We start from the raw sequence: 68,581 nt of genomic DNA on the forward strand, positions 1-68,581 counted from the left end.
CTTCGTTAAAAAATTGTAAAAAAAACTCACAATAGACATGCTGGAGAATTATTCTGCTTTCGTACTATAAGACTTGCTCGTGGTCGTGGTTTAGGAGGTAAAACATTGACAACAGACGGGTGTATCATCTTCTTGTTGAAACGGTTGCTGAACTAGCGGAAATTTATCTTGATCATTATTATTATTACTAACGATATTACTAATGTGTACCCTTTTTTGCGGCGTTTTCAGTACATCATCGTCTTCACGATTTCTTTTTCTACGTTTTGATGTATGCAACACACCATCAGACCGTGAATAATCGTTAAAATAATAACACAGAATACAGCGGAATATAGACGGTTGTTCGGTGGTGTACCAGAACACCTTTTCAAGATGGCGGCTATGTAGAGGGCGCCATGGAACAATACAGTGAGAACAGAACATTACGACCGCATACAACACGGGCCGAAAGCATCCGTAGCAACACTGGTATCAGTGGTATCGGGGTATCAGTAGTGTCACCGGTCTCGGAGAGGATCGGGCAGTATCACTGGTAACAGTGGTATCGGGGTAGCAGTAGTATCACCGGTCTCGGAGAGGATCGGGCAGTATCACTGGTATCAGTGGTATCGGGGTATCGGTAGTATCACCGGTCTCGGAGAGGATCGGGCAGTATCACTGGTAACAGTGGTATCGGGGTAGCAGCCGGATCACACGGTACCGTCCATTCATTAGACTATATTGTCTATATATATATATATATATATATATATATATATATATATATATATATATGTCTTGGACATTTGAGGAAAAATTCAGTTGTCGATTTTTGAATTCCCTGGACTAAAAACCTGTAGTTAAAAAAGGATTGCCAGCGCCAAATCCGCTCACTGTATAGTTTGCTCGGCCGCGCGCGCGCGAAGTAAATCCGGCAATTCGCGCGGTTCTATATACCTATATAAACCCGGGAGAAATATTCAGGCGATCATTTTACACACGACCACTGACGCGACGAAGCTCTCTCCGTAGGCTCCTCTCCGTAGATCGTCGACTCAAACCGCGCCAACATCCCGCGCAAATTTCGAGCACGGTAATTCGCGCGGTTTACTAATACCGGTTGGCCTACCGCGCCAACATCCCGCGCAAATTCCGAGCACGGTAATTCGCACGGTTTACTAATACCGGTTGGCCTATCGCGCCAACATCCCGCGCAAGTTCCGAGCACGGTAATTCGCGCGGTTTACTAATACCGGTTGGCCTATCGCGCCAACATCCCGCGCAAGTTCCGAGCACGGTAATTTACGCGGTTTACTAATACCGGTTGGCCTATCGCGCCAACATCCCGCGCAAGTTCCGAGCACGGTAATTTACGCGGTTTACTAATACCGGTTGGTCTGTCGTCGACCGCGCCAACATCCCGCGCAATATCCGCGCAAGTGGTCTATTTTATATATTCCTCCCAAAGTCAATCGATGGAAACTTGACCAAGGGGTTCGATATTCAAACAATTGACTTTGGGAGGAATATTCCTCCCAAGGTCAAACGAAGAGAATTTGACATTCAGGTCTGATATTCAAAGTATTGACTTCGGGAGGAATGTTCCTCCCTATGTCAAACGAAGGAAAATGGACCTGGTCTGATATTCGAAATATTGTCATATGTCAACTGAAGGAAAATGGACCTGAGTCTTAGATTCAAAGTATATTGATTTAGGGAGGAATATTCCTCCCACCAACCTGAATTTTTAGAAAGATAGGTATCGGTGTTTGTGGGTTAATTTTTTTTTACTTTTTAAACAGTACCCAATAAAGCCAGGTAGATTTATGAATTTCGAGTGATACAATACACAGTGTTCGAGGTAATGAGACGGTTTGAACAGACATGCAATTTTAGAAAACTAAATAGATTTAGTATTTTCTTTGTCTAACAGTAAATTGCTGTAACTTTGTCGACAATCAATTGTAATCAGATTGTAATCAGGCGCTTCTCGATAAAGATGTAGAGGGGAAATCGTAATTAAAACACGTGCATAACATAGAAATTAAGTTTAAGTTTTGATTATACAGGGAATATATAAAGACTGCTTACAAATTTTTACAACACAGCTGCGATGAATCTAGATAGCTTAATACGGCACGAGTTTAGCTAATTTACGGGTTTAAAGGTTTATTTTCTGAGTCAATGGACGTAATTTGATAAATGCATTCTTTAAATGGAAATTCTGTAGTAATCGATACAAATCCTTTATATTAAGTGTTTTGTGTTAATTAAGAATCGTAATTCAAGGATTAAAGATCATTATGAAGCTGATACATTTCATTCATGTGGATTCTTCTCTCATTACTAGCGTTAATAGGAGATTCGCGTGTCACGCATGATAAAAATAAAAATATTCGAGTCGCAAATTAGCCATTGTCCTAGTGTGCATTATTCTCATTTATACGTAAAAATAAAGTGTATTCGGTATGAGGGTTTGTTTCTTTCTTCACTCCTTTATATGCAATTCAGAAATAGGAGTTAATAAGGAGGTTTTTACGGTAACAGGTAAAAATGCCCCCGGTAAATAGGCCTATCCCCCCTAGGTAATAATCCCCCCGGTAAAAATCCCCTCTAGGTAAAAATCCCCCCTGGTAAAAATCCCCCCATAATTGATTTCACTAAAATTTTCAACAGCTATTATGTTTAGAAAAATATAGATTCGAAATTTTATTGCACTTTATTGCTTTATTTAACTCTAGTATAGTAATTCCATCCATTAAATACGGTAACCAAACGTTTGATAAAGAATAATAAGTGTAGAGACAAAATACTTATTCTAGGGGTACGAGTCAGTTGATTGAATTCGGTCTTATAAACTAGCCTACTTGCTAATTAAAGAGTGGCCACTGTTGAAAATGAATAATTATTACCTAAGAGTTATTTAGTCACGGAGCCAACCCATTTGATTTACAGTTATTAACTTCTTTGATTTTTTGGGCACTGGAGTGATTACCCCTAAGATAATTTAAGAATAATTACTGTAGAGACAAAATACTTATTCTAAGGGTACGAGTCAGTTGATTGAAATTGGTCATTTAAACTAAAGTGGCTAATTAGGAGTGGTCACTGTTGAAAATGAATAATCATTACTTAAGAATTATCTAGTCGCGGAATTATCTAGTTTACAGTTATTAACTTCTTTGATTTTATGGGCAGAGGAGTGATTACCCCTAAGATAATTTAAGGTATTTGAAATTATTAAACAATAGAGATGACTGTTCTAATCCCTTGGTTAGTTTGGGTTTCTAATGTACTTATGTATTCCTAAATAATGTTGTAAGAAGTTAATTTCTTTTAACGAAAAGTGGATATGGGGGGATTTTCACCGGGGGGATTTTTACCTGGGGGGATTTTTACCTTGTGGGATTTTTACCGGGGGGATATTTACCGGGTTTTTTTTTTACCTACATTCTGTTTTTACTCCTAGCCGAACTCAGTTCCCATTCAGTTCAGTTCAAGTTTATATGCATGGGGATCTATGAAATAAGGCAAAATACAATCTAGCCACTGAACGTTAGCACCCAGAAAACGTCAGGAATTTGCTGAGAGAAAACATTATGTTACAAGAATATCGGATAGAATCCATTCTAAACATGCGTTACTAAACCCAGAACTCCAGATATCGGGATGATATGTCTAAGGCAGATTTCCCCCTTTGTGACACAACCATTTAATTACTCATGTGACCATTATGTTTAAACACCTAATGCTTTAGTAAATATTGTAGGCACGAAAAAGCATGGCATTGATGAGTCCTATTTTCCATTTGTACGGGCACATGGCGTTGAAGTTAAAAAGTAGGCCTGTGTTTGAAGCTTTCCTGTACAGTCGAGATATTAAGTCACTACCGGTTTCTAACGGAATTTGTATTTCGGTATCGAGAAAAGGTAACCCGAGACACGAGCCAAATTTCAGCACTAAACGAATGATTGCGTTTGAACTGGCACCGGAAATGATCCACTTCGCATTGTTTAGTATCGAGTGAATGGTTTGCGTGTGAACGCGCTCTCTAATTAGGCACGGGCCAAATTTGGCCCGTGCCTGATCCGTGTCAATTTTGCCCGGGCCAAATCGTGTCCGTGTGATCGCGGCTCGATTTAGATGCTCTAGTCACCCGCTACCAATTGAAACTGGTAGATACCAAAACATACCAAGGGACGATCGCTTATGTACCAAATGTAACCTAAACAAAATTGGTGACGAATTCCATTATGTGTTTTGGAATGCAATTACGTACTTTTGCATTTGTGAAATGTGTACCAACACGTTTTTCGTTGTACCTAGATGAGTTAGCCTCAAAAATTAAATCTCTAGGCGTGGAGGTCAATGATATTAGGTTGTCAATCCTTCTCTATGCCGATGATATTGTCCTAATAGCAGAAGATGAACACTCATTACAAGTACCTATAAATGAACTAATGGAATGGTGCAAAAAATGGAAACTGACTGTAAATCTTGAAAAGTCCAAAATAATGCACTTTAGAAAGAAATCTGCTCCACTTACCAACTTTCAATTCAAACTGGAGGACAAAACTATTGAAATTGTAAATGTATATAGATACTTAGGTGTAGAATTCAATGAATATTTAGATTTTAGTTATACGGCTGATGCCCTTGCTAAAGCTTCTAGCAAAGCACTAGGTAAATTCCTTTGTAAACATTTTAATTCAAGTAGTCTTTCACATAAAACCTATAGTAAAATATATAATGCAACTACGGTCCCAATTATGGATTATGGAAGTGCTGTATGGGGACTCAAGAACTATGAGTGCTGTAAAAAAGTTCAATTTAGAGCCATGCGCTCATTCCTGGGAACAGGAAAACACTCTTCGTTATTGAGTATCGAAGGTGATATGGGCTGGACTCCTGTATTTATTAGGCATCGAGTAGAAACGTTAAGATTATGGTTTCGTCTATGTAACATGTCTGATGATAGGATAACCAAAAAAATATTTTTACATGACTATCAAAACTCCATAAGTGGTTATGAAAACTGGTGTAATCATGTTAAGTTGATTTTGACGGAATGTCAGATGGAATATTTTTATTTACATCCCGAATTAAGCTCTTTAAACGACATGGCTATAAAAAAGGTTCTTTTAGATGCAAAGAAAATTATGTTCAGAAGTTATTCCATTGCCTGGTCGAGAAACATAGGTTCACAGGAGAAACTAAGAACTTATAGATTACTTAAAAACACGTTTGGTACTGAAGACTATGTCAAATTCAACCTGAGTAGAGGAAACCGCTCTTTGATCGCTAGAATGAGAAATGGTACTTACCCTCTTAATATAGAATTAGGAAGGTATAGAAGTTTCCCTTAGCATTGCGTGTCTGTAGTATGTGTAATAAAAATGAAATAGAATCCGAACTACATTTTCTTTGTGAGTGTAACGCATATCATGATTTAAGAAATGGGAACCAACAACCACCACTGAGAAGGCAGGGTTTAAACCCCATCCTTTGTGTAAGACTATCCATCAACGCCGATTACAAATCGTTTCTCGAGAACATGATAAAACAGGTCACGACAGGTACTATACCGGAATTTAAACTACAATTAAATATACGAGTTAGCGGGTATCTTACAGAATCAATTATTTTCTTAACTATGTTTACAGATATACCATCAGCACCAGCGTCTTTGCTGCATCGGGGTGAGTCGGGAAAAAGAAAAAGTTTTCATTCACTGGATCTGACAGATTTTCACTGAAGAGGACACCTGTCTCTGGTAATTGATTGGCTAGGTTGCTGCCAATATTTACAAAGAAAGAATTAAATTCATTAGCAATATTTTCGTAGCCATCAACATTGATGCCGTTCCTCTTGAAAGTATGGTGGCTGATAAGGGCCATGAAAATATTTCATGATGAAAAAATTATTTCGTCATGAAAAATAAATTACTATCGAAAAATATTCGTGAGTGAAAATAATTTCATGAAAAATAATTTTCCATCGAAAAGTATTTCTTGAGTGTAAAATGATTTTGTTATGAAAATAATTTTCTATCGAAAAATATTTCGCGAGTGAAAATAATTTCGGTGTGAAAAAATAAATCGCCTTCGAAATATATTTTGTGAGTGAAAATATTTCCATCAGAAATATTTTCCTATGTCTAAAAATATCTGCTGTAAAAATAATTTCGGGTTTTCACGTTTTTGCGCGCTCTATATCGATTGCGCTACAACTAGGGCGCAGCAGTGTTTGTACCGTTAAGTATGTAGTGTGTATGTAGTGTGTTGAACGGGACATCAAGTATAAAAAGATGTCTTAGTTTTTGATCCTACGGCTACAGCAACTTGTATTTTGGCCCTTTTTATTGATCGGCGGAGTCCACTACATTGGCCAAAATATTTATTTCTTGATGGACACTAGGATGTTGATGGAGGTGTGAGGAGGAATCACTATCAAGAGCCCTAATTTTGTTTTTGTCTGTACAAAATTGTTGATATTTTTGGCCCTAATTGTGTTCACATGGACCCGATGTCAGCACCACCATCCCACCCTTCCTAACGTTAGGTCACAAGGACTCGACGACATTTTTAGGATCAAAACCAAAGCTCTACCCATGTACCCTGATTCATGTGTGAATGAGAGCCGTGTGGTATCCCCTATGATATGCACGCTGTTTGTACCACGAGAGGGCTAGAAGCATAGATGAAATAAGATCAGGTATATACGGTTCAACCGACAAGCGCGCACGCGTGCGCTAGCGGAAAACCCCTCAATTATTTTTACACTGCAAAAATATTTTAGTCGTCGGAATATATTTTGAAGGAAGGCGATTTATTTTTCATTGCGGAATTATTTTTACTCAGCATATGTTTTGAAGGGAAGAAAATTATTTTTGCTTACGAATATATTTTGATGGAAATTTATTTTTCACAGCGGAAATTATTCTTACTCACGAAATATTTTTCGATGGAAATTTATTTTTCATGAAATTATTCTGACTCACGAAATAATTTTTGATGGAAATTTATTTTTCATGACTAAATAATTTTTTCATAGTGAAATATTTTCATGGCCCTTATCAGCCACCATATGAAATACCAAGGTAATCTAATCCGATCATTGGAAGATTTCCCAATTAAATTGTTTAAGATATTCCATGGTTTTTTTTATATTGGATCTAGCTGTTAATAAATTAGTCTCATAATACTTTTTCACGGCATATTTGAGTGAACGAGACAAGGTACGTTTGTAATTCAAATACTTTTTCAAAAGACGATTCAATTCAATTCAATTAATTCTTTATTGTTCCTCAACGTAGTTAAACATCATAATATTAAGTACAATAAAGACAGGGGTATAAAATAAAACATCTTAAAGGAAATGATAATAATATAGAGATTGAACTAAAACAATAACAGTTGAATATACCTATACATACGAAGTAAACAGGTTTTCGGTGAGTCAGTGATGGTCGTTATTTCATGAGTTGAACCCTTTCTCGATGTATTTCCCTAACTATTTAGCCATTTCTATAGAGGACATTATAATTACAAATTTGTCTTTATCATTTACATTCGACATGTTGGGATATTGGTTATAAAATTTATTCAACAAGTCTGTTCTTAAGTTATCGAATTTTGCACACTCCTACGCAATGATTTTCTGTATAAGCGATTTTTGTGTTCAATACATTTCAATAATCAAGTTGATAACCACGGTTTATGTAATTTATTTTCGTGTACTTTATGGGGAGATAAAAAAGGAAAACATTCCTTATGTAATTCGATGAATTTAGTATTAAATGCGCTATATGAAAGTTGCGGGTCTGCATTACTATAGATATCCGACTGATCAATGGCCAAGAGAGCTCGATTGAATTTCGAAATCTTACGTTTACAATAGTTTCTATTCGAATTCACCTGTTGTGCTCAACATGACTACAGACGGTAAAAATAGGAAAATGATATGAAATATCGGTACAAATAATTTTAAATTAAAGATTTATAAAAGAGTTTTCATTATCTGGCTATTTCATTTGCTGTGCGTCTATGGTCATTCTAGGTTACAGTGCAGTAACCAAATGCGTGCGATACATAGGATCAGACCCCAGTTACCTTTATTGAAAAAAAAATCATTTATTTTTCAAAATTTCTCGAATAGCGTTTTCTGCTCGATTAAAAAAGCGCAGGATATTCCGCCATATGCATCTGTCACTAACGGGATCTTTGAATTCCACTTGAGTGATAGAATGTTAACAAACGTCCACGAATAAACGAGTCGCAACACACAGAGTTCCTGTCTTCAAAATTACTTTTATTTCACGAACCGATCTCAACGATCTAAAAATTTCTAGCGGTCTCCTCCACGGTCCAAAAACCCCAGTATATATAGTCAATTCTCCAACCCATCTCATTAGCGAACGACATTGCCAAAGCCCGTTAATTTGTCGTTAGCGCAACAGCGTTGCCCATAAAAATATCATTATTCAACCGAAATAATTACAAAAGGACATTATACGTGACAGTTTCCCATAAAAATGTAACATTAACTTTGAATTATGTTCTTCAGCGGCAGTCGTTGCTCGCAGAAGCAAATACTTACGAACAACTGACGCGCATTAGTCGTAATTTTCCTAAGGTTCAATCTCAGTACAAAAAGTTATATGAAAGCTGACGCTGGAACAAAGTTCGAAAGTTTTATCACGAAAGATGGCACTGTTGAATGAGTTGGATAATGAATGCGGAATAGTTTATGATATCGTTAGAAGATGGCAGCACTGCCTATGAATTGAGACTGCTGTTGAAACTCAATAATACCACTGTCACATATACCCCCCTTCCGCAAAGGCCCTGTCCTCAGGGACTAGAATTGGATAATACAAATACATGTTAAATGTTAAGTAAAAAGTGACATTAGGTCATCATGACATGAGACAGGAAAAAAAAAAAAAAATTTCCATTCATTGATACAACTACAACACCATTATGTAAAACATTAACATCCGATAATAATGGTTGCTTGGATACAGAGTCATAAATCTTGACTAATGGCCCTTAAGAGTAGCAAGCATCATACCGGCGCGCAACGGCAGATACAGCATACGCCATGGATTACAAGCGACCAACACAACCGTACAAACGGTAAGTAATTATTTTCTTATACATTATACTTATATGTTTAAAATGAACAATATCTATAAGAATATAAGATGAAATCCACAATCCATGTGCATAATATATAACAGTAGGTATCATTAAACGAAAATAGGTGAACACAGCACACTATACCAAGACATTAAACACATCACAAAGAATGTTTTTTTTTTTTTTAACACATATACGTTATACACCTACATCATTATATACCGTAAATACCAATAACCATACATGATTATAAGAGACACTATCAATTAGATATCTAATACAAGCCATTAAATGTAAGCATTACAGATATAACTTCATAATCACTACCATATCACACGCACATCCTCAAACATCAATTTAATTTCATTACAATAATCACACTACAATTTACGTACATACGTAACTTTTAATCTAAAAGCAGCCTACATCAGAGTCACGTAAGAGGTTACTAGCACATTACGTGAAGGCCGAACGGGTCATCCGCACCCAGCCTCTCAAAACACTTCCGCACCGCAAGAGCTCTGATGCTGCCTAAACGCTCGCCTAGATAAATACAATATTCAACATATAATATCATTTCATATTCCACTACAATTTATTCACTCAAGTAAAATACGCAGGCCTGACTTACACTATTACAAACATACAATCGAAATCGAGTACTCATTGCGCCTCTTCATTATAATATGCCTCTTACTATGACAAATATATTTATTTATCATCCATTATTATCCATTTCATATCATCGTCTAATTATCGAATTCATACATATAGACATTATCGCCTATATCGAAATCATCCCCCCTCCCAAAAATGTACGGAATGAACCTCTCTATAACATCTTAAGGTCTTGATAACAACGAGGGGTACAGTAAATTGATGCCCCTCTGGGGTACTAATGGATTCGGAACACTCGGTGGCGAAGGAACCCGCGGGGATATAGCCGGAATGTTTCTATTAGTGGCTGCTTCGTGAGCCGCAATCTCGGCCTCCCAATCAGAATCATTGTTTCTGCGGAGCCTTCCGAGGCACCGTTCCTTTTTCACGGCCGGATCCCTCAGGAAATCCGCAATGCCTTTGACTGGAATCCTCGCTCCATTAAATTCAATCCAAAAAAACTGGCAAAAATCCTCCGCTAGGATCCTCCTTACAGAACTAAATTTAAGCCAAGGAATTGTGACCTTCGAAGGCAAATCCATCACCTTCTGGCCATCCACTATAACCTCACTGTACATCGAAAATCTAAGTAATAGCGAAAAAGGACCATACAACCCCACTATTTCTGGATCTGGCAACATAAGACAAGAATATTCTATCTCTGTCGGATGATATGGACAATCGCCCAACGGTATCATAATCGACTCATTAACATTACAGATCTCTAAATAAATAACACAATGTAAATCAGAACGGTCAACACTACTCCACGGAGAGCAACATCTCAGGATCGCGCGAATCAACCGAACGATATCCATGATCAAGACGCGTAAGACTAGAAAGGAACCCAAAACAAATATAACTTCCAACATGGGAATATCTGAAAGGTCAAATCGTTCGGTCACTACTTTAACTAAAACCGTTTCGTTGGCACCCCTATCAAGAGAATCCAGCGTTAGTTCATACGATTTATTTGAAACAACGGTAAATGCCTTCGCTAGAGGCATGGCAGATGCCACCGCCATCATCCCCAAAACCTTCCTGGTTTTAATGAAGATAAAAAGACACAAAAGCATGCTAGCCGATGACAGAGCGATGGCCACTATATTTAAGACACCTGGTGTATCGGAAATTGTCCATTCGAAGTCTTCGCGAGACTCGTCTGACTTAGCGGCCAAAGCATCCGCCTTCGATGCATACATAGCGGTGTCATTCTTAATGTGATATACCATCCGTTTAAAATCCAAAGAAAACTTCTTATCTTTATCAACTAGACCGGACCAGTTAGCCATGTTTAACTTAAAATGAGGGAGTTCCGTTTTTATAGGATCTGTAACCGTAGTGCCCCCAAAAATATTATCTAGCTGTTCCCGGTTATAAATTTGTGATACCACCGGAAGATTCATGCTATAATATTTTACAGGTGCGACATCACCCGCACAAGCCGTAATTCGTGGGCTAAGTTCAAAAGTATTAGACGTTAATCGGCACTTGCACGGCACTGATAACAAACAAAACAAACAACTTTTAATTGCTTGGACTGGTTTCCCTGGACAGGTTAAATCCCATGTCGCTGGCTTTCCCGACATCAAATATAAACTGTCTTTGACCTGCACTGCGCCTTCGAACAACGCAGACGTCGGCTCGTATCTGATATCACACAATTGCGATACCAACTTAGGCTCGTCCCTATAAATCGCCAATGCACAACTGGGAATATTTCGCGACTTCATCGACATCGCAGTCGAACAAGATTTCAGATATTTTCCTGAGCAAGATGAATAGAATTTGGACGAAAGCTCAGTATAAAACTGGCCATCGTCAGTTATACCAAAATAATCAGGTAACCCAGTTAACAACGTACTGCGAGTCGACGAGGAATTGCAAGGTACAGGAAAAGCCATCACGTTGTATAAGCCGAAGAAGGCGTTGGTCGAGGATAATGGGATATTAATTGTTATATACAAATTATTGTCTGTCTTAGTGAATACAATATCTTGGGCCTGATAATAAAACCCTAACTCGTTATGCTGGATGGTGAAACCAACAAATTTGGCCTGTAACTCCTCTCGCACGTGTTGCAAAACCCTTTTTAAATCTTTTGGGGATACAAACTTCATGGGTAGATAGCCCTCTAAAAGAGTCTGAGTTGCCAAAAGCCATTGTTGTGTGGTACGTGTTAAATCTATCATGGACTGATAGTCAAACATTAATTGTTTGATAACTAGTAAAATTAATCTATTGTAATAATTTTGGTTTTGAAAATTAGACGCAACATCTTTCGCCAACTGGTCCATATTTCTAGAGTTATTCTTTACCCCAGCGACGACGTTGGTTATGCGAGCATCCGCAGATGACATGTACGAAGTCAGGTCGTCTGAAATCGTTTTTATTTGTTTCGTATTTAGCTTAGCCATATTTTCCACGTCAGTGATGTGCTTCGAAAGCTTTGCGAGATCCTCATCGGTCGCTAAGCCAAAGAGGTTTTTCATGAACTTTCCCATAAACGGGGCTAAAGCTCTCTTCGGGCGTCTCGACTTGGTTATCTCGGCTTTAGTTATAGTTACCGGAATGAGATCTTTAATCGTATTAATATCTTTGACTATCTGACCAACCAATTCATTATGGTGATCCCTCATAGATGACATCAAATTGGAACCGACCTTACACAGTTCATCCCCGCCTTTATGAAAATCACAGTCCGGAATTACGGCCTTATATTTCGGCACTTGCAAAAAGGGGACTACAAAGGTGTGCTTCCACGCACTCGCACCATTGTCCACCACACCGATTTTTTGAAGTAACACGCCATATCCTGGGCGTATTACGGTGTCGGTCGCTAACGATCCCTGGATAAGAATCATAACTAGTGTGGTCCCTGAAAAAGTACAGGACACATGATGAGTACAACGTGCTTAGAAATTGGAACTACTTCCGTCGTTTGTCCTTTCCTTGCTTCCGAAATATCTCCAAGGGCGTTTTATCAATAAAACTATCTTCGAATTCCCATGTGCAATCCTTCATGCCATAACCCTTCCATTTGACTAGAAATTGTTCATTGCCCCCTTTGTTAAAACGCGATTTCAAGATCTTTTCTACCGTATAGATATCATCTTCATCTTCCAAATTATCCCCGGAATCATCAGAATCGGATTGACCCCTCTCATCCGCTTCGGGGTCAGGTAACGATTCGTTCTTATCTGATGGTAAATCGACTGGTCTGTCCCTTGGGTCTACGTATAATTTCATTCGATTACAGTGAACTATTTTCGGAATATCATTACTCTTTCTCGTATGAGCGAGTTTATAATTCACTGGCGAAGTCTGCTGTAATATCTTATAAGGTCCTAAATAGTGGTGCACGAATTTCTTACAATGTCCTTTCGGGACGAAAGGGTTGTAAAGCCAAACTAATTGACCGACTTGAAAATCCGGTTCCTTACTACCCCGATCATAATAGCCTTTCATACGCGCTTGCGCTTTTTCGATATTCTGTCTAGCTATCTCATGAACGACCTTGATCTTGCTCACAACATTATCATAATATTCTTTATAGGAACCTGTCAAATCGGGTGTAGTAGAGAGCAAGGTCACATCGATCGGCAAAACTGCCTTCCTGCCATAAATCAATTCAAACGGCGAATATCCAGTGGATTCGCAAATAGACGCGTTATGAGCAAACGTGATGCTTGGAAGGAAATCTGGCCAATCTCTATGATGTTTATCCGTATATTGAGACAGACTGTTGCAAATATTTTTGTTGCCTCGCTCAACTAAACCATCCGCTTGGGGATGATATGCAGACGTTCTGATTTTAGACGCGTTGCATAATTTGCATAATTCGTGTATCAATTTCGCGTTGAAATTCGCACCTTGATCTGTTAATAAAGTTTTAAAACACGAATGTACGCAAACTATTTTATCAAATATGACTCGAGCGATTGTGATAGCGTCGATTTCTTTTAATGCAAATGTGTGTGTCCATTTGGTTAAATATTCAGTACACACTAATATATACTGGTACCCTTCGTATGATTTCTTCAAGGGCCCTAATATATCCATAGCTATTCTATCAAACGGTCCACCTACTTTGATGGGAATCAATGGCGCTTTAGCTGATTTTGGAGGTTTCTTCCTCGTAGCACAATCTTCACAACTTTTAACCCAATAATCTATGTCTTTATACATACTATTCCAAAAGTATCTCTGTCTCGCTTTATGCAAGGTACGTGAAATGCCAAAATGCCCACTCAGTGTATCGTCGTGTAGCGCATAAAGTATTTCTGATCTTAATGGTTTCGGAATTACTAATTGATGACAGACGTTCGCCCCATTTACCCATAAATGATGCAGAACACCGTTTTCATCCAGATAGTAATCTGGACTAGATATAACGATCTTTCTAGCATATTTATCGACCTCTGGTAGTTCTTCCTTTAATAAATAATTAATCATCGGACGCAAATCATCATCTTCCATTTGCATCTGTAAAAGTTCCTCTGGTTGTAAGGTTATATTCTCATCTATAGTGCCCTTAGGGTCTACCCCATCTCTTTGAGGTATCTCCTCATTACCACCATCAGTATCATGTTCCTGAGTATTAGGAATATTTTTAGGAGTCTCTAAAGCATAGAGACCACTAGTTCCTAGTTGTAGGTTCATTCCGTTCATTCCATTGCGTGTATTATATTTCCCCTGTACATTTTCATTGATCCCTATTTCAGTTTCATTTATCTCTTCTTCATTTTTATTTATCCCCATGGGGTACAAGGTGTCTGTGTCACGTCCAGCGTTGACCACAGCCTTGCAATCATTTTCATTGGAGCTATTACTCATTAATATATCCTCAGCGCTTAATTCATTATTATTATTAGTTATCATTACGCGTGCGTCATCGCGCGCGTTATAGGCATCAGGAGGCGATTCAAAAGATAAGGAAAAACCCTTATTGTTAATATCAATAATATCATCTACACATCCACACTGAAAATTACAAGTACAAGTTTTACAATCATTTGTTTTTTCATTCATTTTACCACCAATTTCAATTTGAAACGGATATCCATCCTCGTTACTACCAATAATTGTTGGGATTGAATATACCGGTCTCGACAAAGCGTCTGCATTTAAATGTTTCTTCCCCGCTCTATGAACAATATCAAAATCATACTGAGACAATTTCATTGCCCAGCGAGCTAAACGACCGTTCGGATCTTTCATAGTCATTAGCCATTTCAAGGCACTATGATCCGTAACTACTTCAAATTTCTGGCCATACAAATAGGGCTCGTATTTCTTCACACCATAAACTACCGCTAAACATTCTTTCTCACTGACAGTATAGTTTTGTTCGGCTTTATTGAATAATCGAGTCCCATAGCATATAACTCGCTCTGGGTCTTTTCCTTGAGAAAGAACGAATCCAACGCTATAATTGCTAGCGTCAGTGTATAATATGAATTTTTCATTGAAATTTGGATATGCTAAGACTGGAGCTGTAGTCAAAATTTGTTTGCATTTTTCGAATGCCTGTTGACATTCCTCGGTCCAATTAAAAGGTTTACCCTTCTGAGTTAAAGCCGTGAGAGGTCTGATTATTTCGGAGAAACCCTTCACAAAAGCCCGATAATAGGACACAAGCCCAACAAAACTACGTATCTGCTTAACTGTTTTAGGGGCTTTGTAGTTGACAACAGCCGAAATTTTTTCGGGGTCAACCTTAACACCTTCCGGTGTAACAATATGACCTAAGAATTTCAATTCTTTCTTCCCAAATTCGCATTTTCTAGACTTCAGCCTTAAGCCAGCCTGTCTAAGTCTTTCGAAAATTCGCCTTAAGTTATCCAAATGATTTTGCCAACTGGAGCCAAAACATATTATGTCATCTAAATATACAAGACATATATCGTACGTTAGTCTGTGTAAAACCCTTGACATTAATCTAGAAAATACTGCAGGGCTAATACTACATCCCATAGGTAGAACAGTATACCGATATAAACCACGCGGTGTTATGAAACTAGTATAATCCCGACTCTGAGGATCAATTTCGATCTGATGAAAACCCGAGAAAAGATCTAAACTGCTATAAATAACCGGCTTTTTCTGACCTAACTTACTCAATAATGAATCAATTAATGGAAGTGGATAATGATCTTTACGCATTCGAGAATTCAAGGCTCTAAAATCTACAACGAACCGATATGTAGAGTCCTTCTTCTTAACCAGAATACAAGGACTACTCCATTCGGACGATGATTCTTCAATCAATTTCATTTCCATCATGTCGTCTAATTGTTTTTCTAATTCCGTTTCTAAAACAGGAGCCAATCGATAGGGTCGTGATTTAATTGGTGGCCCTTCAATTTCAATTTTTGGTGTAATTAGATTTGTACGGCCAATTTCTCGAATATTATTAGCAAAAACGTCCCTGAATTCCATGCATAAATTCATTAACTCACTTTTCTGTACATCAGTTAAATCTGAATCTTCTAAATCGATATCAGGACTACCCTGTAATTCATCAGCGGATAAAAACGGTTTAGCGGTCTGTTTGATTTCCAAACCATTCACTGTTACAATTTGATTCGACGAATCTACTTTCGATTCTCCATTATTTCCGCTACATATATCAAAAGCAGGTTTTCCTTTATCACCAAATTGTGGCAAGAAAAATGCTAATTTTTGTTCCGAATGAATAATTATATCATCATCAGTGCAATTCAACACGAGCATCGGTACTGTATTAGCCGTTACTGTGCATAATGATTTACCAACCAATAATTGATCATGGTATTTGTGCAATAAACCAGGATATCCCTCTATCATTCCAGTGGTTCCGTCTGGAAGTGATTCACATAATTTAACCGGTAGAATAACTTGTGATAATTTTGGAATAGATAAATCAGTCATTACTTTCAATTTTACAGCACCACACATATTATGGATTCCGTTTATAGCAACCGAAGTCTCACCCTTTATGAAAATTCGTTTGTCTTCAAAACTAATCAAAACTTTATATTTTTCCAGAAAATCTACACCTAAGATAATATCTTGAACCAATCCTGGAACCACATAGAATTCGTGAGAAAATGGTTTCCCGGAGACCTCGATCGTTAATTCTACAATACCAGCCAAGCGAAATGAATCACCCTTGACAGTGTGCGCATTTGCATATTTTCCTGGAATTAGCGAAGGCTTTTCATTCAATGAATCATACAGTGATTGGCTAATACAACTAACACACGCGCCAGTATCAACAAGGAAACTGGTGGAATTACCATGAATCTTTCCAGGAACTGCTAATGCAACAGTTGCTAAAATTGGAATAGAATTAATAGTCTGATCGTTTGTACTGGAAGTAAAGCCTGGAAATATTTCGTTCTTTATCAGTTTACTCTTACCACAATGAGATGGGGATTTAATTTCTAATGGCTCGGAATCATCCCCTAAAATCCGGGCCTGGGGTTGTTTCCCGGCCTGAATCTATTAGGATTGTCGTTGGAACGATTACCGAAATTATTGTTAGAATTATTAAACCGTCTATCCGGCCGATAACTACCGTTCTGCCTAAAACAATTACGTTCGTGATGCCCAACTCGATTGCATCTACCACAAACTACAGATCCGGAAGCAGATCTGAAATTTCGTGGCGGCAGGTTATTATCCTGCCTCCGGACCTGTACCTGAAGTCTCGAGACTTCCCGGCTTAAATTCCTGATTTCATCCCTGAGATCCGAAATTTCATTTCGGTTCTCAGTGGATGGTATGATGCCGGCAATTGGAGGCGGTTTCGCCTGCAGCGCCAACACGGATTCATACAAGCGCGCGTATTGTTCGGCTTCGTCCATAGTTTTTGGTGATCTAGATACGACAAACGCTCTCAAATTGTCAGCCAAGCCATTGATAAATAGGACCATTAAATCATGATCGTTCTTTTCAAGAGCCGCCGAACGTATTTGGATGTCTTGAAGATAGACGTCCAACGATTCCCCCGGTAATTGTTTTCTGTTCATTAAACTTTGCTCACGCACCCATTTCATTGATCCAGAATCGAATTTCTTTTTGAATTCCCTTTCAAAGTTGTCAATATCTGATAAGATACTATTCGCCGTTGTCTTAACGGTTGCGTCTTTTGACTTGCTTGCCTCGACCACGGTCCAATACCAAGCCGAAGCAAGTCCATCTAAAAACAGCCCCACTGCTTTAAGTTTCTTTTCATTGGTCCAGCCCATGAAAGTAGAATATTGGGTGAACCGCCGCCACCAAATATTAGCGTCTTCGCTTACCGTACCGGTAAACTGTGGCGGTTGTAGACGAGTCATGCCCATTGGCTTATCGTCAATTTTGGCTGTCATTTCAGCTAGTCTATCTGCCAATGCGCGGTCCATTCCAGACCTCGTTTCGACCGGCATACACAAATTCAATCAAATAATTTCTAGGTTCTTCAATATTAAGTCAATTAAATGTACGATAGACCGAAGGAGACAGCAAAATATTCGGTCTATCCACAGAAAATTGTTCTACGCACACGACGAAATCAAAATCAAATAACAAGTATTGTTCAATATTTACCAAAATCCATTTTCCGTGCGTTTCTCGAGTTCCTACTTCCTGTATTGTTCCAGTGAATTATCTTTGTTTCCGTTGGTTTTGTTAAATAGCTCGATACCTCACTCAAGTAAAATGCCCGCCAGGTTCTCCACCATTTGTCACTAACGGGATCTTTGAATTCCACTTGAGTGATAGAATGTTAACAAACGTCCACGAATAAACGAGTCGCAACACACAGAGTTCCTGTCTTCAAAATTACTTTTATTTCACGAACCGATCTCAACGATCTAAAAATTTCTAGCGGTCTCCTCCACGGTCCAAAAACCCCAGTATATATAGTCAATTCTCCAACCCATCTCATTAGCGAACGACATTGCCAAAGCCCGTTAATTTGTCGTTAGCGCAACAGCGTTGCCCATAAAAATATCATTATTCAACCGAAATAATTACAAAAGGACATTATACGTGACAGTTTCCCATAAAAATGTAACATTAACTTTGAATTATGTTCTTCAGCGGCAGTCGTTGCTCGCAGAAGCAAATACTTACGAACAACTGACGCGCATTAGTCGTAATTTTCCTAAGGTTCAATCTCAGTACAAAAAGTTATATGAAAGCTGACGCTGGAACAAAGTTCGAAAGTTTTATCACGAAAGATGGCACTGTTGAATGAGTTGGATAATGAATGCGGAATAGTTTATGATATCGTTAGAAGATGGCAGCACTGCCTATGAATTGAGACTGCTGTTGAAACTCAATAATACCACTGTCACACATCGACGTATTTAAATATGGCGGACTTTTCTGCACCTTTAAAAACACAAATATGGCTGTAAAAAGGAAAATAAGAAATTAATTCATGTCCGCACATGACGCCGTCGTAGAATTCGTAAAGTTTTCTATACTCGCTTCGCCAGCGAACTCGAGGCTTCCCCTTCCCGCTACCTGTACAGCAAAACCGTATTTCCATCAATATATTTCATCAATGATCAAAATCAATATGCGGAAAATTTTGAAATGACATCTTACGAAATGGCCTCGAGCGAAATTATGATAGAAAAAAAACATAGATTTTTATTCGTTTAAACTTTGAAAACAAAAAACTCGAATCGATAAGAGATATCGTTGTCAAAGTTCTACTCACTCATTCGCCCGAGGCTTTGCTACGTATTGCGCATCGGATTTTCACAGCGTTCTTCGAGCCGATCGCGATTTCGCATCGTCGTTTCGAAAATAGGTTTCTTTTCGAAAGTTTCCGACGATTGCCAGAAAGCAATTCATTCAATTTCGAGACTATATCGCGATAATTCGAAGCACTTCGTCGTTGTTACCGACAGCCGCGGGGTGCGACGCAGGGCTAGCGGCGTTTTTGTGAAAGCAAGGCGAACGCAGCCGTATAAATCGAGGAACACGACGTTTTAACTTATATATTTAGACGCACTTTGTCAGCACTTTTTTCTATCGTTGTCGATTCGTTGTTTACGACTTCTACCATTGTTTCAAAAGTCTTTCGAATCGCACTTTGTTAACTCACGCACACACATGATCGCTCGTGCGCCCGAAATTGATTTGTTGGCTGGCTGTTTTGTTGTCTGCAATCTGCCTCGGAGTAATTGATGCGATGAATTGATATTCGCCTATAATCCGTGATCGAAACGCCAATTCGTGTCTTCAAGAATTCTTACCATTCTTGAAGTCGTGATGCATCTGGGTGTAAGCCGCGTCGAAAGTCGAGACGCGGGTAAGGGAATATCCTAACCTTCAGATTTTCACCGAGAAATAGGCCGGTTTAGGCAGTAAAGGACCAGCGAGTGACACAGAAGATTGTATCTCAACTACCGAAATATATTCAGTCTTACACAATCTCACCTCTCGATATCGAGAACGAATATATCTTTGTGCATAGTGCGACTGACATTGACCCCCTCCCCCGAAAAAAATTGAAAACAGAAGCCGAGAAGTCGGGATTCGAACACCGCGAGTAACTACATCGCTAACTGTTCGGTTCTTTTCGGTAGAGTTCTTCCACGGCTTTCGTTTTGCGATGTCCCAGAATCTATCCACGCCGATCGGGCGTCCATACAATAGCTACATAGCCTTGATGTCGCTGCTGGGCAAATACGGCGCCTGGCGCGCGTTCGCCGTGGCCATGTCGGTCGCACTGTTTTCGCTGGGCGCGTTCGGTAACGTGGCCACGGTGCTCATCATGTCGCGCCCTCGTTTTCGGCGCCTTTCCTACGCCAACTACCTGATCCCGCTGGCCGTATGCGACGGCGTTTACATTATCAGCCCGACTCTGATGCCTTTGGTGCAATACTTGTTGAACGAAGTGACCAGCGGCCCGGTGGCAATTTTCAACACGCTCGCCGGCTGTCAGATTTACGAGTTCATTGTCGGTCTGGGCCCGTTCACCGGCTCGTGGCTGATCGTGGCTATATCGTTAGAACGCCTGGCCGTCGTGCTGTTCCCGTTCGCGGCGCGGCGCGTGTGCACGGCTAGATTCGCACGCTCGATCGTGCTGGTAGTCCTACTCGCGAACATCGTCGTATCTTACTACGTAGAAGTAGTCTACATGCGGTTTCGCGACGCCGACGAAGGCTGTTTCATGGAGCTGTCGCGCCAGCGCGTTCTGTTCTCGTTCATCGTCTCGTACTGCTATATCGTACCCTTAACCGTGGTGATTGCCGCCAACGCCGTTACCGTGGCTTGCCTGTCGATCAGTGGGCGGGTCGCGTCGCCGAGTGTGACAACCGACGCCGGCGCGAAAACCATCGCGCGTACCAGGCGTACGACGGTGATGTTGGTCACCGTCTCATTGCTATTCGCTGCATGCACGATGCCGTCGACGGTCGTCACGCTGCTGCCCGTCGGCGATTTGACGATCCTGCTGGACGTATTGTCGCAGCTTGTCGCCTGTAATTACGCCGCGAACTTCTACGTGTACGTTTTGCTCGGTAAAGACATCAGGGCGTATTTCGTCGCCAAACTCGCAGCCGTGTGTTGCTACTGTGGCGGGCGGGCGTCGGCGAAACGCGAGATTTAATTTCCTGTTCGCATGATAGGAAAATATAACACGTCACAAAAATAACACGTCCACATTTTTGGTGTGGTATCATCTATAAGCTCTTTTGTGTCTAAGCCCTAACATCAATAGTATACCCTATTGACCTGTCTTTTCGGCATCCTCTACTTCATATCGTACAACACAAACTCACGATCAGTTTAGAAGCATTTTGGGAAAAAAATGTACTTCATATTTCAATGAACATTAAGTTGACATCAGATCATAGATTGAAAAACTTAATACAAAAAAGATGCAAGATGATACAGGCGTTGATATACGCTACAAAAAAAACAATACGGTTTATGACCACACATACTTGGCGCCATCTATCATGAAAACTAAATACTAAGTGTCATTTTCTGCGGACAATGGCAGTCATTATTGAAAATAGCTTCTTCCATGTGCTTAAACCGGAATGGTAACGGGTTGTAAAAGCAGCTCCTTGCACATTATTATTCGAAAATGGAATTATTCAATTCATGGAATCAATTGTAAAGCTGAAAAAAGAAAAACAGTTAAGCTTCGGTCAAGGGAATGTTACCTAGAGAAATTGTTACCTAGCAGTGCGGGTTTGCATAAAAACGTGTGATTCAGCTGTTAGCACTGACCGAGGCTACAATATTGTAACCTAGGTCAATTCACTGCATAACTTTCTTTGTAAATACTGACCGAGGCTAAAATACTGTAGCCTAGGTCGGTTCACTGCACAACGTTTTTTGTAAACACTGACCGAGGCTACAATATTGTAACCTAGGTCGGTTCACTGCATGATCTTTGCTTGCGATACTGGCCCAACCCCAGTCGGTTGTTTATAAGTCTTTGAAGTACTGGCCAATTGGATGTTTCCTTAAACAGTATTTTGAAGATGTGGTGACGGAATCTGTTTTTTATTTCGTCATGAGAAGGTCCTACTGTTCGCTATTCTGTGTCGAAATATGAATTGAAATATAAAGGATCGAGTTTGTTTCCTTTCCCGATACTGTATTTATGCTTTTAATCATGAAGGATAATTGCGTTATAGCAATTATTGTGATAACCTACCACAGTCTCGAATTCACGTATAAGAAAACTGCAATTATCTTTAAATTCCAAATTCTATTCGAAAAGCGGCGTTTATGCGCACAATTCCTAAAATGTCAGAATTCCGAAAACTAGGGATTCACACGGTTAGAATGTTAACTAAATAAGTTTCGTCCGAGCAAATCTATACTATAAGAAACTAACGGCGAAACTTTTCGGGTTGGTGTGGTCTGTGCGCTGCATGAACGGGTTTTTGGTATCAAATGTAAGATACCGGCCGTGTATATGTTCGGATTTGTGCCGATACATAAAGTTTTGTTCGATTTTTGGATCATTATAGTTTAGGAGCTCTGCGTGACGTCACTGAGCGCGCAGATCAAAAATAGTCTGCACACTGTGAGCATCACCTGTTGCTTGGTTTTTAAGGACAGTGTGCTAATTGACTATACATAAAAATGGGCTTGACAAAAATGTTCTTCCTGACAGAGGAATGTATAATCGCACTGATATAGCTATCTTGCTAGGATGAAGGGTGTTTGAACTTCGCCGAATTCAGTTAAAATTCACCTAGATACCATAATTAATAAAATCTTATTGACGGAAATTTACCGCTATAGTGAAGTTATTTCTCAGTGCGTTTTAAAAACACATTGAATTCGTCGTTCGTGGTCAATGATGGCGCAAAACAATTTAAATTGCATCCAGTTGGGAGAATATTCCTTACTTTAGGGTGACTTAGTATTTTATAAATCAAGAAATAATTTACAATGGACTAATTTTCCGCTAGCAGCAAAACAACACACGTGTTATCTTAACTATCAATGATAACGTCGTATCTAGTTTTGCAAGTAGATATAGTCTTCCACCTCAATTGCAAATTTCATTGTTATTTTGCATTCATTTTGGTATTAATTGATTAAATATGTCTTGATCTAATTCGGTGATTCGGTGATTCGACGAAGTAGTGTGAAAGGTCCGAAGGCTATTTTCTGGTTCACGCGTGATAAACCCCGAAAACACTTCACGAAACAAATAAATAATAGCGATCAACTCTAAGACTAAAGAATATGCGTGGTTTCCACGCGAGAAGCAAACAGGACAGTTGTTATCAAAAACTGTAGTAAATTTGTACTGTGGATATCCTTAGACAGGTATGTAACAGGGTACGATAAAAACCTCCAGGATCGGTGCGGTGTACTTCCCACCCGAATCTAGCAAATACGGTAGTGTAGACTGTTTTAATGAATAAAATGTTGATATTCTAGAAAATTTTGATAATAATCGGTCCTCCATGTTATTATGCGGAGACTTCAACGCTTATAAAGGTGGTCTTCTCGACTACGGTGGACCGGATAATTTTATAACTGAAAGGTTAGACATCAACAGTGAAATATTGGTCGAAACTTATAACTGTGCATACTTTTTACACCACCACGGCATTAAAAGGCATAAGACGTAAGTAGGGAGAATAAGCCCTGATCTTACGATTGGTGATTTTACTTACCACAAAGGTTTAAACAAACACACTATAGACTATATTTATTATATATATATATATATATATATATATATATATATATATATATATATATATATATATATATATATATATATATATATATATATATATATATATATATATATATATATATATATATATTATATATAACTTTTCTCTGACGTGCATTGCCCGGTCACAGCAGAGCTCCAGCTTAAAACCCGAACAGCAAATTTGCCTCCACTCAGTAGATTATTTGTTTATTATCAAAATTGAAATAATATAATAGTTTTTTTTTTCAATTCTTAAGTTAATCAAATCATTATAATCTTTTGAAAGTATTATATCACTATCTCTTTCATTGAAAGGAATTTTTAGAATATTTATTATGTTTTCATCTAAAGTTCCTTTAAAATTTAAAACTGTATTAAATATTTTAGGATTTTTGATTCCATTATGAAAAGTATCTACTAGTTCAGTAATTGAATATGTTTCATTTGATAATATTTGATTAATTACAGTAATATTGTCAATTTCATAATGTCTTGCGGACACTAAATTTGTTGCTGAAATATAATTTTTAATGTTAAACTGTGAAAATATCTTATTGGTTTCATTGATTTCGATTTTGGATTTGGGTTCTTCTTCTTTCTTCATTTTTATAACAAAAATTTTATTAAAACTCATTCAAATATAAATATTCAAATATGAATTATTTCACTCACACTTTGTATGCTTAAAATCAAGTATTTAACACATATAAATATAAATATTCACTGTTTTAAATATGAATTATTTCACTCACACTTTTTATGTTAAAATTTACATTGTATCATTCGAAATCTATATTTGATCTTATTTTCTGATTATTAACATTACTAACATTTTACTCTCACTTTTAAAACATGAATATTTTAAGAGTAATTGGGAATATGTTGTTTCAGGTTAAGGGTCGAAGGGTCGAGCTCATGAAAAATAAAAATAAATTCTCGCACTTATATTCTCACATACTGGCGTATCTCAGTCATAAAATAAAAGTGGGTTATAGGAAAAGTCTACCCCCAGAGTGTTCAGTAATTCATTGTAGTACTAATGGCAATTTCCTGAGAAAATGTAGTGTAAACATTTTATCAATAGGAGTATAGTTGAACCTGAAATGGAGCATGCCTCGCAGATACGCCGGTTTGAGAAAATTATTAGCTCCATTTATTTGAGACACGTCACTTAGGAATTTTGTATATCTCGCGAACCATAAGAGATATAAAGCTGGTATTTGGCATGGTTATATTGCACATGTGCCCTATCTATCTTCCGGCTATAACTCAAAAATCAATTTTTTTGAGATACGCCAGTTTGTGAAAAATGCGACGAGTTGTGGTTTCAGTATAAGTAATCTCGGCAATGAAGAATTCAAAACATCTATACTCATTTAGATCAACTTAAAGAAGTCGTGCAGTTTCACGTACGCCACCCGTTGTCGGCGTCGGAGATTTCTCTGTCTGTGATGAAACCGTACTCGAATCGCCCCATAAATGAGCTGAAAATGTTCAAAAACACGGAGATGCGGAAAAAGCCGCTTTCAAACTTATGGACGTTTTGAGTGACGGGAATGATACATTAGCACGGTTTGGTCACGTTAGAATATACCGTATTATGTTCGAAATTTTGCAGTGAACTTGCGCTGTCATTTTCAGTTGTTCATTAATTTGTGTAAATCCGTCTTTTCGTAGACGTGTTTCAGTCCGCTCAGCTTTAAAGATTTTGAGTGGTTCTTATAATTGTCGCATATTTTCATAGCCACTTGTCAATTCATACGCCTTAGAACAGCCGTTCCAGCCCAGTGTACGAATCATTATACATATATGTATACATATTAAAACCTCCAGTCCCTACATGTACAATATCAACAAGCTACACATGGACACACTTGCCTTGTCGACGTAAACAACAATATATATTCATTTGCGTGCGAAGTTCTGTTGGATTTTCAATATGGTATGTATATCGCGGGGAATGTTCAAGAAAAAGAATATAAAGCTTTTGAAGACTCGTAGTTTCAAACTATACCATCTTAGTTCAATTGCCGATCTAACAAATTAAGACCAACCTAAGCTCATTTTAGTTATATGGCCAATCTTACAAATCAAGAAACATCTAAGAACATTTTGGTTTTATAGCGCATCTAACGTATCAAGACCAGTCCAAGCTTATTTTGGTTATAGCCAATCTAACAACTTATAACCAGTCCAAGCTCGTTTAAGTTCTAAGGCCCATTTTGATTCTACAGTCAATCTGACAACTTATGCTCACAAGCTCATTTTGATTCTACAATAGTGATTTTCAGACATATAGGGATGATTGTCCGTCTGATCTATTTCGATTGTTTTGATCTGATCCTCCTTAGTGTTGTGTCTGTTAAATCTTTACAGAATGTTTTGTTTAAATCGATGTTGTACATATTGAAAATTTCGATTCCAGTTCGTGTAAACAATCTTCATCAAGCCTGAACCGGTAGATGATTGATTATGGTTTATTATGATTGTTTGAATAAATAATCGCGATTTTGAAACCACTTTAATGGGTTAAGGTCACATGATATGCTATATTTTCCGCTATGATATGTTATGGTCGTTTTACAATTCCAAATAGTCCGAGACATGCATTATTACCAAAGAACTTTACATCTGTTTCCCTGAATTTGTCTGTAATAGGATCGACTAGTGTTGCGGTGTATCGCGGTGTTGATAGTCATCATATCATTAGCGCAAACGGTGACGACGGTGGCGGACCCTGGTGGCGACCAAGGAGGAGCCGCCGACGAGCGACAAATCAAGTATAAACAAGCGATGGCGAAAGTATTCGAAAATTTGGAAAATTGTTACCGTAAGTAAAACAGTTTTCCATCTGCAGCAAGTGTTTAGGACTAAAAATACAGCGAAACTCGCCGAAAGTCGTCGTAGGTGTAACGATCATTATGTTGATGATCACTTATCTAAGTTATGAAATAAGTTTCACTTAGTAATTTCAAATTTAGAAATTCAAATTGGCATTCGAAAATGGAGATAACTTCAGTAATGTCATGACATTCAAATAATGACTTGCACACATAGTTCGCTAGTGATGCACTGACCCTTAATACGTATTCTAAAATGCTTCATTCACACTGGATCTGTGTGAATCTTGTAGTCTATCTATACAACAAAGTGACAAGGCAGGCAGGAGTTTTTTATTTATAAAAAAAACACACAGATTTGTGGATAGTCTGCACCCGGCAGGCAGGATTTTGTTTTATTTTATTTTTATCAAAAATAAATTTATGTAACTTTTTTGAATAAAAAAAAAACATAGAAATTCCCAAATATGGATATAAAATGGTAGGGAAAGCCCCGAGTTATGACCTACTGACTGCATATTAATGTTTTCAAATGACTTATGGTCACCGGTACCTAATAACAAGAAAAAAACTATAAGTGACTGTAGTCACGGTGGGCGTTACCCCTCGTTTAACTGTATTTCTATTCTATGCGAATACATATACATGTACGAGGTAAAATGGTTCGACTCATCCAGTCTTTATGCAATAGATAAACTAATGCTGAACTCCTTCCGAGCCCCCAAGCTTACATACATGGTAAACCAAAGTTATTTTTCCAAAATGAAATACGTTACGGGAAACCTATAGGGCCCTATAGATTTTGTATGGACTAAACAGCATTATGTTCAATTGAATCACCGTGAACATCAACGGCCTTGAACCCGCTACTGTTGCCTAAAGGCTTAAGGCTCAGACACACTGGGCAATTTAGTCGACAGAAATCGCCTTTCACAAATCATGTGAATCACCGAAGAGCCGTGATTGGTCGGTTGAATACGGCGCTCGAGGCGAACGATCACACTAGGCTAAGTCACCGGCGACGAAATCCAACGATTCGGACGATTCCTTCGTCAATCTGACACGAACGCGATTTCGCCGCCCGATAAAATCGCTCGACGAAATCGCCCAGTGAGCCGACCGCTTTAAGTCTATTCTTTACCGAGTGCGGCTTATGTGGACTGGTACACCTGTCGCTCCGATGAATTTCTCCCAATTCATGTACAACACGTAATAAATATCAGCTTAAATTAAGTTTTATGTTCACCCGGCAGGCCGGATTTTTCAAATTCACACATGCTTTTCGAAGGTACCCAGCCGCCAGGATCTTATTTTTGAATTTTCAGCATGGTTTTTCCGATCCGGCCGCTACGGAGAAACAAGGTATCATTTTGTTTAGCCTTGAATTTATCGATTTTCCGTATTCCGCGACACTTTCCTCAGTTTCGGTTCACTCATGATGCACTTGCGTAGTGGTCGAGGGCGACTATCTTCTATTTCAAATGGGGAAATTTAGGCGCTAACACCCTTTTATGCGGATAGAAAGCACTTCATTACGAAATACCTACCTGCCACAGTAAGAATTGGGTAGCGCCTGTGAAGCAAAAACATAAAACATTGTGTGAAAAACAATTTCATTTTTCATTTTTTCTCCACTGCAACAATCGGACCGATTACAGTTTAAAAAAGATACGGCACTTTTATGAAGGCGCCTCAGAAAAATTGGTAATTTTATGTCATTGGCTGTAACTCTTTCATTTTTTTGAGATACAATGTAGTATTTTTCACTGGAGATACACATGTAGTATAATCTGAGGATTTTGTTGATACTGCATTCGTAAAAATATCGTCATAGAAACGCGCGTGGCCACCAGTTGAGTGAAGCGCAAAGCGCGCGTGAGTCGTCGATTTTTGCATATGCAGATTTCATGGAAATTTTCAAGATTTTCAAGATTCTTTTTGGATTAGAATCATCGTTTCATTGTTTCCATGTTGGATTGAGGGTACCTGGTGTTTTTCCAGGGTAATTGAATTTGCAACGATGTATGATGTTCGCACAGACCGATTGTTTTTATTGAAACACTGCATCTTTGTATTGAAGTCGTCTCACCTAGAAGCAGTTATCCTCTGTTCTTTGATCGACACTGCGCTCGGTCCCATGTTTAGCGTTCGACGTTTGTGAACATTGTTGGTCGGATAAGGCAAGTTTCTTGACACATTTTTCTAGACTAGATCCAATCCCAATGCGAAGTAACCGATTTACTGCATTTGGTATGTTTTCAGACACCAAACATCTTTTGAATAGAATGCTGGTTTGCCGTGCAATACATGTTATGCTGCACATCATGGCAAAAGTAAATGCGATGTCTCTAATCTTCCATACATGTATATAATTTCGGAAAAATAAATACAGACACAGTTTAGCAATTGCCATTCGAGTAGATATATGAAATATTCAGACTCCACTGTTAAATAATTGAATTTCATGTTTTGCTGCCTCCCGGAACAAATTGACTGATGTACATTTTTGTTCATTTCATGTTTATTGCTAATGAAAATCGTAAATGTCCACAGAACCCTAACCTACTATGAATTTCACCCTGGAGGGGCTACCTCAATTCAACATGTAAGCAATCGAACAATGATTTTAATTTTAAAAAAATCTTGAAAATTTCCATGAAAATAGAGTACACTGCGCGTATGCAGAAAATCGACGGTCGACGACTCACGCGCGCTTTGCGCTTCACTCAACTGGTGGCCACGCGCGTTTCTATGAAGATATTTTTACGAATGCAGTATCCAGAAAATCCGCAAGTAAAACTATATCTTCAGTGAAAAATTCTACATTTGTACCTTAAAGAAAATTTAAAAAGTTACAGCCATGACACAAAATTGCCAATTTTTTGAGGCGCCTTCCTAAAAGTGACGTATACTTTTTAAACTGTAACTGTAACCGATCGTTGCAGCCGAAAAAAATGAAATAAACACCATCAGAAAATAGAAATTGTCACCTTTCTAGCGATACATGACTTTTTGTGGCAAAAGCGGTGTAGACTACAACTAATCGCGCTGAAGATTTTATCGTAAAAATTCTAAAATCCGTCCAACAATACGGGACCTGCGGGACCGAATCAAAATGGCAACTGGTAACTGGAAACTTCCCTATTAGAAATACAAATTCGGACTCAAAATAACCGATTAACATATATATCAGGGTTCGGTTAAGATATCGAGGGGTCTTACCAATTTCTCTTGTGTTCTGTATTTTTAGGTGACCAGTGCGGCGTGGAAAAGTCATCGGGAATCGAGAACGAATGCACGGCAGTCTGCAATAACGCCGCAATGTCCGAAACGCATAAAGTCTGGGGCGAGTTTAAACCGGGCGATATCAGTCAGATGCAGCCTCGGAGGGAATTGTAGGATAATCAATTCACCTGCCACGAATGAAGAGACACCCAGTTTCACAGTTAAGAATGAGAGTTAACTCTCTAACAATATGGTGGAACTGCGTCTTCTGACATAGAAATGAGTTTAAGATATGACTTCATTTGAAAACGAATTAATTTCACCTCTGCGTTACTTGCATTGTAAAATGGTGTTCATGTACATGAATGTATTCTGAATAAGACACATACAATATCACAAAAGAAATATGCGTTAGTTAAATCTCCTTGTAGTGAACAGATTTCCCTCAAGCATATATTTTGTCCGGTCTTTATATTGAAGACGTGCATATGAAAGGTAGCATAGAGGTCTTATGCAGCCATGTGCTTCTCCGACTTGACTTCCCCATATATGTGGTCAAACACAGAGACCGATCTACATGACATACCCTCTACGTTTATAAATCCCCATCAAATGTTGGCGCCAACTGGAGAACCCTCTATTGGTGGTCAAACGCAATTAGTGATTTACATGACAAACCCTTGGCGTCTGTATATCCACTGATTCGACATTTTCAAAAAATGTAAGATTAATCTGTTTTATTTTCAGAGAAAATAGTCATGCCAAACAAAATGATATGAAAAATGCTATGAAAATTCCAAAAATCTTAAACGATAACGGAGGGGTCAAGCTACTATCGCTTAATTCCTTGAAATGCCATCTTAATTGAGTCATTTCGTAACATAAATAATATCGCAGGGCATATCTAGAGGTAATATCTAAGGGACCTAACAAATTTTCGTCTGGGCAAAGCGATAAGAAAAGGGCATGGATTTCAGGTAGAAAACCTTTTAATTTTTAAATTTCGCAAAGAATTGTGCCTTTGTTTTACAGAAATTTCCCTTTCTTCTAATTTTACAACTTAAGACCAGTCTGAAGAGGTAGAAACTTTAGTATTCATTTCATGACGACAGCGCAACTGGGCTCTGGTTATGAATGAATACCCCGGATCTACGACTGCATCTGCTTTTTCCGCTGCTTGCGTCCGTCATCACCGCCAGCAGTCGCTTCGAACACCGATTTCTCTAACCGCGCCAGCTCGCGTATTGCACCGAGTTTACGCCTGAATTCGGCGAATGCGTCGCACGTCTTATCGAGAAACCGAAGATCCGGCCGCTGGCAGTTCTCCGCAACGTAACGCTGCAAATTCGCGCATAACGTATTGACCGTTTTCGCCGGATAACGCTGACCGCCGCGGTTGCGTACCTCGACGATAAACCGACATAGCCAATAATTCAACTGATCGGCAGTCGTTGACTGAAAGTTATCACCGACGTCCACTTGTCGGTCGATGCTAGCTGACGCGTTCTGCTCTTCCGCCCAAGAGAACCAATTACGGGCGGCCCAAAGCGACATCTTTTCCGTGTTCGCCGGGACTTGTTTCGCGGTGGTCGTTTCTCCAGATCGGTCTACATCTGGTTGATACGGCTGCATAATATTTTCCTCCCCGCACTTAGAATAATCATGACTTTGCTGCGAATTCGAGTTCTGATTCGTAGTGTGACATTTTCGACGAGCTTTTTTACTAGTTCTAGTCTGTTGTTGTTGCTGTATTTTTTGTTGTTGTGATTGGTGGAATTCGTCAAACTGCCCGTAAAGCATTGAGGTCGTCACTTCCTGTAAAAATTCGAATGATTTGTATTTATAGTTAATCTGAAAAAAATTCGGCCACAAAAAATCAAGATAAGTTTTTAATCTCATTTCCATTTCTATTATTCTGGGATTAGGTGCACAAGTTGTATGGTAGAAACTATCTGGGCTTAAAAAGGCAGACGGTGTGAAATACAATGGGGTAAACACTGCCCACTGTGTTCTGATATTAAATATATGTCTATGTGTTCGATTATTCTTGTATTTCACGAAGTTGTCTTGTTTATGTAGCCTTGCGTCGTTAGGATCTTGGTTTCTCAAGACTAACCTTATAGGATTGTTCATTTAACCTCATAACGGGACCTTAAAAGTAATGGCCATATAACGTAAGCATTAAGCAGGACTCAAACCCACTAGTCACTCAGCGCTGATAGCATCACGCCCTACCCACTAAGACACACCAAGGGGTGTTTAAATGCCCTTTTAAAACTAGTGGACCAAAGCTCCTGAGGCTCACAATATAAATGCTCCATCAAAAAATTAGGCACGGTATGGATTATTGGATACGATAAGAGGGAATTAGAAACGAACAAGAAAATTAATTTTAATAAATTATTTGTCACCTGCGAAAAAAAATGTAGACATTTTTGGGATAAACTAACGTGGAATTGCATATTTGAAATCGAAGTTTTAAAAAATTTGAGGAATTATGAGATTTGGCGATTGGGTAGATGATACTTCGACTGTAGTAGTGGTTTAATTATTTTCTATTGAAAATAGTCGATAATTGATCACTGGCGACCGACTTCTTTCACTTTTGCCTCTAAGCTGGTCTGCCCCCATGGTCGAGGAAAGAGCTCTTCTGATGTCTGCTTCATCATTACTTATGAGCATATCGATTGGCTTAGCCAGCCGGCAAGGTCCGCCCGGTTTGGCTGTCACTCGATATCCTCTTGAGTCTGGGTTGAGTAGACAATGTCATTTAAAATAACTTGTTTATGTTATTCTGTACGAATTACGCATGTGTCTTGTATGTTGTATTTTCTTATTTTAAAATTTGTGACTTTATTTGAATTTGGAAATTTTATATCTAAAAGGATCAATAAAGAATTGAATTGAATTGTCACCTAAAACATCATCAGAGGACGCGGAACCGTATATGATAGCTATGCTATTATGAATTGCTAATCTCATGAAACCTGCATACCCCTAATATCGAACATATTTTCTAAAACATCTGAATATCGAAATTATACGTTTTCACATTTTTATATTGACCGCTTGTAACTGCCGATGAAATTCCCGCCGGCCCTACACAGATTGTAGATAGCTTCGTCATTCCACCAGCATCCCCATGTCAGGGTCTTGCTTTTATATCAAACTTCCAAATCGTGTATACATCCGCCATTTTAACCGAAGAATCCGATTAACTTCTTCTGATGTAATCATACATCCTTTACTATTACAATACGTCTTTTAATGATATTCAATGCAATATAACATTTCGAAGTTCAAATAGGGCTCATTACCTCATCCCGCCATTATTTTTCATTGTCTCTCTTTGTTTTTCTCTGTCTCTTTTTTTTGCCTTTCAAGGGTGCTTGCTATAGCGGCCTTTTGGCCTTTGCTTGGCCCTCATAAGAAAGCCTTCTTAATTTCCTGTTTGATCTGCTTGTAAATATTCTTATAACATACTTTCTTATGAAATAAATTGAAATTGAAATTAAAATTGAAATGTGACCTGTGACGTTTTGCACACCGATTTACGGTTGTCGTTTGTAAAATGACGCTGAATGGTTAACATTGTTTAGGTTTCATAATGGTAACGTTTTATAAGGCTTCCAAAAAGTGTCATATTCGTCATCGTGCATGTTCAATCCTTCAATCTTGGTGCACTGTGTAGTAAACATGTGGTTAGATCCATTTCCTAGACGTGGGTCCGAGGTGTCGTGGCGGACTTGACGTCACCATACGAATACGTCATCAATGACGTGTCCAAGCTGTGCGATCGGGTTCGAGTCCCTGTCAACGGTTGTCATTAGTTGTAAGACGAGTTTGTCGATGACGTCACATATAAATAATAACATAACCACGTGCGTGTACTCCGTGTACCAGTTCGTGATCAGACGGTGGCCTAGCTAAGTCAGTTTTGGTGGTACGTACCTGAAAAAGTCTTATTAGGACCAGAAAGCACAGGCAGTTGAACAAAAACATTGTTTTTTAATCCATTTTTCCCTGTATTGCAAAAGACGGTGCGGGTGAGCTGAATCGAACTCTACTGTAATAAGGCTAATCAAGAAGAAAAATAAACAAGAGCCCCAAGGTGCACTATGGCCAGCCTGTCAGCTTTTCATAAAATGGCAAATGGTGCATTCTGTGGGTTTAATTTGTCCAAATACACTCCCAGCTCATAGACTATTCAATCCCAGTCTATTAATTTACACAATTCAATCGTGTTTTCATACTATAAGTAGCACAGACAGCGACTGGAGCTAGCAGGAACAAATACCTCAGATAAATCTTTACCCTTTGTCTTATTGATTTGAATGCAGGATAGAATTGATTTTCTGAAATTTGCTCAATAAAACAAAATTGAATTGGATCTGCTGATTTACCTTGTTCAATAAAGTAAAATTGAATTTGGATTTGATATTTTTTTCTGCAGAATAAAATTTGATTGAATTTGCAATTTGAGCACATGAATAATTAGCATGTCAAGGTCGTCTATCCGATTTGAGAAAAAGCTTTTTTCCCGGACTTTTGCACAATTGTCAATGATATTTTCTGCAGTGGAAATAAAAATGTTCCTCCCAAAAACCATATCAACTAAAGATCCCACAGAAATGGATATCGAAATACAATTTTAGATCTTAAAATAAAACCCGGAAGTGAAACGGTAGACGATACCGCGGATTCACGTGAACACCTGCTGACCTCTGTGGCTAAGCCAATCATAGAGGAGTCTTTGCTTTTTGATTGGCTTTTTAAAAGATATTTTTGCGGTCAGATTTTCGCGAAAAAAAAGCTCATATAAATTACAACGAGGCCCTCTTTCAAAATTCAGCTTCATAGGGGATGGAGAATGGATAATGCTCTAATGAATGATTTGTATGAATATATGCTCAGTTGCACAGTCAAATAGCCTTAGCTCTGGAAACCATGTCATCTTGAACAAAAAATCATCAAAAGATGATTACGGAGGAAAAGAGTGCGGCAATTTGTTAATGATGATGCAATTCGGCGCACAGAATTGGTCAATAAAGTCTTTGTATTTGAATTTGTTACCCTCATCGTGCACGGACGTGGTTATGTTATTATTTATGTATGACGTCATCGACAAAATCGGTTTGGAACTAATGACTAATAGGGGTATTCCAACAAGAATTTCAGAGGTGGATCCAGCCCAAAACAAAATCAGTGGCACCAATCAATCAATTACAAAGAAAGAATAGTTTATCGAACATTTGATATTTGATTAATTCTAATAATGAAATCTCTACAGGAAATCATTGATCTGCATAGATTAGTTCTCCAATGATAAATTGAACACTAAATGGTGCATCTCTATAGGTCAGAAAGCCTCAAGATTATTTGAGATCATTGCATAAAATTGAAATACACTATGGAACAAATTAAAGATAGGAGATTCAATCTTTTTGTCTCCTTGATCTTTTGACCTCAAAAGATCAAGAATACTTGCGACCATTGCATAGAATAGTGAAATAAAATAAATGGAACAAATTAAGGGATTCATTTCTACAGTTGCGAATTAGAGTTAACTCAGACGACTGTAGAACTGGGTTTTTGGCGGGGCGCACACGACTTTGAAAATCATTGATGTCATCAGACTCATGACGCCATGACACCTCGGACCAACGTCTAGGAAATAGATCTAACCGTCACGGAAAATCTGGTCGCGTTTAATGAAGCTATCAGTAACCATCAACGTATAAACGTGTCTCATTTTATCACGCTTCACCGAGACCCCGTTTTCGGCAAAAGTAAAGAAAAGTTTTTATACTATGTCTACTACCATATTGATTTCCTACAAACGGGCCCTAGTAGGTTAGGCCACGGCGACCAACCATGAGTGCAACTACTACTAACTACAGTACTTAACGCTATACTGCGGCTTATGTTTAACTACCTAGATTAAGTAGCCGTAGTGCCTATTAGCCATTTTAGGCTCCCGGGCCCTGCAGGAAAATCTTTTGTTGGAAGTGGATATTTTGCAAATGCGGCATTATTATTTTTAGTAAACGCTATTTTGCCAATGGCTATATATAATAAGATAGAGTAATCAAATATAACAATAAAATCATTATATTGGGTTTCACATGTAATTTTTCTATTTCATTTTCAATTGAAAGTTGTGATCAAACTAAACTCGTGAGAACTTAATTGTGTGTTAGTCTCTTTGTCTCTCGTTAAAAAATCAATAGTTCAAACTTTGGTGGCATTAGTCTAATTTAAAGTTGGGAGTTAAGAAGAATTATACAGTTATTCTAATTGACACAACTATCAAAATTTTGAGATGCTCCCTAATCATGTTTCGTGGGTGTGATTTAAATGGAGATTAGAAAATGACTTTATTTGTATTTATTTTTAGACTGGAAAGAAATAATCAAGCCAGAAGAAAAAGTGCCAGTCATTGTGTGGAGATCATCAGTTAAAAATAACAGTAAATAACAGAGTGCCCCTGTGATCCCATACGATGGCTGTCCTGTTGTTTATCTGGCTAGGTCGGTCCTAGTGTGCCACCTAGGCAAAGATATTGACACAAAGAATAAACATAAGGAGAAGGCGGATAATAAAATGGTTAGTTCTATCCACATGCAACAGGAAGATACCACATTGTAATAAATGTTTGAAATACACACATGTGATATCTGTATACAACAAAGTAAACCACAGATCCACCCAATCTGTTTAGATTGATCATAGATGATATGTTTATCATTTTTGTTGTTCGGTTAATTGATATTGGCCTAGCCCAAACCATAAAAACCTACCTAAATAGTGCTCAATTTTTCAGAATGAAGACCATGCATTCGTAAAAAGGAGAACGTGGCTACAACCAACTAAAAACAGAATTGTCCGGCAACTATATACTCAGATTAAGTTTCCAGGTTACAAGGTACATTATTTGAATTAAGATTATGATACTCGAAGCTCAAATTTACAAGCAGCTTTTCCAGGGTTAAAGCCATTTGATTTAAGAGAATGTTTGAAAGAAACAAATTATAATACACTGTACCTCTATCTTAAGTTTAAGGTGCGATTTTCAGATATTTCAATTTATTTCTAGTTAGCTTTATAAATAGACCCCACTGATCAATCAAAATAAATATATCTTACAGCGTCCATATTGCATTGCATATTATTTATTATAATCATAGTATGGATTATTTGGATATTATTGTATTAATATTCATTTTTGATGTTTTATTATTTCATTCCAGATCACGGGAAATACTGAATGGCACAGAACTAAAGCCTCAAAATCGCTGAGAAGCAATCTAGTAAATGAGATGGATAATCTCGATGCTGTTGTTGAATACTTTACATCCTTCCCTGATAAAAGTGATCACTCGACACACCCAGCTGATGGCAAAGTATATTTTGGAATTTCTTGTGACTCGGCAAACTTTCTTTTAAACTGTGGATCAATCACAGAATTATGGCTTGGAGTTTGAATTATATTAATTGATTTATGTCTTTGGGAGCGTTCATATATTATGTACCTGTATCGGGGGGGGGGGGAGGTTACTGAATTTTGGTACAAAGTGGTACATGGGAGGAGGGGGGTCAGCAAAAAAGGTAGTACTTTGATGGAGGGGTATTAATCAATCTTGGTACGTACTTTATGCACCAAACTCAAATGAAAATAGCTGATACAGGTGTTTTATCGGCTTTTAGTACCGGGTATATAAAATCAATAAACAACAATAAGCCTTTTTACAGTTTCCAGGCGCCATTTTTTTGGGTACCCGCCGGGTCCGCATTGTTGAAATTTTTGTCCCTATTTTTCTCCGGTTTAGTTTTTTTATTTCGTTCATATCTCTGGATTTGATTAAGATAGAAACAAAGTAAAAATATTGATGAACTCGGCTGATAATAAACTTTTTTATGATATCACTCATTTATAAAGTTAATGCAACAATGTACGCTGGTGAAGTTATAAACATTGATATCGTCTTCCCGATAATTCAACTTGAATTAATGCTCATCTCATTCAAAAGTTCGTAATTCTTACAAATATTAATCTACATTCTTGAAATTTTCAGGACCAATAGCCATCTATATGTGGTCTTATATACCTTTTACCGTTTTCAATTATCTTTATTAGTTTTTAAGTAATTGCGAGTCAAACTTCCAAAACACGTTTTCTAGATTAGCATGTGTGCATATTTATATCAAGAAATTTGCCAATTTAACCGGTCCTACATTGTTAAAATCAAAATTTTCAGTAACTATGGAAACAAGGGCACCTAGTTATTTGAAAAAAATGATAAATAGAGATATATTTCTAGTAACACAGGGACAGACTACGGGTTTGGAGGGTCGGTAGTCCGGACCCCTGCAACTTCCCATTAAGATTACCATCTTTGTCAAGACAGTGATCGCATAAAACTTACAAATCTAACACTCATCCTCTTGCAAATTAAATTGTTTTGGATGTATTTGTTTCAACACCGAGGGGCACCCTACTCACAGCCTTAAACCACGGAAAATGTCCTTATTTTTGGACCCCTCTCCCAATCATCAAAGATAGTCAAAAAAGTCGAAATAAGTCTTAGTGTCAGGCATTTAAGTTTCATTGATCTCCCGTCTATATTATATCGTTTCACAGTATATTGCATCAATGAAATATTGCCGTTGGCAGGTGATTCTGGAGCCAGTTAATCAAAAGTTAACCATCAGAAATACCATGGTGTAATGGCGAGCACTCGGTCTTCAGTTAAATACCGGTACCCGATTTACATTTTTGAATTTTCAGCAGCAGCTCCACACAAATGGAGGCAGCCATGGCTGTGTCAAACTTGACGCTTGCAAACCGTTGGATCGGCTTTACTTTTTTGAGAATGTTCGATGTTCGATCTTTATTACTGATCGTGACAAGAGCTGGAAGGTGTTTCAAATTGAATTTGAATATATTTGGCTTAGTCGATTGTGTTGGAAAGATTGGAACTTTGGAATATATTAGTAAGGAACATAACTTTCGTTTACTTTCTGTCAAAATTGATCTCGTGTGTTTGATAGTTGTTTTGAGATTTGGCACGAATTCTAAGTCAGTTTTGATCACACAAGGTCTGTATTAGCCCACTTCACGTAAGTAGCCATGCAAATTTGCGACGGCAATGCGACGCAGCATTGAGACTGTGGTCCTCATACATGTGCCACATAATGTCTGACTTTCACATTTGCAATCGTATACCCGTACGTGCAGTTTTGAAATCGAATGAAACACGTTGGACAAAATGATCTGTTGTGAACCTAGGTAGCTGGTTAAAGCAACACCTGGGTTATTTTGTTTATTTTGACAAATCCTAGAGAATATATATCTTTAATAACCACTTTTCAAAAACCTAGGTGCCCTTATTTCCATGGTTACTTAATAAATTGATTTTCAACAAAGTAGGGACCGGTGAAATTGTGAAATTTCCTGATATAAAGATGCACCCAGGGGACCCGGGAAAACGTGTTTTGGAAGTTTGACTCGCAATTACTTAAAAACTAATAAAGATAATTGAAAACGGTAAAAGGTATATAAGACCACATATAGATGGCTATTGGTCCTGAAAATTTCAAAAATGTAGATTAATATTTGTAAGAATTACGAACTTTTGAATGAGATGAGCAATAATTCAAGTTGAATTATCGGGAAGACGATATCAATGTTTATAACTGCACCAGCGCACATTGTTGCATTAACTTTATAAATGAGTGATATCATAAAAAAGTTTATTATCAGCCGAGTTCATCGATATTTTTACTTTGTAAATCTTTGTCTATCTTAATCAAATCCAGAGATATGAACGAAATAAAAAAATTAAACCGGAGAAAAATAGGGACAAAAAATTCAACAATGTGGACCCGGCGGGTACCCAAAAAAATGGCGCCTGGAAACTGTAAAAAGGCTTATACTTGCTCAATTCTTTTGTTGTGTCATTTATTTCATATCGGACTTTTGTTCTATGTGTGCTTGGTATAATTGGGGGGGGGGGGGGGGTCATTGGTGCTATGGTACGTACCTAAGAGGGGGTGAATTTAGTACTAAGGTGGTACAAGGGGGAGGGGGGTCAGAAAAACGGAACCTGATGGGTCATAGGTTTATAAAATGGTAATTTTCTGTTGATTTTCTATTCATGTAGGTTGATTAGTTAAGGGAGCCTGTAGACCCTGGTGTGGTGAAGAAAATTGGGGAATTAACTGCAATAATTTTCAGATATGTTCCAGAAATGAGGCGCCATCTTAACAAGTTTGTGAAAGATGAATTCTTGGTCACTGATGAAGAAAAGAACAGGAGACGTAACTATCCTACTACAAGAGACATCAGCAATAAATGTCTTTGTTCAAATCTGGAACACGTACGAGCTCGGTGAGTATTATTCTAATTATGGATTGACAGATTGACACCATTTCAAATAATGGTGTTGTGGTATATTGGATCTTTCTTGAATGTATTGATAGGATGATCAAGAAAAATTGATGAGTTTTATTGACGAAATGAGAAATGATGGAGACAGAGTATTCTTTCAGCTTGCTGCACAAAATGATGATGGGTTTCGGGATGAACTTCTGCTCTGTTACCAGACAACATGGCAACAATATTTGTTGGCTTAATATGGAAATGACATTTGTCTACTTGATGCAACATGGAACGAGCAGTGGAAACCAAAGGAATTCCTTACCGAATTTTGTCTTGCAGAAATTAAGGCTTTGGAAGCATCATTTTATGGTAAATTTTGATTGAATTACCGTTTAATCACTCAACCAACTGCAGGTAACCACATTTTCCAACATGTATCTTTCTTTCATAAGGTGTCCACGTTAAACTGTGTACGTTTCATATGGAAAAGGCCTGGAATGAGTGGCTTTCCAAAAAAGACCATGATGTACTAGGTTAGTAATTCACTTAAACGTTCACCTTTATGATCAAAATATGGATCATAATAACTATAGTGTACTTTTTCGTGAGAATATGCACATTATAATTACCAGCATTAAATAATACGTTTTTTAATTATTCAGAATACAGGGACGATATAAAGAAGCTCCTTCAGAATGTTGCAGATGCGGTCACAGAAACTCAATTCAATGCTGCGTATAATGCTCTATGTGCAACTTCTATATGGATGTCAAATCCAAAGCTTCGACAGTGGTTTAATGGAGCATGGATTATTGTAAAGGAGGTAAGCCTGAATGTTTTACATTGCCCTGTAGAGGGAATGTTGCTATAGCCTGGTTACAACACTGCCTCCTTTATTGAAATGGTGCAGACGCTATCCACAAAGTTACCTTATCCTTGAATGAAGGCGAAATTGTTTTGGCAATCATAATTGTTAGTTATTATTATCATATATATTGTACAATAGTAACATTTTTTCAGTGATATGTAGCTGCTTTTCAAAATGAGACCCTCAAGCACACCACACCTACCTTGTTGGATACAAGAAGTGTTCACTGACAGATTTGATGACTGTAATTGCCAGATGCATAAAAAAGTATGTTTATCATGTAGACTCCACCTATAGCGGTTCCTGTCTATTCGGTTAAATCCATTCAAACCAGTAGAATAATAGAATGATTTGTGTGAGTCGATACAAAAAAAAGAACCAAAAATCTATACCGGTATTTGTCATCTTTAAACATATCAATGCTGCTCAGATTTTATCAAGAGGCAATACCCATTCATTGAAGGATTTATTGACACATTACTCCTTAGTAGCAATTGTTCTATAAATTCACCAGTGTCCGGTGATGCTCTGCAAATTCACAATGTAGGCCATCATTGGTTGGCATCAAGTAATATAGGAGGGACAGTTACAATATATGATTCAATGTTTTTGGGCAGGCCTAATAGATTCCTTCATGCACAGCTGTCAGCAGTCATGCAACTGGAGAAGGTTTGATTAATGTAAATCTGGTGTTACCACAGGCACAGGTTGGAGCAAATGACTGTGCAATAGCTAACATTGTGTCACTGGCATGTGGAGAGGATGTAGGTATGATTACTTATTATCAAAGTAAAATGCGTCAACAATTACACCGGTGCTTAGAATATGGAAGATTTGAGATGTTTCCTCATCGAAAATTAATGTCTCCGAAACAAGTTAGTTGCAATAAAGCAATCATGAGTAAATACTGCACATGTCATTGGTATAAACTAGAATGAGGCAAAGCCTCGAATGCCCCCGGCCTGAAATTTACAGGCAGATGTGAATTTCCAGCTATCTTGTAAAATTGCCTGTTTCTATATTTCATTTAACATCTTTGATGCAAATGATAAAGGTACAATCGGTCAACAACTACGGCCTCTAGACTGTTAACGTCGTTTTTTATGTCGGCCCCTTGTGGCTAAAATTTAAATCGAATCGACACAATTCTATATAGGGTTCTACCCAAAGTGATACCCTAGTTGTGTACCAAGTTTGAAAACAATCGGTCAACAACTATGGCCTCTAGACTGTTAACGTGGTTTTTCATGTCGGCCCCCTGGTGGCTTAAATTTAAATCGAATCGACCCAATTCTAAATAGGGTTCTACCCAAAGTGATACCATAGTTGTGTAATAAGTTTTAAAACAATCGGTCAACAATTACGGCCTCTAGACTGTTAACGTCATTTTTCATGTCAGCCTCCTGGTGGCTAAAATTTAAATCAAAACGACCCAATTCTAAATAGGGTTCTGGCCCAAGTGATATCCTACTTGTGTACCAAGTTTTAAAACAATCGGTCAACAATTGCGGCCTCTAGGCTGTTAACGTCGTTTTTCATGTCCGCCCCCTGGTGGCCATAATTTAAATAGAATCGACCCAATTTTAAATAGGGTTCTGGCCCAAGTGATATCCTACTTGTGTACCAAGTTTTAAAACAATCGGTCAACAATTGCGGCCTAACTGCTACAGATGTAGCTAAGATGACCAAAGATAAATCTTATCTCTGTGCCTGATGTAAAAAGTGAATGTGAAGAGATTATAATTTAATGCATATATGTTTGGTCTAAATCAACATGTATGTTTCATAACTTTTCCAGTTAAGGATGTCAAAAACTCCTGGTAAGTTGACTAAAACTTGTGTAAATCTATATATGCTTATGCAGTAGAATTCACTCAATTTGGATTACTAGGGACTTTCCAGATTTCTTCGAATTTAAGTAAAATCAGAATTTTGAATGATTGTTTCCCATGGTTAATGGTTAAATGGACCAATTATTTCATCTGAATTAAGTGAAATTCTATGTCTTCAATTGCTTATTCGTGTCACCATCTTTCTCATTTCTTCATTCAATGTATAGCTTCGACCATACACAGCAATGTTTGTTTAACCAAAAGATTTACCGGTCCACTAATATGCTAAAGAACAAAATACAGCCAACCCCCATATACTGCCCTCCCATTTACCCCCGCTAACCGGCAGGTTTGCTCAATGTACATCTCTACACAAATATAAATTAAAACACCCCGATATAGCGCCGTACTCTCTATACCACCAAAATGGTTCTGCACTGATGTGGGCGGTATATCAGGGGGCGGGGTGACTGTATCTTTTTGGTGAAATGAATTGTATTTATAGAACTATACATTTTACCTGTAATTTTATACTATCTAAGAAAATAACTTGAAATATTTTTATTGTTAATATATGGTCGGCATATTTGCACTTGTACATGGTATCACACTTTGTCTTCACTTTGATAATAATAGCATTTTGACAGAAGAATATGCATTTACATGTACATAATCAAATTTTTACTGGCATGTTTTAGGTCCAAAATTGGCTCAAGGATTTCTGGTCTAAAATCTGATGATGCATATTCTCCGGTGCAAAGTGCATTCAACAAATAGCACAAAATATATGATTTGTTATTTCACTATTTTATGCAGTGGTCAAGTATTCTACAGTGTTGTCAGAGTTAACTCATTGAAAATTAACACATTTTAGAGTTAACTCTAATTGACAATTGTAGAAATGAATCCCTTAATTTGTTCCATTTATTTCATTTCACTATTCTATGCAATGGTCTCAAGTATTCTTGATCTTTTGTGATGCACCAATCTCCTGTCTTTACTTTGTTCCATGTATTTCACTATTTTACGCAATGATCTCAAGTATTCTTGATCCTTTTTGACCTATAGAGATGCACCGTGTTCAATTTAATATTTGAGAACTAATCTATGCAGAATGATTTCCTTAGATAGAGAATTGATTATTAAAATAAATCAAATATCAAATTTTCAATAAATTATTTTTTCTTTGTAAGTGATTGATTGGCGCCACTGTTTTTGTTTTGGGTTCTTCAAAATAAGCCCCTGGATCCACCTCTGAAATGTTTGTTGGAATTACCCCCTCCCCTTTACCCCTCCCCCAAGTGGTAGCCCAAGAGCGGTAGGAGCTTGCCGACCGGGGCTGTGTGGAGGATGCTAACAGATTATTGGACAAGCAATAAAGTGGCAAAACAAAGGAAAACAAAACATTGACAAATTGCAATCAATTGACGCTTTGCTCAACGGAAACACGTTCTCTCGGTTGACAGGGACTCGAACCCGATCGCCCTGCTTGGATACGTCATTGATAACGTATTCGTATGGTGATGTCAAGTCCGCCATGACACCTCAGACCCATGTCTAGGAAATAGATCTAACCTAAGCGTGTTCAACTTTGATGATATACACAGTAACGGGTTTTCCCCATGACTCACTAGCCCATGGCAGAACTATTAATACTATGTTCTGCAGTTCTTGATGATGACACAACAGTTATCTGTAGTAATGCGCGGTCAACACAAAACTACGCTATTATTGTTCCCGATGATAAAAATATCTGATACCAAAGGAAATACGTAAAAGTAACCCGACAAATCTGATTTTCTTCCATACGGCAAAAAATAGATGACAATTGGAACTTCATACGTATTTGATTTTGCGCATTGAACCGGTACATTTAAACATACATACCCTCTAAGCGGTGTGATCAGTACGCAAACTGAGGAGCATTTATTGATTACTGGAAAAGCGATAAAGAGATTCAACTTGTGGAACTGAACAGTTGATGGTGCGAATAATACTAGTCGCTCCCAACACTAAGGCACTTGCGATCTGGTAAGGCTCTTTTCGAGCCTAAATAATACTCTGATCTTTTAAACGTGAACTTACAGAATTAGATTCCTTTGGAAATTTCTTCGGCTTTTTCTGCGTCGGTCCTGTCTGTTCAGTATAGGAATGTTGTTCACCGGTAGATGACCACTGGAGTGGTGATGTCATCAATTCATGGGTACCACCTGGATTTGGGAAATAAGGAAATGATAAAAAAATCCATGTCAACTTCTTTTAAAATTTCCAGACTGTATACCCCAGAAAGCTGACTTATGAGTCAGTTCACAGGAATAGAAAATAAATAGAGAGTACACATGTTAGTTGGCTTTTGACTCGCTAAGTACCGTTTTGGGTCAGATGTCATCAATGGATCTACATGTAGTTAGTTACCTAATAGTTGGTGGTAAGCTTTTATAATCGGATATGCCTAATACCAATGTAGTTTGTGAAAATATCCGATTTGAAACTTAACCACAGACAGGTTACTGAGTACACTGCTTGCACCCACAAAGCGTGTCCTATTCCTATTCCGGGGTTCACTATGGCGCTTCTTCTTCCGTATACTGTCAGCATCAACTTATTGATGAATATAACAGTTTTCAGGTGTGCGCGAAAAAGAATAAGTATGAGTATCCGGAAAGAAAAAATTAATCTTAATTTAAAATTTATTTTTCTTAAAGTTTTTTCCCAGTAGCACTCAGAAATTTCACAATGTAGCGCCAATTACTCCTCTGAAAATTCAAGGCAAAATCCAAGTTTAATATGATACTGAATAGCCAGTTTGCTGATTCGTTTCATGCATTACAAATTTGTGTTGTTTTATAGTAAATAGTCAAGGCTTTCATACTATATACGATTTGATTAGGTGGGCCACCATAATCGTGCCCTTTTGGCCCCCCCCCCTAATCCACCCACACTTACTTGCACTTGAAGAGAGCGCACATATCTGTCATGTTCGTACTTCAAATACTCGAGAATTTGGGATAGTAAGATATTGATTTCTGTTCGGTATTTCGAGGACTTAGGTGTTTAGTTTGTCATATACATTTGGGTTAGAATCCCACTACAGCCGTTTTTGTGCAGCATACGAAAAAGATTTATCATTAACATTTGGGTTCGAATCCCACTATAACCGTTTTTTGCAGCATACAAAAAAGTGTCAGGGCGGATTCGGGTTCTCGAGGAGTAATAGGCAGGGCGGATATGAGCCGCTTGAGTGCTAATGGGTTTATAAAAATAGCCATAAATTAACTATTGGCTAGGGAGCTTGCAAGGCAGCCCACTGACACCAGATCTGCGGGGAGTGTACTCAGATGGTGCGAGGGAAGAAATACTGCGTCCTGGTTTCTATTCGCTGGTACTTGATTTGAAACATTCTTGTATGACCTCTGGTTTGGCGTACTGGAGCAGTGCGACGTTCACTTTTATCAACTGAGATTGTTGGCGTACTTGTACATGAGGGTTAGTCTAGCCTCTTTCCTCCTCAGCTGTAGGGGTTTATTTCAGACAGCAAGTCTGTTACGCTTGACCGGTTGTGGTTTTTCTACGGGGGTCCCAGACAACCGTGCTGGCGAATTCAACGAGCAGTCTTACTAGCGCCTTGTCGGCGGCCTCCTTGACGTGCTTTGAACTGATATTTACGTTCCGTTTGAGGTATCCTATTTTTTGATTGGCTTTGCTGCATAGAGACCAAACCAGCGGTGACCAGTCTAAATTATTGGAGATCATTACACCCAGGTACATAGCTGACTGCATGTGATTAAGGATGTGGTTCCAAAGCGTGTAAGGGTATGTTGTGGCTCATCCTTTTTTATGCCGAGGACGTGGCATTTTTCAGGGTTAAATGCCATGAGCCACTGGTCTTAACATTCCGCTAGTTGGTTTAGATCAGCTTGTTGGAGTGAGTCTGTCTCATGCTGTGATGAGACGACAGGGTTGAATGACTCTCTGGAGACTACTACTGTCTGCGTACGGTTGGTGAGGAAGGCTTGGATCCAAGCATTTGTTTTCCCTGTGATATCATATCTTCTCAGTTCTTCAACTAGTTACTGGTGACTCACTTTAGCAAATGCCTTACTGAATCCAATATGATGCAGTCTGTCTGTTTACCGGCCTCCATGTTGAGGGTTGCATCATCAATGAGCTCTGCCAATTGGGTCTCACATGACAGTCCACTGTGTAATCCGTGCTGCATCTAGTAGAGTATGTTGTGAGTCTCCATGTTTCATGATACTGCTCGTTATGATGTGTTCTAGAATTTCACAACATATAGATGTCAATGAGATAGGGCGGTAATTCTCGGCTGCGTACTTCTTCCTTTTGTTGAAGATAGGGGCAACGTTAGCTCGGCACAATTTCCTGAATACAAGGGTCAGTATTGGAGCGATGTCCTCTGCGAGTTCTTTTAGTATTAGTGGTTTTATGTTCTGCAGCTTTCCTGCATAAAAAGGGATCGAGGTTCTTCAGTAGTTTAGTAACTCCTGGTTACTAAACTACTTATCATTTCACGGTGTTGATCTGTCCTGCCACATCTCTGTTGCTGCTCCTCATCGGAGAGATTGGTCTTATTAGAAAACTCAGACTTGAATTGTCGATTAAGATTGTTAGCATTGTCCTGAATTGAGCCCTGAAGTTTTTCTCGATCTCTTAGCGGTGAGATGTCAGTGCTGTTAGATTTTTTTTGTGTTTGATGTAGGTCAAAAATTTCTTTTGTGATCATGCTGGTTTTTGACAGCTATGAGGACTCCTCCTCCATGGTTTGTCCTGTCCTTCCTATGCAGCTTGTAATCATTTGACAGCTTTTGTTGTCTGTTATTGATAGATCCACCCTGGTTTTGGTAGCAAATATGACATCCGGTTTGGTCTGTTCCAGCAGGTTTTTGAGCTGGCCCGGTTTGTTCTTAAATAATTGAAAATTGACTCTAGTGATCCAAATTCGAAAACATTCGTTTTGCGGTAAAATGCGACAATATAGAAAAGATAAAGGATTCCGAAATGGTTCCTTGAGCTAGAGAGTCAAAGTCCATTATAATGCCCTCCTTTTTAATGCCTATGCCACTTAACGCCTATAATCTTTAGAGAACAAATCAAACTCAAATCCAATGGAAATTGCATAACGTCATATTTTTCATTGGAATTAAGTGGCATGATAAAGGACTTTTACTGTAGCTTGTTTTCACCATGTTTTGACTACCAGTACATCCAAATAATCATCTTCAGGGATACTGATATTGTTCTCAATATAACTATTGCTGAGTCGGCGTTATTAAGATAATATAAAATCCCACAGTGATAACGAAAAGAGTCTGAAATGTTTCCCTGAGCTAGTTCAAAGCTAGAAATTCAAAAACAGAAATCGTGACCTTTCCAACTGATTTTTCTTCTCCGTGTGGTGAGATTTTACTGTACTATCGTTTCAACACCGACTCAGAGTGTTTAATCAAGATTGACATTCTGTTTTTCGGTACCTATTCGCTAGAAAAGTTCCTTTTTCTATCGTTGCTACAATCACAAGTCACCCCTGGATGGATTTGCGTTAATGTGTATAATTGTTAACACGTTGTTGGCCTACCTGTCTGAGTTTGCTGATATTGTAGATTACCCGACTGGTCACCAGATATTGTTGACGTGCACATATCTTGGTCAGTTGGTACAAATTGTTGGTTCTCAAATCCCTCCATTTCAATGCTGTTAGTGTGCTCATATTGCATATTTCCCGATGTCATCGCCTGGTTTTCCAGGTTTCCTGCTGCTGGCGTCATATTTTCATAATAAGACTCTGCCATATTGGAAAAGGTGTCACACTCAGCGCTGTACATGGGCTGTGTTGCATCATTTTGAGACTTCCGTTTGCGTCGTTTCTTTGTTATGCCCCCTACCTTACCGCATATGCGTCTTTGCGCGCCACAAGGTGTCGCCATTGGTCTTTCAGCTGCCATAGTAAAATTTTCGCCATAATACGTGCCATAATTTGATGTGCCATCATCGCCATATTCCTGTTTGACATAAAAATTCGATGCTGACATGTCATTCGTATAACCTAGAGAAAATGGAAAGAATGTTAGCGTTGCATGGAGTGCAGACCTTGAGTAGAAATAAGAAGTTTGTTGTTGCTTCTCCGAAAGGTCGGAATGGGGAACGCCCCCAGAAAAATTGATGCCTCAAGATATGGTATTTACTGCACACTGCTAGAAATCTAACAATTTCAATATTCACTCCACCTGGTGAACTTATATTGAAAGCAATGACCTGTAAACTCGCCACAATCATAGAACATGTCATGAGCTACACTATTGCAAGTGATTGTGGTAACAAAACATGCCTAAAGTACCGATATATATATGAGATACTAAGTTATTGCTAATGCCCTTGGTGACCATATAAAATAACCAATGACACTGAAACTCACCACAATTATAGAACATGACATGCGCTACAATTTTGCAATTCATTGCAATTACAAAATATGCATAGGTACCAGTATAAATAGACAAATTGTATATGATTCAATCTTATAACTCCCCCGGTGGCAAGAACATGTGAATGTATCTAAGCCCGCCTGGTCAGGTGCTAAGTGAAGTCCCAGTTGGCCATCTTGGATAACAAAATGACCTAGTTTGGTCATGTGATACTAGGTCATGCCACCTGACATATGAAATATGGTAGCTCTAGGCCTATTTGGAAAAATTTTTGAGTTGATGGCCAAAGATCACAGATGGCTGCCATCAGCCATATTGGTTTGACACCATGACCTAGTTTGGTCGCATGATAGGCCTAGACCATTCGATTTCACATTCTCATATGAAAAATAATGGCCCTATATGGAGTATCATATCAGTTGATAGCCCAATAATGTAAATTTTCAGAGGAAAACAAGATGACTGCCAATTGGCCATCTTAGATTGGATTCCCACAAATATGAACCTATCCGAGATTTGTTGGTCATACACGACATATCCAAATGTAAGAAGATTGGTATTGTGGTGTGTAGGGTGTTCACAAGAAACCTGACGCACAAATGGATGCACGCACAAGATACTACCACTAAGACACAGGGGTACAGCATAGGCCATAATGGCCCAAGTGAGCTAAAATTGAGTGGTCAAAATTCCATGTCAGGAGACAGTGCTCATAATAATCAAATATCAAGACTGTAAGTTAAAACCTATTGATGTGTTCCTCAATGGAGTCCAGGGACACTATACCCACTTCTTGGGAAGTGGTTTGCACTGCTCAATAATTTCAATATTTAATGCCCCTTTGTAAATATGCTAAAAGCAATGACAATGAAACTAACCACAATCACAGAACATGTTATGAGCTAAAAGGTTCCAATGTAATATGGAAATAAATGTTATTTTGCTATTCAACGACCCTGGTGACCATATACAAAAACCAATGACCTTGATACTTGACGTAATCATAGAACATGGTATGCGCTTCAACTTTTCAATTGATTCTGGTTACTGATGACACTAAGATGGCTGCAAATTGCGTGATACAGTAGAATCCACCCTACTTGGTACTGGTTGGTTCAGTAAAAACTGGCTACATCAGTGAAGTTCCATAACAATTTTCTGATCCCTTTGCATTCCTATACAAAATTCATCCCCTACTAGGTTCCGCTCTTCTCGGTAAACCACCTAGCTCTGTAGATTTTATGCTCAAATCCGTCCTCTGTGCCAGCTAACTCAGGAAATTTGAAGCCGACCTATGTGAATAGAAATGAATGTTTGATGAACTTGATTGATGACATAAAAATCCTGAAATTCCTCGATCTCTAAGTCGGTATTTGGGTAACTTGGTGAAGAAATTTCGGTTCAAAATGAGCTGAGTTAGGCAGAGTCTACTGTAATTGACTGATCGCATTACTGTCTGATATGCTTAAGAAAATCAAACATTTCATCACCGATAAGGGATGAGACACCTATACACCAGCGTTATCGGAGAGTTCCTCGAGGAATGCTGCAGGAAGTCCGGGATCACCTTAAGATGATGTCGGAGGCCGGAGTGATTCGTCACTCGTTTTCTCCGTGGCAGTCACCAGTGGTGCTAGTTCGCAAAAAAGAAACGGCGAGCTCCGGTTTCGTATTGATTTTCGTCGGGTGAATGAGCGTACAATTCCTGACAGGTATTGCCTTCCCCCGGTAAACGAGTTGCTTGATGCGTTGTCCGGTTCCGCGTACTTTTCCTGTTTAGACCTTAAAAGTGGACACTGGCAAGTAGACACGAATGAAGAAGATAAGAAAAAGACAGCGTTTTGTGCGGGATCCGGATCAGGGTTTTATGAGCAACACAATGCCCTTTGGACTGTCTAATTCTGCATCTACGTTTCAAAGGTTAATGGAGAGGACACTAGAGGATTTGAGTTTCAACGAGTGCGTGGTATATATTAATGATATCGTGGTCTATGCGAGGACAGTAGACAAACACCTAGAAAGGTTAGAGCATGTCTTGATGAAGTTGGAGAAGGCGGGTTTGAAACTTAATCCAAAAAAATGTGATTTTCTGAAGAGTGAGGTAGTGTATTTGGACATAAGGTCTCCAAGGCATACAGGCTGACACCAAGAAAGTAGCGGCAGTTGCAGAGTGGCCAGTTCCTACTACGCTGGCAGAGGTCAGAAGATTTCTCGGGTTTACCGGCTATTACCGGAAGTTTGTACCACACTATGCGCAGTTGGCGCGTCCGTTAACCAAGTTATTGGCTGGTATTGGTTAGGAACTAGCTCCTTGTTCGAAGAAACTGGCAGAAAGGATAGTCTGGGGGCAAGCACAGCAGGAATCTTTCGACGTTCTACAGGGGAAGTCGATGTCGTCGCCTATTTTGGGTTTTGCCGACTATAGCCTGCCCCTTGAGCTTCACTGTGATGCTTCGATTCAGGGCCTCGGTGCGGTTTTGTATCAACTTCAAGATGGGAAGCGGAAAGTAATTGCCTATGCCAGCAGAACGTTAAGGCCTTCAGAACGGAATTACCCCCACGCATACGATGGAGTTCCTTGCGTTAAAATGGTCAGTGATGGAGCATTTTCGTGATTACTTGTATGGCAACACCTGCAAAGTTGTCACCGATGACAACCCCCTAACCTACATTTTGACCTCAGCGAAGCTAGACGCCACGGGACACAGGTGGCTACAGGCACTCTCAGTTTACAACTTGGAGTTGGAGTACTGCCAGGGATCAAAGCTAAAGGATGCTGACGCTCTAAGTCGTTTAGTTCCGGTTGATGTAGCTAAAGCTGTGTGTCATTCAGCCTATGTACCGCGGGTTTCAGTAGAGGTTTTGGAGGAAGAGAAAGGCATCTCGGTAGTACCCACCAAAGATCTTGCCAAGTTGCAGGAGGCTGATGGAGTCCTTCATAAGATCCGTGCGTCCCTTAGAGACAGTCAAACCTTCAAGCCGGTCAATTCAACCGAGAGGAAATACCTTCGCTACATGAGCAGTTTGAGTTTGAGGGATGACGACAGACTTGGGAGATATTTCTGAGATCCTGCCCGTGTTGCATTCCTCACAAGTCTTCAGTCCCTGCGCAACAAGCTCCTCTAGAGCCGATTGTCTCCGGTGAGCCACTGGATATATTGTGCATGGATTATCTCACCATACAGCCGTCCGGTGGATACGAAAATCTTCTGGTAATGACAGATCACTTTACCAAGTTTGCTGTGGTGGTGCCCACTCGGAATCAAACAGCGTCGACTACAGCCAGGGTTATGTACGACGAATTCATCACCCGTTACGGAGTTCCACGCATGATTCACTCCGACCAGGGTCGAAACTTCGAGAAACGGTTGGTGTCAGAGTTGTGCCAGTTGATGGGTATAGCCAAAAGCAGAACAACACCCTACCATCCGATGGGTAATGGCTGTGCTGAACGTTTCAACCGTACACTGATCGAGTTGTTGGGTTTGTTGGAGCCATCCAGAAAGTTACGTTGGAGCAAGAACTTAAGATCGGTGGTTTATGTCTATAATACTACACCTCATGAGACGACAAAAGTGTCGCCATATCACTTGATGCTCGGACGTCACTCGCTTATTACTGTTGATCAGATGTATGGGTTGGATAGATTTCGCCCTAAGACGAAGTTTGGAACTGATCTATGAGCTGAGATAAGTATGGCCTGGGATGTTGTTCGGCAAAGGATGGCTAGTGCAGGTGATCGAGCGAAGAAGCTGTATGACAGGAAACAGCGAGGTGAAGTCGTCGGGATCGGTGACCTAGTCATACTTCGTCTCACTGGTTTGAAAGGCAGGCAGAAGTTGACTGATCGTTGGGAGTCTGAGCCCTATATAGTCATTGCTAGACCGAATGAAGAAATTACGGTGTATGTAGTGGAACATGAAGTCACTGGGAAGTGGAGAACCCTGCATAGAAATCTGCTTCTTCCTCTTGCGGTACCGTTGCGCCCTATACAAAAGCCTGAGAAGAAGGAAGTTAAGGCAGGGAGAGCTATAGTGGCCAAAGGAAAAGTGATCGATGGTTCTGCGATAGACCAAATAGAGGAAGATGATGAAGAGGATAATTGGGTGATGCTCGATTTATCTGGTGGTTCAGGTCCGGAGATGTTACCGGATGTTGGGTCGGTGGATATGCCTGTCTCCATTGATTTAGAGCTGGAAGATGATGTGTCCGTGGTCTCAGTAGATGTCGCTTCATCGGAGGTACAGGAGCTCAGTCCTCGGCCTGTTTTTGGAGCCACTCAAGAGCCGGAGGTGGCTAGTCTGAGTTCAGCTGACATTGTTGGAATGGCGGATCACGTGCCTGATCATGTCACTGAGGATAAGTCGACGGTTGTCGATGGTGATGGCTTAGAAGAACTGGTTGCGGATACGGAACTTGCCAGTGGAGTAAATGATGATTATGATGAATCTGTGGTAGCACCTCGTAGAAGTCAGCGTGAACGTCGGCCGCCGGATTGGCTGGCATCTGGTGACTATGTAGTGACTGTGGTTAATGAGGGGATTCCTGACTGGGAAAGACGGGTCCATGCGTTAATGACGTTAGCTAGGGACCCAGCGGTTTGGGATAATCCCCGGTTAATGGGAGGTATTATCGAAATCATGAAGAGAAAGTAAGTTTTTTTTAATGTTAGTTTTATTCAGCATATGCGTTGATTTTGTTGCGCTAAATTTTCATGCCTTGGTGTGTAGGTAACCTGAGATTTAAGGTTGACTGTGTTATGAGCAAGCGTTGGTTAAATGTATTTTCTTTGGCGTTTCTGCTAGGGATCCTGGTACGCGTTCCTGTAGAGATAATGTGTGTAGTAGAATTGCTCTGAATTATGTAAATATTGGGTCGATATTGCAAAACTAGGGGAAGCATGTAACAGGTTGAAATTCTTCTTAGTTTCCTTCAGTATGTGCTGCCATCTTCAGTCCTTTGTGGGAACCTTTTTCTTTGATTGACCTGCTCTGGTCATTCAGTTATATGTTGTTGACCATTCAACATGTGTGTGTAATAAAGTTGGTTATACTTTAGTACTGTAGTTTCATCCTTTTATTAAGGATGGTAAGTCATTACTTCTAGTTTCTCCTCTAGTTTTGAGATATCTGACTAAAGCTGTGTTTAGTTTCAATAAATATTATTATTACACATTATAGCAGATACATTTTAGAATTTCTAGGGCTTATTAGCTGACTTGTTCTTATGTGCTTAATGGCGCAATAGTTTTAGTCATGATCAATTATCATGGTTACGTGTAATATCGAAATTATGTATTTTTTATAATATTCATAATATGGATTCAGTTATATGTTGTTGACCATTCAACATGTGTGTGTAATAGAGTTGGTTATACTTTAGTACTGTAGTTTCATCCTTTTATTAGGTTGAATGAGTTGACGTGTGGTCTGACCAGCGAGTCTGCCGAGACGAAGCCAGAGAGTAGGAGATGTCCCGACTCATCGAGGAGATATTTATTGTATCCGTCCTGTTTCAAATAGAAAATAGCAAACTATCAAGAAGCTACAGGTCTCGGAATTCAGGCACAAATTTATCTTTATGTGGAAAACGAAGGTTACAGGACAGCCATCATGAGTCTGATCGGCCCAATTTTTCTTATGCTGATCGGCCCTTGGGGGATACAAATATATGTGAAAGATCAAGATAATTGATCAAAGCCTCTTCAAAATCTCCCTTCAAAACTTCAACAATGTTTAAAAAGTGCAGCTAACAACAATGGCCACCAGTCGGCCATCTTAATGCTGACCAGGCCAGTTTTTGGGGTGCAGATATATCATATAGATACATGCTGCTTTGCATAAGCCAAATATTACAACAAGCTCATTAAACCCAGGTTTCAATCTACGCGTGTTCAATGAAAACATGCGTTTGCAGCCAGTAGCGTCTACACATAACGTAGTTTTGGTAGCAAGAATCCACATCTGTAGTGCAAGTTAAAGGTCAATTGTGGCGCCCAGGCGCTGCATTGCACCGATTTACCGTGTACGCTAGAGAGAATGAGTTTTACGCTTCTTTTTTTTAAGAAGGGTATTTTAAAACCCGGGTATTGCGGATAACTCTGCAATGAACCCACGTTTTTAGTATAATCTAGACCCGTAAGCTGGTACAAAATGCAAGTGTAGACGTAGCTTTAGATACTTCCCAAAATATCTGGATTGAATGGACGATGGATGAAAAGTGAACACAATAACCCGTTGGGACTAGCCAAGTTGGCTAAAAGGAATCAAAATATTTTGACAAATGATTCTTTAAAATTTTTCGCTCATTTTTTGATTGCTCACAGATTTTTTATATTAACTTTTCACAATTTCTTTTCATATGTTTTACGATCTTTTGCATTTGCTAATTTGACCCCAGTGTAACTTTTGTAGTTTTAGTTAAGGTGCATCTCAGAATTTCCACACGTTCCTATTTGAATAACTCGCTGATGTGGGTGGGTGGGTAATGCCCCAAATAGAAATCACGATTGAAAGTGTCTATATGTGGGATTCCAACTGTAGTGTTTGTAGTTATTATTCGGTTGTTGGTTGAATAAACTGTTAGGCCTATAGTTGTTTCTAAACCTGTCTTGTCTATGGATTTGGCCCACTCAGGACACAACACCAACAGCAGGCTGGTCACGGCAGTTGTTAATAGGTTCACTACCACTGGTAATGCTTGTGGGATTGTTTACACTGCATGTTTATACCAAAATGCCATTCCAAATACCCGTAGACTAATTTGGGGGCATTATCAGCAAAAGAAGGAATTGCATATTCAGAAATCCCCAAAACAAATTTGAAAACTTGTTTTGTTCTAAAGATTTTGGGTCATTAATGCAATAATAAAAGTTGTAACAAATATACTTACAACTAGTGCATTTTCATCTGCCCTTTCCTCGAGTGTATCTTGTAAAAAAATCAACACTTCCAGCTCACTGGTCCAGCAAATGGAGGGGGTGGGTGGTTCAGGACTTGTAGAGGGTTACTCAAGGGAACAGGTGTCAAAATTTTGAGATGCTCCCTTAAGTTTGAATGAAATGCTCACATTCGGTGTTATGAGCACTACTGACCGTTAGCACCGCGAACTGCGTAGCGTATATTCTGCCAATGTTTCCATGTGGAATCGTCAACTTTGATGATCAGATCATCTAAAATCTCCAAATTTTCCTCCAAACATGTCAGCAAATCATGATTTGGAAAATCTGAGATGGACAAAACAAACATTTAGGCCTATAAATGAAGAAATCCCACACTACGAATTAAATTATAAGAAAGAATTCACTATTTTGAAACCACAACATTTCGGCTGTTGACTAAAAGCCATCATCACAGGTGGAATGACCAGAAAAACAAATGAAAAAGTATATAAACTCGCAGGATGTTATATTCTTTAAGTTTATATACTACTTTCACTTGTCATTGTGGTTTCAAAATGGGAAGTGGTTATTTAGCCGGATCCGGTTACCGACTAATATCTTTTAAAGATATTTAGCCGGATCCATACATTATAATATAAATTAATAAAAGTAACAATAAAATCATTACATTGGGTTTAGGGTTAGGGTTTCGATAGGGTTAGTGTCAAGAGGGTGAGAAGAGAGTCTAGAGGGTAGGTTAGGGTCCATTTTACCCCCTAGGGATAGGATTGGGGTAGGGTGAGGTACTCTATCTAGTTAAAACATTCGGTTGGTTTTCAGCGAGCTCGGTGGTCTAGTGGGAAGTTAGTAATTTATTGGTCCAGGTTCGAATCTCGCTCGATACGCTCTATTTTCTCTAACTCTGTTCTCCACACTTCCTTCGAATTTTCGCGCACCTCTTTGCGCATGCGCGGAGTAAGTCAGCCAATAATAATAATAATAATGTATTTTTCACTTAAAGATAATGAAATAATCAACACAAAAGCGGAGTTCACATCGATAAGTGAGGGTACAGTCACAGAGCCCACAGGAACTTTGGACATGCCAAGTGGTGACTGTACCCAAAAAAACAAAGAAAAGATTAATAAGATACTACATGAGATGGATGAAATAAGACATGACTTGTTTATATGAAGACTTTAATAATAGAGCATCTTATCAAGCTGACCATCAGGGATAATAATAGATAGTGATATCATGAGGAATTAGCTTTGAATTGTTAATATTTCGCCAGGGTTAGTTTTTTGAAGCGACTAATTAGTGAATTAATAGAAGGGGAGGGCTTAATTGTATTTGGTTGGTTCTGCCAGATTATTGGTACTTCTGTCAAAAATGATTGATGATATATATTGGATTGTGCTGCTGGACTCTAGGATTCTTTTTTTCATGTGTATTATGGTGGTGGGAAGAGGAATTCTGATGGAACAGATTCATAATAGGAGTTGGTAGCAGGTTATTTACAGAATTTTATATTTCTTAAATAGGGAGCAGTTGCAGCATTATAGGTTGCATTATCGACGATGCGTATTGCTTTCTTCTGTAGTTTAAATAAAGTACCGGTATTAGTGTGTTTCTTTGCAAGTAATGGTCCCCGTGATACTAGACGATAAACAAGGTGGCTATGGATGTAGCTGAAATACAACATTCTTTTTGTCCAATTAGGGAGGATACGTTTGGAGCCATTAAGTAAGAACAAATTATTGTTGATTTTAGTACATATTGATTTAATATGGATATCAAAGTTGAGATGCTCGTCAATTTCAATCCCGAGAAATCTATGTGATTGGACTAATTTCATAGATTCATTATTTGACAGTATATCCAGATTTTTTCACCGTGCTTGATTTTTCCTTTTAACACATAGGCCTAATGCTGCTGTTTTTCCTACATTCAGGGTAAGTTTATTTGCTCTAAACCAGTCGATTACAGTATTCAAATCAGATTTTAAGTCTTTCTGCATTTTTTGAATTTCTGATCAAATAATAAAGATTTTGTATCTTTCAAATTCCTGCAGACATCATTTATATAGGCCTAAATGAGAAGCAAAGGGCCTAAGACGGATCCCTGTGGTATTCCGTATTCAACTATATTTTTCCCAGAAGTTATTTGTATAGTTTACATATATTTGCCTTTGGTGTAGATAACTTGTTAACCATTCCAAAGCTATACCTCGTATACCATAATGATTCATTTTCTTAAGAAGGATGTTAATATCAAGTAAATCAAATGCCTTCAACAAGTCAAGAAAGACGCTGATGATTTTATTATTAGCTTCTAGTCCAGTTATGCTGTTTCCTAGAAATTCTAAAATCAAGTGATTTGTGGAGTGACCATGTCGCAGACCAAATTGACTTGCATATAGAACATAATTTTTGATAAGGAGACGATATCCAGAGAAATATCGTTCAGAAGTCGGTGCCTGGATCCCGCAAAATAACCACTTCCTTCAAAATAATAAATTCTATCGTATCATTCAATTCGAACTGTGGGATATCTTCATTTAGCCTATATACATGGATTATAGTGTTATTCGACAACTAATTTAGGCCTATATCATCATGCCATTATAACCCGGGGCCAGTTCCACAGTCGTGAATTAAGATTTGACTAAGTTGAGTTAATTCATTGGAAATTAGCTAATTTTAACTCAGAGGTACATTAACTCACGACTATGGGATTGGCCACTGGGTGTCCATTGTCAGGGACCTGTATATCACAGGGCCCTGGACTTCCGTAAGAATTTCCTCGGTTATAAACTTTTTAATTTGATTTTAAACAAGGCTTCATTTTGTGGAGAAAATGATCTCAAGAGCTCAATTTCCAATACAAAAGTATTGGTTTTACAATTTTTGTTGGGAATTCGGGAAAGATTTCAGAGGGTGCAGCCAACCATTTGCTTAAGAATATATTTGTCTAAAATTTGCCCTAAAATGCTAAATATCTTTTAAGACCCTCAAATCTTGAGATTTGCCTCTTCATTAGCCTAAACCTCTAGATAGCCTTAACCATCACTTAGCCTATTTCTTTTACAGTTGAAAAAGCTGCCATTTTGTTGTTTCTTTTGTGCTTGGCTTAAAAAGTATGAAAAATCGTTTCTATATGGGATTCGAACCCATTATTTGATTTTACCAACACTGACACGCGAGGGTGCCTGGTGTAACATGATCCAGACCGTAGCGTCCAACTCGCGGTCTTACTCACCAAATCTTAATAGAACCATTATTATTCCACGTAGCTCGGGTTCGTTGCTCTAATTAAACGATCACCAATCACTATCGGGAATCTAGCTTCTCAAGTTGCCTCTTATTCACCTCTATTCCTTCATAGAACGGGGTACTAAAACGGCCAATCTTTCTCAACGTCGAAAAACCAAGACCGCAGCTGATAAAGGGTGGCTCCGATGATAGACACTTCACAGCGGCAGTTGCCTTGGCGGTTGTAGAAGCTCTAGTCATGGCCGCCGCGAATTATTTTTTCACGAGAGTTTTCGCCACCTTGTCAGTGCGAATGCTCTCCGCTGTGATTGGTTAACATAGCCTAAGACTACGTGTCGTACACTGGGCCTGTATCAATCGCCACGCTCTCAACCTAATGCACGACGTTCGGGTGTCGGTAGCGAACGGACCCAATTTTCCAAAGTGCCCGGAGGTCGATGTACATATAAAACAATTTCGCTCAAGATCTTTTTCGAAATTGGTACAATTTTCAAATCCGTTTTCAAATGATTTATTCAGTCCCGGGTGGGTACTTCATATCTAAGGTATGTCCTTTCAACAGGAAAGTGCCCCTTTTATGGTAAAATGTGCCCCTTTTCTTGAAAAATGTTTATTTGAAAATATAAGGGTAGTAGGAACTACAGGAAATATTTATAATATTTTGTTTAACTTTTTTAGTTTTTTTCATCATATGGTAGGATTCTACAGATGTTGTGATTTTACTGATTCATTGAATATACACGTTTTCTCAATGTACGTCTCTACATGTACTGTTGAGAGCCCTGCGTCTTTGCTTTGGAAGTAGATGCCGCCCTAGTGGAATGCACCTTATACTTATCCACATCAATTTCAGAACATTCCATAAGCGTCCTAAGCCACCTTGCAATCCTGCAATTCGTCACAGGACTATAAGGCGTCACAAAAGAAAAGAAAAGTTTTTCTTTTTGTGGAGCGGTCCCTCGCCAACATGCAGTCCTATTCTCATTGGCAGCCAAACAACCTATCACATCCAACAAGGGATCTCTCGGATACGGTGCGAATGCCAATTTCTTAATAAGAGGTCCACCAGGTCTCGACGTTTTTGTGACTACGTCAAGCTGAAACACAACATTCACCCCCTCAGCATATCTGTTGGTCAATTTGGCTTTATTCAGTTCTGACCCTCCACATGTACTGGTTAAAGCCATAAGCATAGCTAGCTTAAAGGCCGACTTAAATGGAGGTCCAAAAACCCATCGGTTGGTACTTGAGATTTGAAGTGCAGGCCACATCCCACTAAACTAGCAAGCAGTAGTTTGTTTATAGGGTTTACTGGAACACATCTGGCTCACACCAGTATCACACAGTATCACAGTGACACATAAAAAAACTTATATCCGAATATGTTTGATATCATTTTGGTCATAGTGATCTTATTAATTGGAATTCGCTGATTTTGTAGATGTTTTTTAATAAAATTCCTCCAGTAAAGTTGAACATAAAATCTGTATTTTCAATTTATTCAATTTTTGTCCGATTTTGATGAAATTTTTACACTTTGTTACTGATGAGGAGTTAAGATGATATATAAATTTTCAGTTTGATACAACTTTCAGGTCAAAAGTTTTCTAACCCCCAAAATTACGCACTTGAGAGCTGCAACTGTTTTATTTATATAGGTTTATGACTACAGGTCACTGTGCTCTCTGTGGTGAGGTGAGTAACTCCTCCCAGCTTGTCATTCAAAGATGTTATCGTGAGCTTGATCGTGATTAAAAAAAAGAAGTGCAAGCCGGACGTAGGCGGCCGGTCGGGTCAACTTTTAAGCTCTGCCGAAAGGAGAAATATATCATTTTTAGCCTATGATAAGCATGCTAGTAACGATTTCAAATTCCTGCATGTTGAGGCCGTCGGTACGTGGTAAGAATATAATTGCTGTTAGCAACTCTTCTATTCCCTTGCAAATCCGCTTTGAATTTAGTCTGAATAGAAGTGATCTTCTCGGTGAGAAAATCGCCGGCAATTGAGTCGGTTGATTGAGTCGGCCGACTAAATCGCCCAGTGTGTCTGAGCCTTAATACTTCTAATGATATGATGATTATGATATCTCACCACCACGTGTACCGCAACATTTTCCAAATATGATACGAGTGACATTGGGTGATATCATTGAGAAAACCTATTTTTAAGAGTACAATGTACAGACTTTTTAGGTACCGGTATGCGTTATTTGGTTTTTATATCAAATTGTGTGCACTTCACTTCCCCGTTTATTTCTCTAAACGTTAATGCATATGTTATACTTAGTGTGGGAATGTTGTATATTCTCTACGGCATGGCCTGAGAGTGGTTAAGGACGACCTCAGAATTTCTGAAGATGACTACATTGGAACTTCATTACAACGAACTTAGCGGAACTGGTTTTTCAACCAGTAGTTCGTTATCCAGTGTGAAATTAATCAAATTTGTTATATCCGATGAATCGTTTTATCCGAGCTTGTTATAATGAGGTTTCGCTGTATTTGGATATACAAGTACTCCAAATAACCTCGAATTAAACTACTAGCTAGAGGGAAAATTTCGGACTCGTTTTTAGCGCACTTGGGACTTTAGTCCCAGCGGGCTATTGCGTTCACTTTTCGTCCGTCGTCCGTCCATCCGTCCGTCCGTAGACGGAATCCAGTTATTTTGGGAAGTTTTGAAGACGCTTCAATGTAATGTCTTGATATTTGGGTTACACATGTATCTACCCTAGACACATCTTCAGCCCAAAAACTGGCCCTGTCAGAATCAAGATGGCCGACTGGCAGCCATTGTTGATGGCCAAAATCAGCACTTTTTACACGTTTTTGAGGGAAATATTGAAGACGCTTTGGTCAATTACCTTGATCTTTCGTATATACTTGAATCCCTCCAGGGCCCATCAGCATAATAAAAATTGGGTCGAACGGACTCATGATGGCCGTCCTATGACCTTTGAAGTGCCCAAAAATGTCAATTTTGGCCCGAATTCTGAGTCCTGTAGCTTCCTACTGGTTTGCCATTTCTCATTGCAATTGCTGATGGGTATTCTTTGGAAAGGGATGTTTTATACCTGGGATAGGTATTTTTGATCAGCCAATTATGACGCAATTGGCGGCCATCTTGTTGTCATCAGTACTCATTCGTAGGTGGGAAAAAGTTTTTCGACATTATATTGATACCAAGCATATTTTGTTACCACAATGAATTAGAAAGTTGTAGCTGATAACGTGTTCTATGATTGTGGTGAGTTTGGAGGTCATTGGTTTTTGTATATTGCCACCAGGGGGGTTGAATAATACAATATCTTAGTATTTCTATATTATATTTGTACCAATGCATACATTTTGTTAGCACAATCAATTGCAAAGTTGTAACTCATGACATCGTCTATGATTGTGGTGAGTTTCAAGGACATTAGTTATTCTATATGGCCACTAGGGGGCGTTGAATAATAAAATAACTTAGTATTTCCTTATTATATTGGTACCTAGGCATATTTTTTTGTTACCATGACCAATTGCAAAATTGTTGCTCATGACATGTTCAATGATTGTGGTGAGTTTCAAGGACATTGGGTTTTGAATATGGTCACCAAGGGGCGTTGAATAGTAGAATAACTTAGTATTTCCATATTAAATTGGTAACGAGGCATATTTTGTTATCACAATCAATTACAAAATCGTAGCTGCTGACATGTTCTATGATTGTGGTTAGTTTCAAGGTCATTGGTTTTGTATATGGTCACCAGGGGGCGTTGAATATTGAAATTGTTAGATTGTTGAGCATTTGAAACCACTTCCCAAGTGGGCATGGTGTCCCTGGACCCCTAGTTATTCTTAGCGTGGGATTTCACCTTTACAACACGGTGTTTCATCAGCGATTATAATAAGGGAGACATCACTATTCCTGAAGATGATCATCTGGATATGCATTGCATATTGATCCACAGCTAGATTTTCGTAGTATTTGAAAATGTTTCGTAGTATTTAGAAATGTTCTTAATGTTGTTTCCGTATGCGTGGGGGTTACGTTAAAGCCGTCAGACAAGAACGTACTAGTAGTAAGAATTACGAAAGTTCTTGTTTGATGCTTTCATCTACCAACGCAAACCATAAATCAGTCTATAAACAACAATTCTTTCTCGGTTCTTCTGCTGTGAGATCTGGCAAACATTCAGAAAATCTTTATATAAAACTTTTAAATAGTTGGAACCATATTTGGTTGGGTCGGAACAATGGAGTGTATTTATAATGAGGCTCGTTGATACTTGATGATATTCCCGGCTACTTTCCGTAAAAGGAAAAACCGGAAGTTTAGGAAGATGTGGTTGTTTTGCTTATCCTGTATCAAAATAGAATTAGTTAAATTGTAGATAAAATAATTAGTATAAGTATTTCAAATAATTTAAGAATTGATAATCAATCACAATGTATTCCGAATCGTAGTTAATTATAATAATTAAAAAAGAAACAATGAATTTGTACTGTAATTAGAAAAGAAAACAAAGTTTTGAAAAGATATTTAATTTGAGTAATCTAGATGTTATTTAAGAACAAATTGTTAATAATCGCTAATGTTTTAGAAAAATTAATTTGTGTTGAATGTTAAAACTAGCTGTCTGAAGTTTCTGTTGTCTGTATGCGCTCGTTGGTAATTCACAGACAATAGCTGCTCTCTCAACAACGACTAGCAAGGAGTGAGTAAATCACAACGCGTCATGACAGGAGGGTTGGAAGAAAAAGTTTATATCAGCAAATCAGTTTCTAAAAAACCTTTAGATCAGCAAATCAGTAGGGCTAAATTTTCCGTAACTAAAAACGGTCATGACAGTTGGGTAGCTGCTCCTTGCCAAAAAGCGGAAGACCCTGCGTGGGAGAATCGGAATTCTGAGAATGCCGGTTCTTTCTACAAAAGGGGGCCGCTATCGAGAGAGAAGAGAGAATCTGTACCTTAGTAAGACGAGTGTCGACAGCAGGACAGGAGAAGCTTCGGAACGATAGGGATTCATATACAATAGGGATTAGGAAAATCATTCTTTGTTCAAGGTAAATAAAATATATTATCTTCAATATTATCATCCGGTATTTCAATTTATCCATTCGGATTTGTGCACGGACGCGTTCTCTCGCCAGGGCCTTACTCAAGTATTTTATAGATAACGATTAAAGAGAGGATTGTGACCGGCGTATCAATATGTAAAGTCGAGATTTTGAATAAACTTCATACGGTACAACCTTAAGGAGCATTTCGAACTCTTAATTCTTCTTTTCTTTCTTATTGTGGGATTATCATATTTTATATCTCCACATTGGCAATCAAACATCTTCGGGGACTAGGGGTCTTTTTGTCATCTTCAGACTAGGGACCATCGGACTAGTCGCTTATATTCAAGAACTCGTTAGAAGTGTCGGGACACGGTCCTATAGCTCTATATTATTATATGAGGGTGACTGAACAGACTGAACTGTCCAATGAACTCTATATTTCTATATTTCTGTATCCAATACTATTTGTTATTCGCGGTCTGTGACCGACATATTTGCAGCATATAAATATATGTGTATGAATAAATCAGGAGGCATTTGTAAGATCAAACTGAGATCGTTGTACTGAGTTCTGTTTTCTGGTCGTCTCTCTCGTCTAATACTACAAGAGGGACTATAGGGCCTTGGACTAGCCGCCCACAATCAGTAATTCGAAGAAATATTTGAGGCCAATTTGTCTAGGTTTGGACTAGCGACAAACATTCCCAGAGCTAGAGAGTCAATTTTGAGCTAAACAGGCTCTCGTCGGAAATCAGGAGTTCTTAGTATGAAAAGATGTTACCATCAACTAGTAGTAGTATATACCATATTAGGGATTGTCCACATCACACGTTAGCAAATGTGCTGCGAACTATTAATGTGTTAATTGAATGGTGATTATTAGACTGAGTAAGTTGAACAGTGAAATGCAACATTTACACTTGCGCCAGTCTTTGTGGCGTTCACGCCGGGAATATCAGCCAATGTTACTTCTGACCTTCATGTCTTGAAGACAGTTAGTTGTTGACTCGACCGTTTTTTTGTTTGTTTGCTTTGGGTATAGAAAAGGTGAGTTCACTTTTAGTTTGGTTGGAATTGAACGGGGAAAAAGGAAATTTTGAAAATGTGATGCTCAGATTTAGCCCCTTAGCGATTCGCGTTGAAACAACGAAGGTCAAAATATGAAATGAACAAATTTAACATACATGTGTCATGTTGTAAAAGCTGTGACGTGTGACATTTCTGCTTTTTTCTTTTGAATTGAAAATGAGTGGAGCTACGTATGAGTGATGGTGAGTGATCGTGTGCCCTTCCCCAAAGAATCATTTCTTCGCAATGGGCCTTTTGAGCTTATATTAGTATTATCAAATTCTAAAGTATTATTTTAGTACAATATCTATTATTTCCTTATATTACTTACCCAGTTATTTCTATCTATACAAAGCCTACCTCAAATTAGTGTTTAAAAGACCAGTCAAATTGAGCATATTAGCATACATGGTGATTGAATGATTACCAAAGAGTTTTATTTTACTCAAGTTGAAATCATAGAATAATACTAATGATGATAAGATTGAAATAGAGACTTCATTGAAAACCAAATGAAATATGTATACAGTACGTAAACCTATTTTCATCGGACCAATTTTGCCATGTCCGAGTTAAACTCGGACATGGCAAAATCGGTCAGAGTTAGTCGGGCTTGAGAAAGGCGAAGTTTACTGTGCATGACAATTCCATGCCTAAACCATGATTTAGATACATACCCTTGCATAAGTCGGATTGGCTTAAGTCTGTCGGATAATCGCTTATCGGATGAATATTCATTTGATGGTCCCGATTGTTCCTTCTCTTTTTCAAAGAAATTTATATTCCAAAGTCGGATTTTGTAATTCTGAAACTCGCCTACCTCGTAGTACTTTTCTTGGTCCCAAAATAAAAACCAGTTAGAATCACTCGCCGAAAGTCGGAGGGCAATTTTTTTCGGACTACAGTTTGAATTCTTTCCTGTTCCTCGCTTGAAATCGACGATACATGACAACAGTCACTATTTTAGTTTGTGGTTAGTGTATTTAGAATAGAAAAGATAAACCCGAATTAGTTCAGTTTTTTAAATCATTTCTTGTAGACGTTGATTTAATCTTTCCGTTTACAGAAATGAATTCTCAAGTCATTGTTTTCGGAAAAAGGGAAATCCGACTCTATAAGTCGGACTTTTTCTAATCCGGAGAATTTTTCTTGGTCCCAAAACATCCCCCACTTACGCGAAGGTTAACTGTACTACATTTAGTACCGGTACCTAATAATTCTTCAAATAACCAGGCTAACGTTCTAATTTCTAGGGACTTGGGGGGGGGGGGGGTCATTTAAGATTAAAGGCACTTTTTTCCAGCCGCGACTAGACAGCAGTCTGCACGATTTATTTGTTTATTCTGTCTAGTCGCGGCTGGAAAAAAGTGCCCTGAAAAATATTGTATTTTCATTGTATTCTCCGTGTGTACTCTCGTCTGGATCCGCCCCTGGGAATGAAAAAGGGGGCTTAATTTTGAAAAGGGTAAATCGAAGTATACAGATACAGTCGGTGGACTTACTGAGCACTCGAGTATTAATAGCGGGTTCTTTGTAATGTTTGTCCCAATCAACAGAAGAGAGACGTGAGACCCAAGAAATCTGTCGCCCCACCAGGAATCGAACCTTTGCACCCAGCATTGATGGGACAAGACATTATGGATATATTTTAATTGAATATAAAAGGAAACCGGTATATTGTGGTCTTGATGCGCGCATAAGAGACATCTGATGGGTCTACGCTTGCCACAAGTGTTAATATAGTTGATTTCCGACTGCACACAAGCGACACGCGATGGCTCATTGCCACAGTCGAACTCAGAGAGCCCTTAAATGATTTTTTCCTTTATTTTTTCCTAGTCTTGAAGTGTGATGAAATGGCATTAGAGACCGGCACCCGTCACTAGTGAGCTGCAAATGTCCGTAAACAAGCGAAACCGCCGGCGCGCGTATACGCGCACGTTACAACACAATAAAAGATATGAACTACAACAAGCCCCTTATAACAACTACTCTTCATCAGATGCGGACGATGACCACACCGAGAAATCATTCGTCAATTTGTGCTTATCTTCGTCCAGTAGCGCGGACTTAGCCGCCACTTACCGATCGCACCAAGCGCACGCAGCATCGGACACAGAGCCAGGTTCTCGAGCCGGCTGCGATACCAAGCGCGGTGGTACTACGGCCCGATATCGCCAGTCGACTAGCGGCCAAATCGATGCGTTGGCATTAGAAAATATCGACTGTGCAGCGGTGATGACAAGAAATCATCATCAAAATCGACATCATGGAGATAATGAACTATTTGATGAGGAGGATAATGACGATTTCACCGTGAATGCCAGACAGAGCCGTGAACATGTAGGGGACAACAAGGGCTACGACCAACTGTCTGATTGCGATGCATTTCCGCGAAACAACAGTTCTGTACAGGGGGTATCGGCGCATCTCAAAAGCCGAAAAAGCATCAGTTTAGACATGGGCTCCACAATGACTAAGTTGAAACGTTTGCAAATCGAACGTAAGCGTAGCGTCCACGCGGCAGAGTTCACCGGCCATCATCAAAACAACATCGCAGCACCACCGCTGCGTACAGGCGTTTTCATACGGCACAAAGGTCGCAGGTATCGCATCGTCGGCAAGAACACGGTGACCAGCGAACCGCAGTCATCCGCCGATCTGGACTCAAAATCACCCAGACCTCCTGCGCCAACGAGCGTTAACGCTGAACTACTGTACAATTCGAACACAATATTCGATCGACCGGTTCTC

At 38.8% G+C, this 68,581-nt stretch overlaps 1 protein-coding gene across 3 annotated transcripts; it reads right to left on the minus strand.

Moving 5' to 3' along the window:
- Nucleotides 1–30,425: 30,425 nt before the first annotated feature.
- On the minus strand, nt 30,426–59,864 carry LOC141909739 (uncharacterized). 3 transcript variants are annotated; one of them, XM_074800333.1, is made up of 5 exons: nt 59,698–59,864; nt 56,650–56,781; nt 48,710–49,177; nt 45,199–45,323; nt 30,426–31,847 (listed from the first exon to the last, which is right to left on the minus strand). In XM_074800333.1, the coding sequence occupies exons 1-5, from the start codon at nt 59,714–59,716 to the stop codon at nt 31,182–31,184; spliced, it is 1,410 nt and encodes a 469-aa protein (XP_074656434.1). In that variant the 5' UTR covers nt 59,717–59,864; the 3' UTR covers nt 30,426–31,181. The 3 variants fall into 3 exon arrangements, with proteins under 3 accessions (XP_074656434.1, XP_074656437.1, XP_074656436.1); XM_074800336.1 differs by lacking the exon at nt 48,710–49,177; XM_074800335.1 differs by lacking the exons at nt 56,650–56,781; nt 59,698–59,864 and adding an exon at nt 56,448–56,608.
- Between the last annotated feature and the right edge of the window lie 8,717 nt (nt 59,865–68,581).

This window comes from Tubulanus polymorphus, chromosome 8 (assembly GCF_964204645.1).
Source record: "Tubulanus polymorphus chromosome 8, tnTubPoly1.2, whole genome shotgun sequence".
Taxonomy (NCBI): Eukaryota; Metazoa; Nemertea; class Palaeonemertea; order Tubulaniformes; family Tubulanidae; genus Tubulanus; species Tubulanus polymorphus.

Excerpts from the sequence above, each read along its gene's own strand:
- LOC141909739 (XM_074800333.1), bottom strand. Across the intron at positions 49,178-56,649 it reads CGCAGTTCGCGGTGCTAACG|GTTATACGAATGACATGTCA; the intron begins GTCAGTAGTGCT and ends CATTTTCTCTAG. Across the intron at positions 31,848-45,198 it reads TTCCAAAGGAATCTAATTCT|GAAGTGACGACCTCAATGCT; the intron begins GTAAGTTCACGT and ends GAATTTTTACAG.